The sequence below is a fragment of the Salmo salar genome, chromosome ssa02 (genome assembly GCF_905237065.1).
Source record: "Salmo salar chromosome ssa02, Ssal_v3.1, whole genome shotgun sequence".
Classification (NCBI taxonomy): domain Eukaryota; kingdom Metazoa; phylum Chordata; class Actinopteri; order Salmoniformes; family Salmonidae; genus Salmo; species Salmo salar.
In genome coordinates, this window is record NC_059443.1 from 74,515,776 (window position 1) to 74,577,287 (window position 61,512).

At 42.5% G+C, this 61,512-nt stretch overlaps 1 protein-coding gene across 3 annotated transcripts; it reads right to left on the minus strand.

Moving 5' to 3' along the window:
• Nucleotides 1–6,708: 6,708 nt before the first annotated feature.
• LOC106593320 (NACHT, LRR and PYD domains-containing protein 12) lies at nucleotides 6,709–42,735 on the minus strand. Of its 3 annotated transcripts, XM_045709909.1 has the most exons (14): nucleotides 42,577–42,722; nucleotides 37,385–37,766; nucleotides 33,793–34,140; nucleotides 33,542–33,594; nucleotides 32,611–32,853; nucleotides 32,432–32,494; nucleotides 29,521–31,315; nucleotides 11,232–11,462; nucleotides 10,804–10,977; nucleotides 9,648–9,827; nucleotides 8,885–9,058; nucleotides 8,441–8,614; nucleotides 8,299–8,348; nucleotides 6,709–8,164 (listed from the first exon to the last, which is right to left on the minus strand). In XM_045709909.1, exons 3-14 carry the CDS (start codon nucleotides 34,104–34,106, stop codon nucleotides 7,584–7,586), a joined length of 4,032 nt encoding a protein of 1,343 aa, XP_045565865.1. In that variant the 5' UTR covers nucleotides 34,107–34,140; nucleotides 37,385–37,766; nucleotides 42,577–42,722; the 3' UTR covers nucleotides 6,709–7,583. The 3 variants fall into 3 exon arrangements, with proteins under 3 accessions (XP_045565865.1, XP_045565864.1, XP_014040133.2); XM_045709908.1 differs by lacking the exon at nucleotides 37,385–37,766 and having other exon boundaries at nucleotides 42,404–42,726; XM_014184658.2 differs by lacking the exon at nucleotides 37,385–37,766 and having other exon boundaries at nucleotides 6,710–8,164; nucleotides 42,577–42,735.
• Between the last annotated feature and the right edge of the window lie 18,777 nt (nucleotides 42,736–61,512).

A 61,512-nucleotide genomic window follows, 5' to 3' on the forward strand; every position in this document is an offset into this window, starting at 1 on the left:
TTTTTACACTTTGAGTCAGCTGAAAGCTTAGATACAGCAGGTCTCACAAAAATGATAATTGATTGCCTTGAAAAACATGGTCTGGACTACAGAAATAATCTTGTGGGGCAAGGCTATGACGGTGCATCTGTCATGAGCGGAAAGCATTCTGGTGTGTCTGCACGGATTAAAAACAGAGCAAGATTTGCATTTTATGTGCACTGCAATGCACATTGTTTGAATTTGGTTCTTGTCGATGATGTAAAATCAGTGCCTGAGGCAGTTAACTTTTTTGTTCTCCTGCAGAATCTTTATGACTTTGTATCTGGCTCATACGTTCATCTCAAGTGGCTTGCAGTTCAGAAAGAGCTGTATCCACAGCAGTAGCCCAGGGAACTACAGAGACTTAAGGTGGGAATGCAGATACATGGCATGCCGTAATCTGAGGGACAGGCTTCCAGCAGTTCTGGGTGTGCTACTACAGGATATCACACAAAATAGTGATGATAGATCAGTGGAGGCAAGGGGCCTTCTTTCTCAGATAGATTTACATCACTACAATGGACGGTTCCGTCTTTGAATATGTGGACAACTATAAATACCTAGGTGTCTGGCTAGACTGTAAACTCTCCTACCAGACTCGCATTAAGCATCTCCAATCCAAAATTAAATCTAGAATTGGCTTCCTATTTCGCAACAGAGCCTCCTTCACTCATGCTGCCAAACATACCCTTGTAAAAACTGACTATCCTGCCGATCCTTGACTTTGGCGATGTCATTTAAAAAATAGCCTCCAACACTCTACTCAGCAAATTGGATGCAGTCTATCACAGTGCAATCCATTTTGTCACCAATGCCCCATATACTACCCACCATTGCGACCTGTATGCTCTCGTTGGCTGGTCCTCGCTACATATTTGTTGCCAAACCCACTGGCTCCAGGTCATCTATAAGTCTTTGCTAGGTAAAGCTCTGCCTTATCTCAGCTCACTGGTCACCATAGCAACACCCACCCATAGCACGGGCTCCAGCAGGTATATTTCACTGGTCATCCCCAAAGCCAACATAGCCTTTGGCCGCCTTTCCTTCCAGTTCTCTGCTGCCAGTGACTGGAACGAATTGCAAAAATCACTGAAGTTGGAGAATTATATCTCCCTCACTAACTTCAAGCATCGGCTGTCAGAGCAGCTTACCGATCGCTGCAGCTGTACACAGCCCATCTGTAAATAGCCCATCCAACCAACTACCTACCTCATCCCCATATTTCTTTTTAGTTTTTTCTGCTCTTTTGCACACCAGTATTTATACTTGCACATCCTCATCTGCACATCTATCACGCCAGTGTTAATTGCTAAATTGTAATTACTTCGCCACTATGGCCTATTTATTACCTTACCTCCTCACGTCATTTGCACAAACTGTATACAGATTTTCTATTGTGTTATTGACTGTACGTTTGTTTATCCCATGTGTAACTCTGTGTTGTTGTTTTTGTCGCACTGCTTTGCTTTATCTTGGTCAGGTCGCAGTTGTAAATGAGAACTTGTTCTCAACTGGCCTACCTGGTTAAATAAAGGTTAAATAAAAAATAAAAATGTCATAGGTCTTTTGGTTACCTTTTGTAAAGTGCTTGGTGATGCCAAATGTCTTTCTGACATGCTCCAATCAAGCTCTCTTGACCTAGCAAGGGCTGTGGATCTAGTAGGTGCCCTTACAGACACATTACAGGACTACAGAAGTGATGGTTACTTTGGAGAACTATGGAAATAGGTTGAAGAGATTGCAGAGCACTGCAAAATAAGTGTTCAAACACTGTGTAAAAGACAGCCTAAAACAAGCTTAAGATTTCATGACTCATTGATGATGAGCTCTGTAGGACAGAAAAATAGTGACCAAGGTGATGGTGAGAGCTTCCAAATAGCTTTTATCAGGTGCTTGACAGTCTCACAGCTGAGGTGCAGAGGCATTTTTCAAAGAAGAATTGCGAGATAACGCAAGGGGTCCAGTCTCTCAACCCAAAGAATACAACATTCTTGAATGAGGAGCCTCTGTTTGCCTTTACTCAGACCGTTGAATCAGATTTGGAGGACCTCAAACATGAGGTTCATCAAACCAAGTGGCTTCTTGATAGGAGAGAGAAAAGTGGAAGGTACAGACCGTCAACTCTCCTTGACTTTGTTGTGTTTCTAGAACCTTATAAAGAGGTCTTCCATTAGCAATTTCGACTTTTTAAGATTTCTGTTGTTACACCAGTCAGCAGTGCTTCTTGCGAGAGAAGCTTCTCAGCTTTAAAACTGATTAAAACCCACCTTAGGACAACAATGGTTGATGACGAATTAAGTCACCTTGGAATTCTCAGTGTTGAGTCAAGGAGGGCACGCTCCCTCAACATGGATGAGTTTGTGAAACATTTAGCCAGTTCTCACCGGAACCTCAGAATTATGCTGTTTTAAATCTACCTAGGATAATTTGGCACTTAGGCGGTCCCTCTGGTCATGATTAAAACCTGCACTGTGTACTAAATAGTACACTGACATTCTAAAATTAAGCGTGCCTTGAATTCTAAAGAAATCACAGACAGTGTCACCAGCAAAGCACCTCCACACCATCACACCTCCTCCTCCATGCTTCACGGTGGGAACCACACATGCAGAGATCATCCGTTCACCTACTGTTTGGACAGTAGAGAAAGACCTGTTACATCATGTAATCTATGATATTTATATCTACATTCTATTTATTATAATCTATATTTATATCTACATGTTATATCATATAATCTATGATATTTATATCGACATGTTATATCATATAATTATTGAGGGAAGACCTGTACCTTTTTGGTAGTAGAAGTTTACGTTTCTCAGTAGCGCGGAGTCTCTGTGAAGTCAGCAACTACACACTTTGTGTGACCTGTACTTTATTATACTATCACAAGACTCACTCTATGGCCACAACCTTCCTCCCTCACACCCTCCCCCTCTCTCTCTCACCCTCCCTCTCTCTCTCTCTCTCACCGTCCCCCTCACTCTCTCTCACCTTCCCTCTCTCTCTCACCCTCCCTCTCTCTCTCTCACCCTCCGTCTCTCCCACACCCTCCCCTCTCTATCTCCTCTCTCTTATGAATGCATGCTTACAGGCACAGGGCCAGATTAATTAATTAAAGAAAAATACATATCTCTGTCCAGTGTGTGTGTTCTTTAGCCCATCTTAATCTTTTATTTTTATTGGCCAGTTGAGGACTTGTGAGGCGTCTGTTTCTGAAATTAGACACTCTAATGTACTGGTCCTCTTGCTCAGTTGTACACCGGGGCCTCCCACTCCTCTTTCTATTCTGCTTAGAGCCAGTTTGCTCTCTTCTGTGAAGGGAGTAGTACACAGCGTTGTACGGGATCTTCAGTTTCTTGGCAATTTCTCGCATGGAATAGCCTTCATTTCTCTGAACAAGAATAGACTGACGAGTTTCAGAAGAAAGTTCTTTGTTTCTGTATGACATTCCTGGGAGTGTGTAAACTTCATATTACCATAGCGTTGTTGTATGTTCTCTATGGTTATGTTCTTGAAAATATATCAATTTATAAATTCAGCGACTTGGATACATTTGTTCAAACTCATGAGGGACACCTGGGAGACTTCCTACAAAATATTATGTAATCTCTCATTCTTGAATGTATCAGTCTGACACTTTGCACACACACACTGCTGCCCTCTTGGCGACAACATCTAAATTATCCCCAGCTTCTTATCTCAATGTATGGCCTTTCTTTTGCATTTCAAAGATGTTGCAACAAAAATAAAAATAGAAAACACATGTTTTTTTGTTTGTTTGAACTTTTACTACATCTATTGTGTTATATTCTCCTATATTCATTTCACATTTCCACAAACTTCAAAGTGTTTCCTTTCAAATAGTATCAAGAATATTCATATTCTTGCTTCAGGACCTGAGCTACAGGCAGTTAGATTTGGGTATGTTATTTTAGGCGGAAGTTGAGATGAAGGGTCTGTCGTTTGGTAATTTGCAAAAAGCCAATTGGACATATGTAGGAATCTGGCAGCTTCATTAAATAGTACCCGCAAAACACCAGTCTCAACGTCAACAGTGAAGAGGCAACTCTGCGATGCTGGCCTTCCAGGCAGAGTTCCTCTGTCCAGTGTCTGTGTTCTTTTGCCCATCTTAATATTTTATTTTTATTGGCCAGTCTGAGATATGGCTTTTTCTTTGCATCCCGGAGTCGCCTCTTCACTGTTGACGTTGAGAGTGGTGTTTTGTGGGTACTCTTTAATGAAGCTGCCAGTTGAGGACTTGTGAGGTGTCTGTTTCTCAAACTAGATACTCTAATGTACTTGTCCTCTTGGTCAGTTGTGCACCGGGGGCTTCCACTCCTCTTTCTATTCTGGTTAGAGACAGTTTGAACTGATCTGTGAAGGGAGTAGTATACAGCGTTGTACGAGATCTTCAGTTTCTTGGCATTTTCCCGCACGGAATAGCCTTCATTTCTCAGAACAAGAATAGACTGATGAGTTTCAGAAGAAAGTGCTTTCTTTCTGGCCCTTTTGAGCCTGTAATCGAACCCACAAATGCTGATGCTCCACATACTCAACTAGTCTAAAGAAGGCCAGGTGTATTGCTTCTTTAATCAGGACAACAGTTTTCATATGTGCTAACATAATTGCAAAAGGGTTTTCTAATGATGAATTAGCCTTTTAAAATGATAAACTTGGATTATCTAACACAACGTGCCATTGAACAAAGCAGTGATGGTTGCTGATAATGGGTCTCTGTACGCCTATGTAGATATTCCATAAACAAATCAGCCATTTCCAGCTACAATAGTCATTTACAACATTAACAATGTACAGTTGAAGTCGGAAGTTTAAATACACCTTAGCCAAATACATTTAAACTCAGTTTTTCACAATTCCTGACGTTTAATCCTAGTAAAAATTCCCTGTCTTAGGCCACTTCATTTTAAGAATGTGAAATGCCAGAATAAAGGTAGAGATAATTATTTATTTCAGGTTTTATTTATTTCATCACATTCCCAGTGGGTCAGAAGTTTACATACACTCAATTAGTATTTGGTAGCATTGCCTTTCAGTTGTTTAACTTGGGTTAAACGTTTAAGGTAGCCTTCAACAACCTTCCCACAAGAAGTTGGGTGAATTTTGGCCCATTCCTCCTGACAGAGCTGGTGTAACTGAGTCAGGTTTGTAGGCCTCCTTGCTCGCACACACTTTTTCAGTTCTGCCCACAAATTTTCTATAGGATTGAGGTCAGGGCTTTGTGATGGCCACTCCAATACCTTGAATTTGTTGTACTTCAGCCATTTTGCCACAACTTTAGAAGTATGCTTGTGGTCATTGTCCATTTGGAAGACCCATTTGCGACCAAGCTTTAACTTCCTGACTGATGTCTTGAGATGTTGCTTCAATATATCCACATCATTTCCCTTACTCATGATGCCATCTATTTTGTGAAGTGCACCAGTCCCTCCTACGGCAAAGCACCCCCACAACATGATGCTGCCACCCCCGTACTTCACGGTTGGGATGGTGTTCTTCGGCTTGCAAGCCTCCCCCTTTTTCCTCCAAACATAACAATGGTCATTATGGCCAAAAATTTTGTTTCATCAGACCAGAGGACATTTCTCCAAAAAGTACGATCTTTGTCCCCATGTGCAGTTGCAAACCGTAGTCTGGCTTTTTTTATGGCAGTTTTGGAGCAGTGGCTTCTTCCTTGCTGAGCGGCCTTTTGGGTTATGTTGATATAGGACTTGTTTTACTGTGGATATAGATACTTTTGTACCTGTTTCCTCCAGCATCTTCACAAGGTCCTTTGCTGTTGTTCTGGGATTGACTTGAACTTTTCGCACCAAAGTACATTCATCTCTAGGTGACAGAACGTGTCTCCTTCCTGAGCAGTGTGATGGCTGCGTGGTCCCATGGTGTTTATACTTGCGAACTATTGCTTGTACAGATGAACATGGTACCTTCAGGCGTTTGTAAATTGCTCACAAGGATGAACCAGACTTGTGGAGGTCTACAATGTTTTTCTGAGGTCTTGGCTGATTTCTTTTGATTTTCCCATGATGTCAAGCAGAGGCACTGAGTTTGAAGGTAGGCCTTGAAATACATCCACAGGTACACCTCCAATTGACTCAAATTATGTCAGTTAGCCTATCAGAAGCTTCTAAAGCCATGACATAATTTTATGGAATTTTCAAGTTGTATAAAGGCACAGTCAACTTAGTGTATGTAAACTTCTGACCCACTGGAATTGTGATACAGAGAATTATAAGTGAAATAATCTGTCAGTAAACAATTGTTGGAAAAATGAATGTTAACAAGAAATTTGTGGAGTGGTTGAAAAACAAGTTTTAATGACTCCAACCTAACTGTATGTAAACTTCTGACTTCAACTGTATACACTGTAGTTCTGATCAACTTGATGTTATTTTAATGGACAAAACATTTGCTTCTCTTTCAAAAACAAGGACATTTCTAAGTGACCCCAAACTTTTTTTTACTTTTACCCCTTTTGCTCCACAATTGGTAGTTACAGTATTGTCTCATCGCTGCAACTCCCCTACGGACCAGGGAGAGGCGAAGGTCGAGAGCCATGCGTCTTCCAAAACACGATCTTGCCAAGCTGCACTGCTCACTTAACCCAGAAGCCAGCCACACCAATGTGTCGGAGGAAACACCGTCCGACTGAGCTTGCAGGTGCCCGGACAGCCACAAGGAGTCGCTAGAGCACGATGGGACAAGGACATCTCAGCCGGCCAAACCCTCCCCTAACGGACAACGCTGGACCAATTGAGAGCCACCTCATGGGTCTCCCAGTCACGGACGGCTGTGACACAGCCTGGGATCGAAATCCTGGGCTATAGTGACGCCTCAAGCAGTACCTTAGACTGCTGCGCCACTCGGGAGGCCCCGGGTATGTATACTTTGTCATTTTATAGCAAGCAGTTTCCATTTTTAATTCATATCAAGATACCTTTCAACAACATTTATCTGTTACAATGTCCATATCTGAAGTCATGAATCATGATTACTGTCAACAACATTTATCTGTTATAATGTCCATATCTGTAGTCATGATCACTGTCAAAAACATTTATCTGTTATAATGTCCATATCTGTAGTCATGATCACTGTCAACAACATTTATCTGTTATAATGTCCATATCTGAAGTCCTGATCACTGTCAACAACATTTATCTGTTATAATGTCCATAAGTGAAGTCATGATCACTGACAACAACATTTATCTGTTACAATGTCCATATCTGTAGTCATGATCACTGTCAACAACATTTATCTGTTATAATGTCCATATCTGAAGTCATGATCACTGTCAACAACATTTATCTGTTATAATGTCCATATCTGTAGTCATGATCCCTGACAACATTTATCTGTTATAATGTCCATATCTGAAGTCATGATCACTGACAACAACATTTATCTGTTATAATGTCCATATCTGTAGTCATGATCACTGTCAACAACACCCCATCAGGTCACATGGTTCAGTTAGAACAGGAGTGTGACTGTGTTTCCATGGAGACCCATGTGTTCCTCCAGGAAACAGGAGACTACCCTACCTGGCTCAGGGACACTGAAGAGCCTTCATCATTTGAAACACTAAACCCTGGGTAGAGGGGCTCAGTGAATGTGGTCTGGAATGTGTACAGGTGGGTCAATGTGTCAGAGTAGATCTCATAGAAGGAAAGCGTGCCGACCGGCCAGTCTAGAAACACTCCTACTCTGAGGCGTGGAGGACAGGAGGACAGTTCTCTCTTGGGTTGAGGAGGGTTGATGAGGTGTGGAGCATGTATAGTATTATATTCACTATTGTGGAGGGCAGTGTAATGATCCCCACGGCAGGTCAGACGCCAGGACTTGTTATTGTATCCAAAGTCACTGGCAGAACCATCTTCTTTTCTGCTGATGCCTTTATATGTCACTCCTATGTCAGCCAGCCTGCTCCACTCTACCTCCCAGTAACAGCGCCCAGTCAGACCCTCTCTACACAGCACCTGGGGAACCAAATCAAATCTCTCTGGATGATCGGGATACGGCTGCTCCTCTTTAACCCTCTCCACCCTTCTGTTCCCCTCAGACAGAGAGAGGTTTCTGTGTGCTTTGTTTGGGTCCAGTGTGAGATCACAGGCATCTGCAGACAAGAGGACAAGTTAGAGGAGAGAGAATTGGCTAGAATTTGTCAGAATGTGTGTGTGTGTTTAATAATGCGCTTGTTTGTCAAATGTATTGGTCAATAAACTGATTCCTTATAACTAACACCCTTACATATCTTCATCAGCTGTGGTTTAACCCAGAACTCTTCATTATGGTCCACACTGTGGGAGAGACAGAGGAACAGGCAGAGTGAGTGACACACAGTCCGTGTATGAATACAACAATATAACATTTTCACAGTAACTGTACTAACTTGAGTTTCTCCAGTCCACAGTGTGGATCCTCCAGTCTAGCAGAGAGCAGCTTCACTCCAGAGTCTCCTGGGTGATTGAAGCTCAGGTCCAGTTCTCTCAGGTGGGAGGGGTTTGACCTCAGAGTTGAGGCCAGATATGCACAGCCTTCCTCTGTGACTCTACAGAATGACAGCCTGCAGAGACAGGTCAACATGATTTTACAACAGGACTGCTGCCCTCTAGTGGTGATAGCGGATACACAGTATATACATATTTCCAATAAAACCAATACTGTTTCTAAATACTAACCACAGTTTCTCTAGTTTACAATGTGGATTCTCCAGTTAACCCAGTATTTATACAATATTTACCTTATTGGTTGAGCTGACTTACTGGCTACTGTAATGATGTTGTGCTTTGACACACCATCTTTGTATTGAGCAGGTATGTTTCTAAGTACCAACCTCAGTTTCTCTAGTTGACAGTGTGGATTCTCCAGTCCAGCAGAGAGCAGCTTCACTCCTGAATCCTGCAGGTCATTGTGACTCAGATCCAGCTCTCTCAGGTGAGAGGAGTTTGAGCTGAGAACTGAGGCCAACACTTCACACCCTTTCTCTGTCAGGGAACATCCATTCAGCCTAAAGGGGATAATATATTGCAACATGATGAGTAACAAGTAAACAACTTTGAAAATAACATTAGAAAAAACATTAAAGACAAAACAAACAAATCCATTAAATCAGGCTAATCAATTGAAATGCATTCTTGGCAAAGAAAGCCTCTAAGGGCAGTGAACAACAAACGTTTTAGTCTGCTAGTGTTAATATGCAGTTATACCTGTAGTAGGTATGAATTTTAGGACCAGGCTTCCAAGTAAAAGCAACCAAGAAAAAATATATCTGAATATGCTCTCGGGTGACAATTTGACCTTTACAAACTGTCCAACAATCAATGAGTTCTGGTCATGTGACAAACCCTCCCAAAGTACTGAGTGTGTCTGTAGTTTACAGTGTAGATACTGACCTCAGTGTCTGTAGTTTACAGTGTAGATACTGACCTCAGTGTCTGTAGTTTACAGTGTAGATACTGACCTCAGTGTCTGTAGTTTACAGTGTAGATACTGACCTCAGTGTCTTTCGTTTACAGTGTAGATACTGACCTCAGTGTCTGTGGTTGACAGTGTAGATACTGACCTCAGTGTCTGTAGTTTACAGTGTAGATACTGACCTCAGTGTCTGTAGTTTACAGTGTGGATGTTTCAGAGCAGTAAAGAGTTCCCTCCCACCAACATCCGAAAGCTCACTGTTCCTCAGGTCCAGTTCCAGTTCTCTCAGAGAGGAGTCTGCTGATTGGAGGACGGAGGCCAGTGATCCCCAGTCCTCTTCAGAGAGTCTAAAGCTAGCCAGTCTGTAGAAACAGAGATAATATCACTCATACAGAATATGATGTAGTGTTGGTCAGAGACACATAACAGCATGATTCAGAACCTGTCCTTTCAGATGGTAACACATTTAGTACATCAACTCTTAGTGAGGTACATCTGGTATGTAGTCATGTCTGTAGGTATGTAGTCATGTCTGTAGGTATGTAGTCACGTCTGTAGGTATGTAGTCATGTCTGTAGGTATGTAGTCATGTCTGTAGGTATTTAGTCATGTCTGTAGGTATGTAGTCACGTCTGTAGGTATGTAGTCACGTCTGTAGGTATGTAGTCACGTCTGTAGGTATGTAGCCATATCTGTAGGTATGTAGTCATGTCTGTAGGTATGTGGTCATGTCTGTAGGTATGTAGTCATGTCTGTAGGTATGTGGTCATGTCTGTAGGTATGTAGTCACGTCTGTAGGTATGTAGTCACGTCTGTAGGTATGTAGTCACATCTGTAGGTATGTAGTCACGTCTGTAGGTATGTAGTCACGTCTGTAGGTATGTAGTCACGTCTGTAGGTATGTAGTCACGTCTGTAGGTATGTAGTCACGTCTGTAGGTATGTTGTCACGTCTGTAGGTATGTGGTCATGTCTGTAGGTATGTGGTCATGTCTGTAGGTATGTGGTCATGTCTGTAGGTATGTGGTCATGTCTGTAGGTATGTGGTCATGTCTGTAGGTATGTGGTCATGTCTGTAGGTATGTAGTCATGTCTGTAGGTATGTGTCTGTCTGTAGGTATGTAGTCATGTCTGTAGGTATGTGTCTGTCTGTAGGTATGTAGTCATGTCTGTAGGTATGTGTCTGTCTCTAGGCCTGTGGTCATTAAAAATAATTCTAAATGAATAAATAATGTCTGTTCACAGTTAATTATTACAGATAATTTTACTCCAACAAACTGTCCAAAAATGCATACATCTTTGCCTATTGTCATGTGATCAACCATCGCAAAGTACTAACCGCAGTTTGTGTAGTTTACAGTTTGGATGTTTCAGAGAAGTAAAGAGTTCCCTCCCACCACCATCAGACAGCTTAGTGTCTCTCAGGTCCAGTTCTCTCAGATGTGAGTCCGCTGATTGGAGAGCAGAGGGCAGTAATCCACAGTGCTCTTCGGAGAGTTTATAGCCACCCAGTCTGTAGAAACAGAGACAATATCACTCATACAGAGTGTGATGTAATGCAGGTCAGTGACACATACCAGCATTATAACAAATTTAGCACAGTGAGGTCAAAATCTTCCTCAGATACGTCTGCTGTGTGTGTCTGAAGTTCTGTGAGTGACAGAAACATAATGTTCAAGGCATGATAATTCTACCCCTACCAACTGTTCAACAATTATTAATCTTTTATAGTTTTCATCATGAGATGACCTCCTCAATACTACTGACCTCAGTGTCTCCAGTTTACAGTGTGGATGTTTCAGTGCAGCAAGAACAGCAGTCAGCGCAGCAAAGAGAACAGTCAGTCTGGCCTCGTCATCACCATCAGGATCATCAGTACCATCAGGGTCACGCTCCCCGATGTCGTCCAGGTGCAGCTCTCTTAGATGTGAGTCTGCTGATTGGAGAATGGAGGCCAATGATTCGTAGTCCTCCATAGAGAGTTCAAAGCCAATCAGTCTGTAGATACAGAGACAATATCATTCATTAGGGCTGTGACGATACCAGTATCGTGATGTTTTTTCCATGGCAAAATTAAAACACAAAGCAGACCAAACTCTTTGGTCCTTTAAAAACCTGCTGTATGTGTGGTAGCACGGAAAATAATTAAATGTTACTCTGGATGACAACATAATGATGTTAGTTACCAACATTAGGGCTGTGTTCCTAAAGAAGTTAAATCCACTTCGTGTTTTGTTTCCTTGCTACGATACTAATGAGTATCGCGATACTCATTAGCAACTAATCACATGCAGGCTCCTGTGGTGGGGTGGTACGGACCACCAGAGGCAGACACCATCAGGCAGACACCATCAGGCAGCCCAATGGGACCAGAGCCTGAGATCTCCAACGTGGGCCAGGAGACAGACAGAGACAGACAAAAACATTCTCTCTCACTCTCTCAATTCAATATCAATTCAAGGGTTTTATTGGCATGGAAAACATATGTTAACTTTGCCAAAGCAAGTGAAATAAATAATAAGCAAAAGTGAAATAAACAATAAAATGTTTTACAGTAAACATTATACTCACAAAAGTTTCAAAATTATAAAGACATTTCAAATGTCATAGTATGTCTATATACAGTGTTGTAACGATGTACAAATAGTTAAAATACAAAATGGACAATAAATAAACATAAATATAGGTTGTATTTACAATGGTGTTTGTTCTTCACTGCTTACCCTTTTCTTGTGGCAACAGGTCACACATCTTGCTGCTGTGATTGCACACTGTGGTATTTCACCCAATAGACAATGGAGTTTATCAAAATTGGATTTGTTTTCAAATTATTTGTGGGTCTGTGTAACCTGAGGGAAATATGTGTCTCTAATATGGTCATATGTTCGGCAGGTTAGGAAGTACAGCTCAGTTTCCACCTCATTTTGTGGGCTGTGTGCACATAGCCTGTCTTCTCTTGAGAGCCAGGTCCGCCTTCAGAGGCCTTTCTTAATAGCAAGGCTATGCTCACGGAGTCTGTACATAGTCAAAGATTTCCTTAGTTTTTGGTCAGTCACAGTGATCCGGTATTCTGCCACTGTGTACTCTCTGTTTAGAGCCAAATAGCATTCTAGTTGCTCTTTTTTTTGTAAATTCTTTCCAATGTGTCAAGTAATTATCTTTTTGTTTTCTCATGATTTGGTTGGGTCTAATTGTGTTGCTGTCCTGGAGGTCTGTGGGGTCTGTTTGTGTTTGTGAACAGATCCCCAGGAGTAGCTTGCTTAGGGGGCTCTTCTCCAGGTTTATTTCTCTGTAGGTGATAGCTTTGTTGCGGAAGGTTTGGGAATTGCTTCCTTTTAGATGGTTGTCGAATTTAATGGCTCTTTTCTGGATTTTGATCATTAGGGGGTATCTGCTCTGCATGCATTATTCGGTGTTTTACGTTGTACACGAAGGATATTTTTGCAGAATTCTGCATGCAGATTTTCAATATGGTGTTTGTCCCATTTTGGGAATTCTTGGTTGGTGAGCGGACCCAAGACCTCAAAACCATAAAGGGCAATGGGTTGTATAACGGATTCCGGTATTTTTTGCCAGATCCTAGTTGGTATATTGATTTTTATGTTCCTTTTGATGGCATAGAATGCCCTTCTTGCCTTGTCTCTCAGATCGTTCACAGACTTGTGGAAGTTACCTGTGGCACTGATGTTTAGGCCAAGGTATGGATCGTTCTTTTGTGCTCTAGGGCAATGGTGTCTAAATGGATTCCTGGTCCTGGCAACTGGACCTTTTTTGGAACAACGTTATTTTGATCTTACTGAGATTCACTGTCAAGGCCCAGGTCTGACAGAATCTGTGCAGAAGATCAAGGTGCTAATGTAGGCCCACCAAGGCTGGGGACAGAAGCACCAGATCATCAGCAAACAGTAGACATTTGACTTCAGATTCTAGTAGGGTGAGGGCGGATGCTGCAGACTGCTCTAGTGCCCTCCCCAATTTGTTGAAATATATGTTGAAGAGGGTGGGGCTCAAGCTGCATCCTTGTTTTTCCCCATGGCCCAGAGGAAAGAAATATGTGTGTTTTTTGCCAATTTTAACCGCACACTTGTTGTTTTTGTACATTGATTTATAATTATCTATGTTTTTCCCCCCAACACCACTTTCCATCAATTTATATAGCCGACCCTCATGCCATATTGACAAATCAGCAAAGCATGAGAAGACTTTGGTTTTGTTTTGTTTGTTTTGTCAGTTAGGGTGCGCAGGGTGAATACATGGTCTGTCATTCGGTAATTTGGTAAAAAGCCAATTTGACATTTGCTCAGGAAATGTAGGAGTTTGCTGTTAATGATAATGCAGAGGATTTTCCTGAGGTTGCTGCTGAAGCATATCCCATGGTAGTTATTGGGGTTGAATGTTTCTCTACTTTTTGGGATTGGGATGATCAGTCCTTGGTTCCAAATTTTGGGGAAGACGCTAGAGTTCAGGATGATGTTAAAGAGCTTAAGTATAGCCAATTGGAATTTGTAGTCTGTATATTTTATCATTTCATTTAGGATACCATCAACACCTAGGCCTTTTTGGGTTTGTATTTTGTCCTGTACAGATGTCGGATCTGCTCTATAGGGCCATAAGCGAACAAGAAAAGCTCACCCAGAGGCGGCGCTCACAGTGGCCGGTGACTTTAATGCAGGAAAACTGAAATCCTTTTTAGCTCATTTCTACCAGCATGTCACCTGTGCAACTAGAGGCTACTTCACACACAGGAACAAATACAAATCTCTCCCTTGGACTCCATTTGGCAAATCTGACTCTATCCTCCTGATTCCTGCTTACAAGCAAAAATTCTAACCGAAAGTACCAATACAGAAGTGGTCCGAGGAATGATGTTAAGCTACAGGACTGTTTCGCTAGGACAGACTGGAATATGTTCCGTGATTCATCCGATGGCATTGAGGACGTCGTCCCCACAGTGACCGTGCGTGCATATCCCAACCAGAAGCCATGAATTACAGACAACATCTGCACTGAGCTAAAGACTAGTGCTGCCACTTTCAATGAGCGGGAGACTAATCTGGACGCTTTTAAGAAATCCCGCTACGCCCTCCGACAAACCATCAAACAGGAAACTGTCAATACAGGACCAAGATCGAATCTTACTATACCGGCTCTTATGCTCGTCGAATGTGGCGGTGTTTGCTAACTATAATGGATTACAAAGGGAAACCCAGTCATGAGCTGTCCAGTAACGCTAGCCTACCCGACGAGCTAAATACATTCTATGCGTGTTTCGAGGCTAGCAATACTGAACTATGCATGAGAGAACCAACTGTACCGGACAACTTTGTGATCAGACGGATTGCCAGGACGTGTACTCAAAGCATGTGCTGGCCAGGTGGCAAGTGTCTTCACTAACATTTTCAACCTCTCCCTAACCCAGTCTGTAATACCTACATTTTTCAAGCAGACCACCATAATCGCTGTTCCCAAGAATGCCAAGGTAACCTGTCTAAATGACTATCGCACCGTAGCACTCACATCTGTAGCCATAAAATTCTTTGAAAGGCTGTTCATGGCTCACATCAACACCATCATCCCAGACACCCTGGACCCAGTCCAATTCGCATACCGCCCCAACAGATCCACATTTGATGCAATCTCTATTGCACTCCACACTGTCCTTTCCCACCTGGACAAAACAAACACCTATGTGAGAATGCTGTTCATTGACTACAGCTCAGCGTTCAACCCCGTTATGCCCTCCAAGCTCATCACTATGCTCAGGACCCTGGGATTAAACACCTCCCTCTGCAACTGGATCCTGGACTTCCTGGCAGGCCACCCCCAGGTGGTGAGGGTAGACAACAACACATCCACCATGCTGACTCTCAACACGGGGGCCCCTCTGGGCTGCGTGCTTAGTCCTCTCCTGTACTCCTTGTTCACCCACGACTGCACTTCTCCAACATCATTAAGTTTGCAGACTACATGATGGTTTTTGACCTGATCAGCGACGACGATGAGACAGGGAGGAAGTCAGAGACAAAGTAGCTGATCCTGTGCTACAGGAAATGGAGGGCCGAGCATGCCCCCTTACATTGTGTGTATAAGGTAGTTGTGAATTTGTTAGATTACTTGTTAGATATTACTGCACTATTGGAACTAGAAGCACAAGCATTTCGCTACACTCGTGTTAACATCTGCTAACCATGTGTATGTGACCAATAAAATTTGATTTGATTTGGATCGGGAAGGGACTTCACCTGCCAGGCAGAATCCGTGTTTTACGGGTAAATACATTAGACACCTTACTCATCAGAGTTCTCAGATTATATTAAAACAGTATTAAAAACAGCAACAAAGTTCAGGACAATCCCACACATATATTGCCTATATACAACAACCTGACCTGAAATTCTATACATGATCTTTGCTATATTTTTCCATTTTTAACCAAGCAGTTTCAACCTTGCAGCTAGCGAACATTAGCTAGATCAATGGGTCAGTGCCCCGCAGCATCCTCCCACACATTGCTCTCTCACTGTGTGAGTGTGTATGTGTGTAAATGTCATTCTGTTTTTAAGGCCTATAAGCAGACCTGTCATACAGTCAGCGGCAGTGGGAAGGGTGAAGGTTATCGCCGTGTCTTGTGTTATATAGATGGATTTCAGAATGAACCTGGAAGAATCCATTGAAGGGTTTAGGTGAACTGTCTGGGAGGTAAGAGTATTAGTAGATGAAAGTGCATAATTGGCGTACATTAATGTCGTAAATACACAAGATATTGCATTTCCTTAAACAAAGGTGCAGATGGAGCCAGGAAATTAGAGGTGGCGGCTAGTCTTGCAAATATATTTTGTATGATGAGTAATTTGTATATGTAGGAGGCATATGTAGTGGCCCAGACAATATTACGGCAAATGAGATATGGATAAATGAAGCTATAGTAAAGAGTCAGGAAGCAAGCCTGATGAACCAAACAACTAATCTTTCTGATGATATCAACAGATTTCATCACTTTGCTGCAGACAAATTTAATATGATCTTTCCAAGATAACTTTTCATCAATTAAAACTCTGAAAAATGTAGTGAAATATTATATTACAATATTATGGATGAACGTTTATGTTTGACACATTAATTATGCATGGTTACAGGGTTGAAACAGAAACAATTAAAACGGTTAAAGTTAGGTATTAATTCCTAGTGGTAAAGATTAGGGCTATGGTTTGGGGAAGGCTTAAAACAAAATGGATGTGTCTTGTTCCGTTTCATTCCCACCAATTTAGATTTTGGCTCTTTTTTTTAAACAATATTTCTTATTCTTAATAGTGAATACAATAAAGTTGGATTTTCTAACATTTAAAGATTATTTGTTTATCTGGAAACATTCAGAAAATTTGGCCATGCCTGAGTTGGCTTCATTAATTAGTGAATCAGAATTCTTGTGTAAAAAAAATGATCTGAATACCTACTTCCGTCTAATTTGCATACTAGTAACATGATTGATTATGACATTTCAATATTGATTGTTTGACTGTTGTAACACTTACCTGATCCTCCTTGATATTTCATTCTGAGTGAAAAATGAAACATCACGCTTGGTGTAAATCTTTTTAGTAATGCATTCACCATTACATGTATATGAAATTAGATTGTGAAATTGATTTTCAATTATTGCTATTGACAATTTTTTACTATTTCAAAGTCTCGAGTACCATATACCTTTTTATGAAATTGAGCACATTGGGGCCTCCCGAGTGATGCAGCAGTCTAAAGCACTGCATCGCAGTGATAGAGGCGTTACTACAGACCTGGGTTCATTCCTGGGCTGTGCCACAAAAGGCCGTGGCCGGGAGTCCCATAGGATGGCGCACAATTGGCCCAGCGTCATCCGGGTTAGGAGAGGGTTTGGCCGGGGGGGCTTTACGTGGCTCATCGTGCTCTAGCGACTCCTTGTGGTGGGCCTGGTGCCTGCAGGTTGTCGCCAGCTGAACGGTGTTTCCTCCGACACATTGGTGCGGCTGGCTTCCGGGTTAAACTGGCAGGTGTTAAGGAGCGGGATTAGGCGGATCATGTTTCGGAGGACGAATGACTCCAACTTCGCCTCTCCCGAGCCAGTTGGGGAGTTGCAGCAATGAGACAAAATCGAAATTGGGGGGGTTAAAAAATATAAAAATCACATTGATTGGGGGAAAAAAGTATTTGATCCCCTGCTGATTTTGTACGTTTGCCCACTGATAAAGAAAGGATCAGTCTATAATTTTAATGGTAGGTTTATTTGAACAGTGAGAGACAGAATAACAACAAAAATATCCAGAAAAACACGTCTAAAATGTTATAAATTGATTTTCATTTTAATGAGGGAAATAAGTATTTGACCCCCTCTCAATCAGAAAGATTTCTGGCTCCCAGTTGTCTTTTATACAGGTAACGAACTGAGATTAGGGGCACACTGTTAAAGGGAGTGCTCCTAACCGCAGCTTGTTAACTGTAAAAAAGACATCTGTCCACAGAAGCAATCAATCAATCAGATTCCAAACTCTCCACCATGGCCAAGACCAAAGAGCTCTTCAAGGATGTCAGGGAAAAGATTGTAGACCTACACAAGGCTGGAATGGGCTACAAGACCATCGCCAAGGAGCTTGGTGAGAAGGTGACAACATTTGGTGCGATTATTCGCAAATGGAAGAAACACAAAAGAACTGTCAATATCCCTCGACCTGGGGCTCCATGCAAGATCTCACCTCGTGGGGTTGCAATGATCATGAGAACGGTGAGGAATCAGCCCAGAACTACACGGGAGGATCTTGTCAATGATCTCAAGGCAGCTGGGACCATAGTCACCAAGAAAACAATTGGTAACACTACGCCGTGAAGGACTGAAATCCTGCAGCGCCCGCAAGGTCCCCCTGCTCAAGAATACATATACATGCCCGTCTGAAGTTTGCTAATGAACATCTGAATGATTCAGAGGACAACTGGTGAAAGTGTTGTGGTCAGATGAGACCAAAATGGAGCTCTTTGGCATCAACTCAACTCGCCATGTTTGGAGGAGGAGGCGTGCTGCCTATGACCCCAAGAACACCATCCCCACCATCAAACATGGAGGTGGAAACATGCCTTGGGGGTGTTTTTCTACTAAGGGGACAGGACAACTTCACCGCATCAAAGGGATGATGGACAGGCCATGTACCGTCAAATCTTTGGTGAGAACCTCATTCCCTCAGCCAGGGCATTGAAAATGGGTCGTGGATGGGTATTCCAGCATGACAATGACCCAAAACACATGGCCAAGGCAACAAAGGAGTGGCTCAAGAAGAAGCACATTAAGGTCCTGGAGTGGCCTAGCCAGTCTCCAGACCTTAATCCCATAGAAAATCTGTGGAGGGAGCTGAAGGTTCGAGTTGCCAAACGTCAGCCTCGAAACCTTAATGACTTGGAGAAGATCTGCAAAGAGGAGTGGGACAAAATCCCTCCTGAGATGTGTGCAAACCTGGTGGCCAACTACAAGAAACGTCTGACCTCTGTGATTGCCGACAAGGGTTTTTGCCACCAAGTACTAAGTCATGTTTTGCAGAGGGGTCAAATACTTATTTCCCTCATTAAAATGCAAATCATTTTATAACATTTTTGAAATGCGTTTTTCAGGATTTTTTTGTTGTTATTCTGTCTCTCACTGTTCAAATAAACCTACCATTAAAATTATAGACTGATCATTTCTTTGTAAGTGGGCAAACGTACAAAATCAGCAGGGGATCAAATACTTTCCCCCCCACTGTAGATATTAAGTAAACTTTGAATGACCATAATTGAAACTGTACAGCCTACGGACTTTGTTTGATGTCAGTCTTCATTGGAGACTACCTGTGCTGGAGGACGTCTGGCAGATGCTGCTGGCAGGCTTTAATAATACATTAATGTCAAATCAATTGCACTAAGTTGTTGTTCTTTTGGATTGCAGTCACAGTTGACCAAATATGGTGTAAAAAAAGGTGTAACTAGTACTAAAGTAGTTTTCTGACCGGATACTTTTTCACTCTTAATTGAGTCATTTCATAAGCGGGTTACTATTACTTTTACTTGAGTCGTTTCTTATGCGGGATACAATTACTTTTACTGTACTTGTTTCTTAGGCAGGCTTCTACTACTTTTACTTTATTCGTTTCTTAAGCGGGCTACTATTACTTTTACTTGAGTCATTTAAGCAGGCTACTATTACTTTCACTTGAGTCATTTCCTAAGCAGGCTACTATTACTTTTAATCTAGTCGTTTCTTAAGCGGGCTACTATTACTTTTACTTGAGTAGTTTCTTAAGCGGGCTACTATTACTTTTACTCTAGTCATTTCTTAAGCTGGGTACTATTACTTATGTATTATAGGTAGTTCATCTGTAGGGGACTTCTGAGAATGGTACAGACTTTGTGGTGCAGCAGAAAGATCAGAGTTCCCCAACTGCAGAGGTTGTGCATTCAAATCCCAGGTGAGGTCATATTGAAAAGTCAGCACTAAGTGATCATGTTAAATATCATCATATTGTCATTGATTAAAGAATTTTACATTATTTTAGCTGAACATTTTCACATAAGAAAACAAGTGAAATCATTTCAAAATGTGTTTTTGGTACATTTTACATGAGATCATGTTTTCACGTGCTTACTTACGGTCGAAATTTATCATTACCCCAAAAATGTCAACTTTGAATGGAATGGAATGGTCTACCATTTCAAAAGCTTTGGCCAAGTCAATAAAAATAGCAGCACAACATTGCTTAGAATCAAGGGCAATGGTGACATCATTGAGGACCTTTAAGGTTGCAGTGACACATCCATAAACTGAGCAGAAACCAGATTGCATACCAGAGAGAATAGTATATACATCAAGAAAGCTGATTATTGACAAGTTTTTCCAACACTTTTGATAAACAGGGCAAAATGACCAAGATGGTTTTTTGGGGTAAAGTTTAAGGAGCTCCTCTAGCACCTCAGACTCAGTGACTGCCTACAGGGAGAAACTTTGTAGCGGGGCAGGGGGAAAAGAGGGAGAAGCATCGGGGATAGTTGCATTAGAAGGGGCGGGAGATGAGGAAATGTTGGACAGGCAAGGAGGCATGGCTGAGTCAAATAAGAATCCTGACTTAATGAAGTGGTGATTAAAGAGCTCAGCCATGAGCTTCTTGTCAGTAACAACCACATCATCAACTTTAAGGGACATGGGCAGCAGTGAGGAGGATTGTTTATTCTTTAGGTCTTTAATCGTTTTTCAGAACTTCTTGGGGTTAGACTCACAGAGAGAGAACTGCTCCTTAAAGTAACTAACTTTGGCCTTCCGGATAGCCTGAGTGCACTTATTTCTCATTTGCCTGAACGAGAGCCAATCAGCCTGAGTATGCGTGTGCAGAGCCTTTCGCCAAATGCAATTCTTGAGGTGGAGTAACTCTGTAAGATCACGGTCGAACCAGTGGCTGAACCTGTTTTTAATTGTCATTTGTTAACTTCTTAAGGTATAGGGGGCAGTATTTTCACGGCCGGATGAAAAACGTACCCAAATTAAACAGGTTACTACTTTGGCCCAGAAACTAGAATATGCATATTATTACTATATTTGGATATAAAACATTCTGAAGTTTCTAAAACTGTTTGAATGGCGTCTGTGAGTATAACAGAACTCATATGGCAGGCAAAAACCTGAGAAAAATTCAACCAGGAAGTGGGAGATCTGAGAATTGTAGTTCTTCTTTCTTATCCCAATCGAAACGACAGTGTCTGTGGGGTCACGTTGCACTTCCTAAGGCTTCTATTGGCTGTCAAAAGCCTTCAGAAAGTTGTTTCATCCATCTCCTGTAACCGGGCAGAGTATAGGAGCTCAGTCAATCAGTGGACTGCCTGGGGACAAAGGGATTGGATATGCGCGATCCTGCGAGCACGCCTTTCCTTATTTTTCTTCTGGAATTAATATGCTATTGTCCGGTTGGAATATTATAGCATTTTAACGTAAAAAATACCATAAATATTGATTTTAAACAACGTTTGACATGCTTCTAAGAAAGGTAATGGAAAATGTTGACTTTTCGTCTCTGGTACCGCGCTCGCGCGTAATGCCTTTGGATAGTGCTCTGTACGCACAAACAAAACGGAGGTATTTGGACATAAATATGGATTATTTCGAACAAAAACAACATTTCTTGTGGAAGTAGCAGTCCTGGGAGTGCATTCTGACGAAGATCATCAAAGGTAAGAGAATATTTATAATACTAATTCTGAGTTTAGGTGACCCCAGAACTTGGCGGGTGTCTGTATAGCTTGCTTTGATGGCGAGCTATGTACTCAGAATATTGAAAAATGTGCTTTTGCTGGAAAGCTATTTTAAAATCTGACACAGCGGTTGCATAAAGGAGTACTGTATCTATAATTCTTAAAATAAGTGTTATGTATTTTGTCAACGTTTATGATGAGTATATTTGTAAATTGATGTGCACATTCATCGGAAGTTTTGGTGGGAATACATTTTCTGAACATCACACGCCAATGTAAAATGCTGTTTTTGGATATAAATATGAACTTTATCGAACAAAACATACATGTATTGTGTAACATGATGTCCTAGGAGTGTCATCTGATAAAGATCGTCAAAGGTTAGTGCTTCATTTAGCTGTGTTTTGGGTTTTTGTGACATATATCCTTGCTTGGAAAATGGCTGTGTGGTTATTTTTGTCTATGTACTCTCCTAACATAATCTAATGTTTTGCTTTCACTGTAAAGCCTTTTTGAAATCGGACAATGTGGTTACATTAAGGAGAAGTGTATCTTTAAAATGGTGTAAAATAGTCGTATGTTTGAGAAATTTGAATTATGAGATTTTGTTGTTTTGAATTTGCCGCCCTGATATTTCACTGGCTGTGTCCCGCAGCTAGCGTCCCACGTAGCCCATAGAAGTTAACAATAACACTGAAAATATCAAAAAAGAAGGTCCAAGCATCTTTGACAGAGTGGATCAAGCTGATTCTATACCATTTTACAGAGGCCAGGCAATGAAGGAAGGCCTGCTCATTAAAGTTTTTTAGCAAGTGTCTATGACATATCAGGACAGGTCGTTTCACTGAGCAGACATTACGAACACAGGCTGTAAAACAATTATCACTAATGTCATTTCAGAAAACACCAGACTTAAACCTATCAAGATTATTTGTCATGATAACATCAAGAAGAGTAGCTTTTCTGGGTGTTTGGAGTAATACTTTGTGGGATTGGTAATAATTTGAGAAAGATTTAGGGAGTCCCATTGCTTTAAGACTTGGTCAGGTGGTTTAAGCATGTCCTAGTTTAGGTCACCTAGCAGGACCAATTCAAAGGGGCCAGGAGAGAGCTTAAGGCAGGTAGGGTACAGGCTGGTACTGATGGAGGACAATAGCACCCAGCAACAGTCAACAAAGAGCTATTTGAAAGTTCAATACTTAAAACCAGCAAATCAAATTATTTGGGGACAGACTTGGTGGAGACAACCAAGCACTGAAGGTGATCCTTGGTAAAGATTGCCACTCCCCCACCTTTGGAAGATCTGTCTTGCCGAAAAAGGTTATAACCAGAAAGGTTAACATCAGTATTCAAAACACTCTTCCTTGACCACGTCTCAGTAATGACCAACACATCTGAATTGGAGCTCTGAACCCACACTCAATTGATCCAATTGATCCATACGATTCCGTAAGGGTGAGGACCATGTTAGGATGTTTGTAAGATGTTCTCAAGACATTTGCTTTACCAGTCGTCAGGATGTCACGTGATGGTCCCAGATGGTTCCAAACCAGTAGAAGTATACTAATGAAATGGTATGGGGTTTTTAAAGGAAGTGGTACGCTGTTCAGAATTTTTTTTATATAACCCCACCTGGAACTCACAACCTCTGGATTGAGGTGTTTGAATCTTTCTGCTTTCTGCTGCACAACAAAGTCCGCAGCAATCCCCTACACATGAATTACCTATAATACATTTATGCACATTGCAATAGTACCATCTGCACTGCTATTTTAGTTATCCGTTAATCTGATTATTCTCTCATCATTGATTTCATTGACTTATTTCACAAAATGTTTAGGGTTTTCTGTATAGTTTGTTTAATGTTGGTGGGATTTTAATGTTACTCGTGAATCACTATGATAAATATAATGCATTCGGAAAGTATTCAGACCCCTTATATTTTTCCAAATTTTCGTACGTTACAGCCTTATTCTAAAATTAATTAAATTAATTGTTTTCCTCGTCAATCTGCAAACAATACCCCATAATGACAAAGCAAAAACAGGTTTTTAGAAATGTTTGCAAATGTATTAAAAATAAAAAACAGAAATACCTTATTTACATAAGTATTCAGACCCTTTGCTATGAGACTCAAAATTGTGCTCAGGTGAATCCTGTTTCCATTAATCATCCTTGAGATGTTTCTACAATTTGATTGGAGTCACACAACCTGGCACACATCTGTCTATATTAGGTCCCACAGTTGACAGTAAATGTCAGAGCAAAAACCAAGCCATGAGGTCGAAGGAATTGTCCGTATAGCTCTGAGTGTCATACATGTCGTAAGGAGAGGACCAAAACGCAGCAGGGACATGTATACTCATCTTCTTTATTGACGGGAAAAGAAGGAAAAAACCAAACAAACACGTATACAAAAATAACAAAACGATGAACGACAAAGGCAACACAGCAATCCAAGAACAATCTCCCACAAACACTTAACCTGTTAGGGCTAGGGGGCAGTATTTACACGGCCGGATAAAAAACGTACCCGATTTAATCTGGTTATTACTACTGCCCAGAAACTAGAATATGCATATAATTATTGGCTTTGGATAGAAAACACCCTAAAGTTTCTAAAACTGTTTGAATGGTGTCTGTGAGTATAACAGAACTCATATGGCAGGCAAAAACCTGAGAAGATTCCTTACAGGAAGTGGCCTGTCTGACAAGTTCTTGTTCTTCTTGACTCTCTTTATTGAAAACTGAGGATCTTTGCTGTAACGTGACACTTCCTACGGCTCCCATAGGCTCTCAGAACCCGGGAAAAAGCTGAATGATGTAATTCCAGCCCCTGGCTGAAAAACATTAGCGCCTTTGGTAAGTGGTCTATCAGAGGACAATGAGACTGAGGCGCGTGCACGAGGCGACCCCATGTTTTTATTTTCTCTCTCTTTGTACTAAAACACAGATTCCCGGTCTGAATATTATCGCTTTTTTACGAGAAAAATGGCATAAAAATTGATTTTAAACAGCGGTTGACATGCTTCGAAGTACGGTAATGGAATATTTAGAATTTTTTTGTCACGAAACGCGTCGGGCGCATCACCCTTCTTTACCCTTTCGGATAGTGTCTTGAACGCACGAACAAAACGCTGCTATTTGGATATAACTATGGATTATTTTGAACCAAACCAACATTTGTTATTGAAGTAGAAGTCCTGGGAGTGCATTCTGACGAAGAACAGCAAAGGTAATAACATTTTTCTTATACTAAATCTGACTTTGGTGAGGGCTAAACTTGGTGGGTGTCTAAATAGCTAGCCCTGTGATGCCGGGCTATCTACTTAGAATATTGCAAAATGTGCTTTCACCGAAAAGATATTTTAAAATCGGACATGCGAGTGCATAGAGGAGTTCTGTATCTATAATTCTTAAAATAATTGTTATGTTTTTTGTGAACGTTTATCGTGAGTCATTTTGTAAATTCACCGGAAGTTTGCGGGGGGTATGCTAGTTCTGAACGTCACATGCTAATGTAAAAAGCTGTTTTTTGATATAAATATGAACTTGATTGAACAAAACATGCATGTATTGTATAACATAATGTCCTAAGATTGTCATCTGATGAAGATCATCAAAGGTTAGTGCTGCATTTAGCTGTGGTTTGGGTTTATGTTACATTATATGCTAGCTTGAAAAATGGGTGTCTGATTATTTCTGGCTGGGTACTCTGCTGACATAATCTAATGTTTTGCTTTCGTTGTAAAGCCTTTTTGAAATCGGACAGTGTGGTTAGATTAACGAGAGTCCTGTCTTTAAAATGGTGTAAAATAGTCATATGTTTGAGAAATTGAAGTAATAGCATTTCTAAGGTATTTCAATAACGCGCCACGGGATTCCACTGGCTGTTACGTAGGTGGGACGAAATCGTCCCACTGGCCCTAGAGAAGTTAACCAAACACATACCCATATATAGGACTCTCAATCAGAGGCAACTAGAAAACACCTGCCTCCAATTGAGAGTCCAACCCCAATAAACTAGACATAGAAATACAAAAGACTAGAGACCACATAGAAATACAAACATAGAACATAACCCCAAAAACCCGGAACTAACTACACCAACACCCTACTAAATAAATCACCACCCCGAACCACATAAACAAAATACCCTCTGCCACGTCCTGACCAAACTACAATAACAAATAACCCTTATACTGGTCAGGACGTGACAGACCCCGGATGCACCTCATAAATAACCAAAAAACAACAACAACAACAAAATTCCCCCTAAACTAAAGGGACGGAAGGGAGGGTGGCTGCCGTCACCGACGGCACTTGTGCTACACCCCCCCTCCCCAACCCACCTATACAGGAGGTGGGTCTGGCTCCGGCCTACTGTCCTCCAGACTGTAGACAAAGTCTCTAGATTCTGGACCGTAGGCAGACTCACTCCGTTCCGGGTCGTAGGCCGACTCACTCAGTTCCAGATCGTAGGCCGACTCACTCAGTTCGCAACTGTAGGCAGACTCATTCAGTTCACAGTTAATTTCCATTTCACCCTGTTCCGGACCGCAGGCAGACTCACCCGGTTCCGAATCGCAGGCAGACTCCCTCGGTTCCGGGTCGCAGGCACTCTCCCTCGGTTCCGGGTCGCAGGCAGACTCCCTCGGTTTCGGGTCGCAGGCAGACTCCCTCGGTTCCGGGTCGCAGGCAGACTCCCTCGGTTCCGGGTCGCAGGCAGACTCCCTCGGTTCCGGACTGCACACTGTTGCCAGATACTCTGGACTGCACACTGTTGCCAGATACTCTGGACTGCACACTGTTGCCGGATACTCTGGACTGCACACTGTTGCCGGATACTCTGGGAAGACGGCCCAATGTCCGGAACTGGGTGAGTCTGCCCGCCAGAGCCGCCCGCCAGTCCGGAGCTGCCCGCCAGTCCGGAGCTGCCAGAGCCGCCTGCCAGTTCAGAGCCACCTAAGTGGGCGAAGCCTAGGGTGGAGCGGAGTCCATGTCCCGAACCTAAGCCACCTCCAGTATAGGTGGGTTGGGGGGGGGTGTAGCACTAGTGCCGTTGTTGACGGCAGCCACCCTCCCTTCCCTCCCTTTTTGTTTAGGGGGTATTTGGGTTTTTGTTTTGTTGTTGTTGTTTTGGGGGGGATTTTGGTTTTTCTTTTTAGGTGCATTCCGGGGTCTGCACCTTTAGGGGGGGTACTGTCACGTCCTGACCAGCAGAGGGAGTAATTGTATTATATTTGCTCAGGACGCGGCAGAGGGGTATTTGTTTCATATGGTTCGGGTTGTGTGTGTTATTTAAGGGGTGTTTGATTTATGTAGTCTGGGGTTTAGTTTTGTTCTAGTGTTGGTTTTCTATGGTTTATCTAGTTGTTCTGTTTCTTTGTTAGTCTGTGTGGCTCCCGATCAGGAACAGCTGTATGTCGTTGTTCCTGATTGGGAGTCATATATTAGGAGTGTGTTTTTCACCTGGGGTTTGTGGGTTGTTGATTTTGCACTGCTGTATGTAAGTACATAGCCTGTAAAACTGTCGGTTTGTCGTTTTTGTTTTCTTATTTTCCGTGTTCATTTTATTCTAATTAAATAGAAAGATGAGCATTCATATCCCGTCTGCATTTTGGTCATCCATTCACCACGACAGCCATTACACTGAGACAGGATTGTGTCAAGGCACAGATCTGGGGAAGGGTACCAAAACATTTCTGCAGCATTGCAGCTCTCCAAGAACACAGTTGCCTCCATCATTCTTAAATGGAAGAAGTTTGAAACCACCAAGACTCTTCCTAGAGTTGGCTGCCCAGCAAAACTGAGCAATCAAGAAACGGATGGGAGAAGCTTCCAGAAGGACAACCATCTCTGCAGCACTCCACCAATCAGGCCATTATGGTAGAGTGGCCAGATGAAAGCCACTCCTCAGTAAAAGGCACATGACAGCCCGCTTGGAGTTTGCCAAAAGGCACCTAAAGACTCTCAGACCATGAGAAACAAGATTCTCTGGTCTGATGAAACCAAGATTGAACTTTTTGGCCTGAATGCCAAGCGTCACGTCTGGAAGAAACCTGGAAGCATCCCTACGGTGAAGCATGGTGGAGGCAGCATCATGCTGTGGGCATGTTTTTCAGTGGCAGGGACTGGGAGACTAGTCAGGATCGAGGGAAAGATAAATGGAGCAAAGTATAGAGAGATCCTTGATGAAAACCTGCTCCAGAGCGCTCAGGACCACAGACTGGGGCGAAGGTTCCCCTTCCAACAGGACAATGTCCTTAAGCACACAGCCAAGACAATGCAGGAGTGGCTTCTGAACAAGTCTCTGAATGTCCTTGAGTGGCCAAGCCAGAGCCCGGATTTGAACCCGATTGAACATCTCTGAAGAGGCCTGAAAATATGCTCCCCATCCAACCTGACAAAGCTTGAAAGGATCTGCAGAGATGAAAGGGAGAAACTCCCCAAATACAGGTGTGCTAAGCTTGTAGCGTCATACCCAAGAAGACATGAGGCTGTAATTGCTGCCAAAGGTGCTTCAACAAAGTACTGAGTAAAGGGTCTGAATACTTACGTAAATGTGATATTTCCTGTTTTTATATTTAATACATTTGCAAAAAAAAAGTGTTTTTGCTTTGTCATTATGGGATATTGTGTGTAGATTGATGAGGGGAAAAAACTATTAAATCCATTTTAGAATAAGGCTGTAATGTAATAAAATGTGGAAAAAGTCAAGTGGTCTGAATACTTTTCCTAATGCACTGTTTACCAGAGTGTATTTTGAACAATGCTAGATTAACTTTGATGTCCAAAGTGTAGGAATACAGGTGAAATCAGTCATTGGCACAGACAAGGTGGAGTAGCAGGATGATCGGAATGCCGTGAACCAAGAAGTTGTGAGTTTAAATTCAAGGTGAGGATAAGTACACAATGTAATCATGTATTTCAAAATGTGTCAAATACATAAGTTGAAAACACTGCAGCTATTTCGAGACATTCTAATGACTCGTCTTTGTTTGCAGGACATCATCTGGGAAAACCTTGTGGAAATTTGAATCCACATGTGAAAGGTTATGCAATCAAATCTAAAATGTTATTTTCCATCAAGACCTTACAGTTTCCCTTCGAAATTCGACTTATTATGGATGAATGTTTATTTTTGACAAATTAATTCTGCATGGTAACAGGTTTCAAACAGAAAAAATTAAAAGGGTTAAGTTTAGGCATTCATTCCTGGACTTCAAGATTAGGGCTATGGTTTGGTGAAGGCTTAAAAAAACATAATAAAAAACACAACGCCTATTACCATCAGGTATCGCCAATTACTCTCACAGCTTGCTAGAGCGCTGTGTACTCCGGTAGCGCTGTGTACTCCGGTATCGCTGTGTACTCCGGTAGCGCTGTGTACTCCGGTAGCACTGTGTACTCCGGTAGCACTGTGTACTCCGGTAGCACTGTGTACTCCGGTAGCGCAGTGACCTAAGCAGCACGCTACAACTCCGAGCATCATGAGTTCGTGCCACGTGCTGGGCAAAAGCTTTTCTTTTTTTTGGTGAGCGCCGAGGAAGGTATATATCGACATTCTCTGGACTTTTTCAAACACTTCTCGTGTGATGATATTTTACATGAAGTTGATTATTTTTGTCATTGCCGTAAAGGTGAAAGATTACACTAACAACTGGTGGCAATTGAGATCAGCTGTGTGGTTGATTTTAGTACGTGTTGATGGTTTAATGAGATATCAGCTGGCGTTAATTTAGTGGCCCTCATTGGTTGCAATCGGTCCGATATAATTATTGATAGATATTGCCGATTTTGACTTTATGATATTACTTACATGGCCTTTCTGCATTTCCTTACAGCTGGGACCAGTCTCGTACACCCAGGTGACAAGTTGTATGTCCTCAGGTCAATCTCATCCAGCACGTCCTTTGACATCAGCAGTGCGTTGGCCAGTGATGAGAAGTGTGAACCTGAGAGTTCTTTTCCTGTTTGATTTCCTGACTTCAGGAACTTCTCAATGTCCTCATGTACTGAATCATCTTTCATCTCAGTCAAGCAGATGAGTAGATTGATGTACCTATCAGGTGAGACTTCATCTACATTTGGCTTCCTGAGGTATTTCTTAATTTCCTTAACAGTCTCTGAGCTGATCTCTGTTTGTGGCAGTAGGTCTTGTAACAGGTTCTGGTTGGATTCTGTTGAGATGCCAACAAGGAACCGGAGGAACAGGTCCAGGTGTCCATTCTCACTCTCCAAGGCTTTATCCACCATCATCTTCAGCAGCTCATGCAAGGGCAGCTCTGATGACACATCCCCAATGAAAGACTCCAGGGCCTTGATGTTCTTGCTCACACAGCAGTGGAACACGTACAGAGCAGCAAGGAACTCCTGGAAGCTCAGGTGAACAAAGCAGTATACTTTCTTCCGATACAACCCATGCTCTTGTTTCAGGATTTCTGTGCAAAACCCAGAGTACACTGAGGCTTCACTGACATCAATGCCACACTCTTCTAGGTCTTTCTTATAGAATATCAGATGTCCCTTCACCAGCTGTTCAAATGCAAGTTGTGCCAGTTTGAGAATGGTTTCTTTGTTTCTTTCTATGATTATGTGCAGATCCGTCTCATTTTTCCCATCATACTTCTTGCTTTTCAGGTTTGTCTGAATGAGCAGGAAGTGATTGTACATCTCAGTCAGAGTTGTGATCTCTCCACTCTTATCGTCACTCAGCATTTGCTCAAGAACCCTGGCAGTAATCCAACAGAAGACTGGTATGTGGCACATGATGTGGAGGCTCCTTGATGTATTAATGTGTGAGATGATTCTTCTGGCCCGGTTCTCATCCTCAACATTCTTCTCAAAGTATTCTTCTTTCTGTTTGTCATTGAACCCTCGTACTTCTGTCACCTTGTTGATGTACTCATGGGGAACTTGATTGGCTGCTGCTGGTCTGGAGGTTATCCAGAGGAGAGCTTCGGGGAGTAGATTCCCCTCAATGAGGTTTGTCATCAACCTGTCAACTGATGACATTTCAGTTAGATCAGTCAACTTCTTGTTCTGATGAAAACCTAATGGTAGTCTGCTTTCATCCAGACCATCAAAGATGAACATGACTTTGCAGGTATCATATATCTTTGCCTCTTCTATCTCTGCAAGTTCAGGGTGGAAGTAACGCAAAAGTCCATGAAGACTGTACTGGTCATCTTGAATCAGATTCAGCTCTCGGAGTGGGAGCACAAATATGAAATCAACATCCTGATTAGCATTTTCTTCAGCCCAGTCGAGTATGAACTTCTGCACAGAGACTGTTTTTCCAATGCCAGCAATGCCCTTCGTCAACACAGTTCTGATGGGTCTCTCCTTTTCTCTCTCTTCTCCAGATAAGGGTTTGAAGATGTCATTGCAGTTTATTGGAGTGTCTGTAGATTTTTTTGTCCTGGATGTATATTCAATCTGCCGGATCTCATGTTCTTTATTAACCCCTTCACTCTGTCCTTGTGTGATGTAGAGCTGTGTGTAGACGCTGTTGAGGGGAGTTTGTTCCACTGCGGTGCCTTCAAACACAAATCCAAACTTCTTCTTCAGACTGGTTTTAAGTTTGTCTTTAACTCTTTGTGTGTCGTCATCCACTGGAAAGAACAACACACTTTAAAACGTCAATAAGTAAGTTACAACAGGAAAGTGAGTCTGAGAAAGTCCAGAAGCATCACCAAGGACACCACAAACCCCAGCCACGAGTTACCATCGGGCAGATTGATATCTACAAGCCTGCTGAACACTTGAACTGGACTGACCACCTGCACTGACTTTCCACAGCACACATGCACTCACTCATCCACACGCACACACCCACACAGATATACACTTATCCACACACACACACACACACACACACACACACACACACACACACACACACACACACACACACACCGCTACACACACATCACAACTGCTTAATTATTATTGCTAAATACTGCACAATTTACAAAACACATGTACATATTGTACTGTAAATTGTGCCTTCCTGTATTATAATATTATAGTTGTTATTAAATGTTTATCATAAACTGGGTGGTTTGGGTTCTGGATGCTGATTGGTTAAAAGCTGTGGTATATCAGACATTATAAACTGGGTGGTTCGAGCCCTTAATGCTGATTGGCTGACAGCTGTGGTATATCAGACCATATGCCACTGGTATAAGAAAACATGTCTTTTTACTGCTCTAATTACGTTAGTAACCAGTTTATAATAGCAATAAGGCACCTCAGGGTTTTTGGTATATGGACAATATATCACTGCTAAGGGCTGTATCAGGCACTCTGTTTTCATCGTGCATAAGAACAGCTATTAGCTGTGGTATATTGGCCATATACCACACCCCCTCGTGCCTTATTGCTTAAATATAGCACGGATATGACGCAAGTTTATAATAGCAATAAGGCATGTTGGGGGTCTGTGGTATATGGACAATATATCACTGCTAAGGGCTGTATCTAGGCATTCCATGTTGCTTTGTGCCTAAGAACAGCCCTTAGCCATGGTATATTGGCCATATACTACACCCCCTCGGGCCTTGTTGCTTAATTCTATTCACCTTCGCAATTTACTTTATGTTGTTATCTTTTCTTATTTCTTATTGTTGTTGTATACCATGTGTATCCTTTACATACAACTAATACAACTTAAAGTTGTGTGTGAGTGTACAGTATACATTGTGTGAGGTTAGCCTTATCAGACATACCTCTCCGCTGCCCAATGCACATAGTCTGTCCATAGCAATCCACCTCTTTACAGACTGGCCCACCTGGAAGAAAATAAAAATATATTTTACTGTAATTAAAACAGACTTCAGTGAGTGGTATCATACGTGATTTAGAGGATACTGATGAGAGAGTGTGTGAGAGAGCGAGAGAGACAGACCTAGCTCCTGGACCAAATAAGTCTCTTTCTCCTGGAGGATCCTGTAGAAGGCTGATTTGACTTTAACTGAGTTTAAGGCCTTGTACAGCTCCCTCATCTGGTCCTGTCTGGTCCGGGCAGCATCGATGTTAAAGTACGCCTCCTTATGGATCATACCCCACTGGAACAGTGTATCTGATATGTACATCACCATGGTAACCCTCTGAATGAGGTCCGCCATGTGTCTGTCCACAAACTTTGCATCTAGGGTGGAGAAATGGACAGGTGTATTACACACACACACACACACACACACACACACACACACACACACCGTTCAAAAACATGCATGTGTTCCAAACAAATCCAGGTAAGAAACACATCAAAACATTATAAATATATAGGTAACTGTACAGTATTTATTTTACATACGAGACAAATTTAAAATAGAACATATAGAAATAGTAGAAAGATAAAGCTATATTCAGTAAAATAACCATTACTTCATAAGGAGACCATTTCTGGTGTTTCACCTCAGATACATTACTTCATAAGGAGACCATTTCTGGTGTTTCACCTCAGATACATTACTTCATAAGGAGACCATTTCTGGTGTTTCACCTCAGATATATTACTTCATAAGGAGACCATTTCTGGTGTTTCACCTCAGATACATTACTTCATAAGGAGACCATTTCTGGTGTTTCACCTCAGATACATTACTTCATAAGGAGCCCATTTCTGGTGTTTCACATCAGATACATTACTTCATAAGGAGACCATTTCTGGTGTTTCACCTCAGATATATTATTTCATAAGGAGACCATTTCTGGTGTTTCACCTCAGATACATTACTTCATAAGGAGGCCATTTCTGGTGTTTCACCTCAGATACATTACTTCATAAGGAGACCATTTCTGGTGTTTCACATCAGAGTCAAAGCTTTACTTACCGCTTTCCTCACATCTCTTCTCTGTCTCAATGGAATCAAGAGAGTGGGGGGGTCTGGAACAATAACAAACATGGCTACATATTACATGTATAGTATCTGGGCACCGGTAACAGCACCCCCTTTGTCCTCAATCTGATACTACAACATGGAGACCCCCTTTGCACTGGTAACAGCGCCCCCTGTGTCCTCAACATGGTACTACAACATGGAGACCACACTGACTTGAAGCATTTCAGGGAATTCTGTCTCACATTTGGTCAAAGGACCTTGCTCCACTGTTGACATTGTCACGGTCTTCTCTCCTCCCTTCAGTGTCCTCCTCTTCTCTCTTCCCTTCAGTGTCCTCCTCTTCTCTCCTCCCTTCAGTGTCCCCTTCTTCTCTCCTCCCTTCAGTGTCCCCTTCTTCTCTCCTCCCTTCAGTGTCTCCTTCTTCTGACCTCCCTTCATTGTCCCCCTCTTCTCTTTTTCCTTCAGTATCCCCCTCTTTTCTCCTTCCTGAGCATCTCCACCAGACAGAGGAAGTGCTTTCTTCTTCTCTCCTCCTTTTGGAGCAGTTGCTCCCCATCTCTTTGTCTCTACAGAGTCTTGATCTATGAGATCTGTGAGTGAACACAGAAAATAAATCCCAGTATTTTGATTTTTATTATATAATATGTAGAAAAACTACGAAATACAATTGCAGATGTTTTTACAATAGCAAAATACAATTCATGAAGGATAAAAATGTGTCATTTGACTTGTATTTATATGTGTTTAGCATTGACAGAAAATGAAAATCCCCAAATAAACTTGTTGCTGTGAAGTAACTGTTAATGCAATGTCATGACTTTGACTTTCCATCTTACTGTCACAGAAACAGGAAGTGACTATGGGCGCCATTTTCATCTATAAAAACCCCAGATTCGCTTTCACAAAATGGCCCCCTATGTGTCCAAAACAATGCAACACACTTGAAGAACAACTTGTGTTGTCATTTTCGGTCACAACTTGGTCGCAACTACGTGCTGCTGTGCGGTTTGTTGCTAACGTTACTTTACTACCTGCCAACTTTACAGTTTTTACTTTTTAATTTTTAATAACTGTTTTATATATCTTTTTCATTTTCCCTCAACTTTTTTCCTTCAACTTTTTCACCCCGGACGCTTTATCTGGACATGGTTATACAGGACATCTGCCAGTCGAAGCTAAGTAGTAACATTAACATTATGCCTTCTAATTGCAGTTGCTGTATTCATTATATACAGGAGAACGTTCGCCTTATGGTGGGGTGCTGCAAGTGCTGCAAGCCCAGCTTCAAACGCCATCGTTAGGCAAGGGTAATTTAAGTGTAGGAAAGGATGAAACAGCGTCTGTGCCACCAGTAAGTACAGATAGTAAGTCCCCCCGCACAGTCCCCGCAGCTGGACAATTTTCTCACGGCTTCTAGAAGGAAATGCTGTAGGAATGCTCAACCGGTGTCACTCATTCAGCCGACAGAAACTTTCAACTGGTTCTCCCCATTAAGCAACGAGTCGGAGTCAGAGGCCGAGCCTTTTCTGGTCTCTCCTCCATCCGTTACTGTGTCTGGGCCGCCGAAGCCTCCCACCATTAGCTCTGACAAATTGAAAACCCTAGTCATTGGCGACTCCATTACGCGCAGTATTAGACTTAAAAAGTATCATCCAGCGATCATAAACTGTTTACCAGGGGGCAGGGCTACCTACGTAAAGGCTAATCTGAAGATGGTGCTGGCTAAGGCTAAAACTGGCGAGTGTAGAGAGTATAGGGATATTGTTATCCACGTCGGCACCAACGATGTTAGGATGGAACAGTCAGAGGTCACCAAGCTCAACATAGCTTCAGCGTGTAAATCAGCTAGAAAGATGTATCGGCATCGAGTAATTGTCTATGACCCCCTCCCAGTTAGGGGGAGTGATGAGCTCTACAGCAGAGTCTCACAACTCAATCGCTGGTTGAACACTGTTTTCTGCCCCTCCCAAAATATAGAATTTGTAGATAATTGGCCCTCTTTCTGGGACTCACCCACAAACAGGACCAAGTCTGGCCTGCTGAGGAGTGACAGACTCCATCCTAGCTGGAGGGGTGCTCTCATCTTATCTATGAACATAGACAGGGCTCTAACTCCTCTAGCGCCACAATGAGATAGGGTGCAGGCCAGGAAGCAGGCTGTTAGCCAGCCTGCCAGCTTAGTGGAGTCTGCCACTAGCACAGTCAATGTAGTCAGCTCAGCTATCCCCAATGAGACCGTGTCTGTGCCTCGATCTAGGTTGGGCAAAACTAAACATGGCGGTGTTCACCTTAGCAATATCACTGGAATAAAGACCTACTCTATTCCTGTCATTATTGAAAGAGATTGTGATATCACACATCTCAAAACAGGGCTACTTAATGTTAGATCCCTCACTACCATGGCAGTTATAGTCAATGAAGTAATCATTGATCATAATCTTGATTGGCCTGACTGAAACATGGCTTAAGCCTGATGAATTTACTGTGTTAAATGAGGCCTCTCCTCTTGGTTACGCTAGTGACCATATCCCCCACGCATCCCGCAAAGGCAGAGGTGTTGCTAACATTTACGATAGCAAATTTCAATTTACAAAAAAAAATTGCTGCGTTTTCATTTTTTGAGCTTCTAGTCATGAAATCTATGCAGCCTACTCAATCACTTTTTATAGCTACTGTTTACAGGCCTCCTGGGCTGTATACAGTGTTCCTCACTGAGTTCTCTGAATTCCTATCGGGCCTTGTAGTCCTGGCAGATAATATTCACCGTTTTGGTGACTTCAATATTCACATAGAAAAGTCCACATTCCCACTCCAAAAGGCTTTCGGAGCCATCATCGACTCAGTGGGTTTTGTCCAACATGTCTCCGGACCTACTCACTGCCACAGTCATACTCTGGACCTAGTTTTGTCCCGTGGAATACATATTGTGGATCTTAATGTTTTTCCTCATAATCCTAGACTATCGGACCACCATTTTATTACATTTGCAACAAATAATCTGCTTAGACCCCAACCAACGATCATTTAAAGCTGTGCTATAAATTCTCGGACAACCGAAAGATTCCTAGATGCCCTTCCAAACTCCCTCCACCTACCCAAGGACATCAGAGTACAAAATCGGTTAACCACCTATCTGAGGAACTAAATATAACCTTGCGTAATACCCTAGATGCAGTCGCACCCCTAAAAATAAAAAAACTTTGTCATAAGAAACTAATTCTCTGGTATACAGAAAATACCTGAGCCCTGAAGCAAGCTTCCAGAAAATTGGAACGGAAATGGCGCTCCACCAAACAGGAAGTCTTCTGACTAGCGTAGAAAGATAGTGCCGTGCAATATCGAAGAGCCCTCACTGCTGCGCGATCATCCTATTTTTCCAACTTAATTGAAGAGAATAAGAACAATCCAAAATGTATTTTTGATACTGTCGCAAAGCTAACCTATAAGCATTTTTTTTCATTAAATCGATTTTAATCAGAACTAAAGTTTTGTTGCTAAGGATTCCAAGACGCGGTTAGCCTTTACTGCTGGGACTGCAAGTTTGTGTTCCATTTATTGCGTGGATTCCACGAGTGCTAGCTGGCTGTACTACAGACATCTGTCGTCGTCGTGGGAAAGACTCATTGTTATCTTTTCGTAAAACAACTGGTTGCAGTAAAGAACCAACCTGGATACTAAGGAGATCCTGAGGGAAATCGACGAGTACCAACAGCTTTACGCTATGGAGTAACAACATACTCAATCATGGAAAGATCCGACTACCTCACAAAATAACTTTCATCTGAAAAAAAAATGAAAAACAGATTCATCTACAGACACAGACGATTTACTTACCTTTGAAGTAGAGGCTAGTGCTCTGGCTAGAATCCATGAAACACTGGAAAAGTTGTGTGAGAAGGTAGCAGGGCTGAGGGCGAGTTCAGCCAGAGTGAAATTTTCACGCTCCAAGGAGAAAACAAGGCACTCGCAGCCAAGGTAATAATCCACGATTCCAACATGGATTGTCCACTCAGGGAAAACAGGGTGATGGAGTCGCTACTAGACATACAAAGTCGTAGCATGCGTGAACATCACATTTTTTTCTGTGATTCCTGAGGACGCATCCAATAATCCAGTGTGCGCGATCAGCGGGGGAAGGGAGCTTAAAGGGACCAAATTCGGTCTCAATGACCAATTTCCAAGGGAGATAAATGAACGTCGTAAGAGACTGTATCCGCTACAATGGCAACAAAGGGAGAAGGGTAAGCATGCTTTTCTCATTGTGGACAAACTCTTTATGGATGGACAGCTATTCCGAGACAGCTCCATAACACCGTGGCTCTACTAAATTCTATAGGGACTTCAGGTTACGGAAAAAAGAAAGTATGGAAACTGTAAAAATATCTGAACAATAGGAAGTGGATATGAACACACACGTACTCAATTACATGCTCGCTTACACATACGGACTTATACATACACACACACACCTGATCTCGCTCTCTTCTCTCACTCTCTCTTTCTCTCTTTTCTCTTTTCTTCTCTCCCTCTCTCTCTATTGTCGAGAACTGTTTTATAATTTAATGTGTTTATTGTTTGTCTATCTTTTTTATGTATTTGTCTACAAGTTTATATATGTTTACAACAAGCAAAGGGAAGATATCAGAATACGGGCATTGGGGAATAATAACATATTGTACGGAATACATTTGTACTGTAGTGAAGCCGTATGCTATGGTACCTACACGTACGCTACGGTCACAAGACGCAGGCCTCCTTACTGTCCCTAGAATTTCTAAGCAAACAGCTGGAGGCAGGGCTTTCTCCTATGGAGCTACATTTTTATAGAATGGTCTGCCTATCCATGTGAGAGACGCAGACTCGGCCTCGACATTTAAGTCTTTACTGAAGACTCATCTCTTCAGTAGGTCCTATGATTGAATGTAGTCTGGCCCAGGGGTGTGAAGGTTAACGGAGAGGCACTGGAGCGACGAACCGCCCTTACTGTCTCTGCCTGGCCGGTTCTTCTCTCTCTACTGGGATTCTCTGCCTCTAACCCTATTACAGGGGCTGAGTCACTTGCTTACTGGTGCTCTTTTATGCCGTCCCTAGGTGCGTCATTTGAGTGGGTTGAGTCACTGACATGATCTTCTTGTCCGGGTTGGCGCCCTCCTCAGGTTCGTGCCGTGGGGGACATCTTCGTGGGCTATACTCAGCCTTGTCTCAGGGTAGTAAGTTGGTGGTTTGAAGATATCCCTCTAGTGGTTTGGGGGCTGTGCTTTGGCAAAGTGGGTGGGGTTATATCCTGCCTGGTTAGCCCTGTCCGGGGGTATCGTCAGACGGGGCCACAGTGTCTCCCGACCCCTCCTGTCTCAGCCTCCAGTATTTATGCTGAAATAGTTTGTGTCGGGGGGCTAGAGTCAGTCTGTTATATCTGGTGTGTTTCTCCTGTCTTATCCTGTGTCCTGTGTGAATTTAAGTATGCTCCCTCTAATTCTCGCTCTCTCCCTCTCCCTCCCCTCCAGAAAGACCTGAGCCCTGGGACCATGCATCAGGACTACCTGACGTTATGACTCCTTGCTGTCCCCAGTCCACCTTGTTGTGCTGCTGCTCCAGTTTCAACTGTTCTGCCTGCGGCAATGGAACCCTGACCTATTCACCTTGTCCTGGACCTGCTGTTTTCGACTCTCTCTCTTTACCACACCTGCTGTCTCTAACTCTGAATGCTTGGCTATGAAAAGCCAACTGACATTTACTCCCGAGGTGCTGACCTGTTGCACCCTCTACAACCACTGTGATTATTATTATTATTATTTGATACTGCTGGTCATCTATGAACGTTTGAACATCTTGGCCATGTACTGTTATGATCTCCACCCGGCACAGCCAGAAGAGGACTGGCCACCCCTCAGAGCCTGGTTCCTCTCTAGGTTTCTTCCTAGGTTCCTGCCTTCTAGGGAGTTTTTCCTAGCCACCGTGCTTCTACATCTGCATTGCTTGCTGTTTGGGGTTTTAGGCTGGGTTTCTGTATAGCACTTTGTGACATTGGCTGATGTAAAAAGCACTTCACAAATACATTTGATTGATTGAATTTGATTGAAGAAGCAGAAAGCAAGATATTCCGAAAAATATTTATACCGTTTTTTTTTTTTTTTTTTACAGGGGTTGGGGTTAATTAAGACCCAACCAGTAGTGTTCAGGAATGTTTTGTACACCATACTCAGGTCTATTAATCAATCACATCTCTGTTCTCGTATCTCATACTCAGGGGTGAAAGGAAGACTGTATGGGCCCTTACAACGGCCTGGCAAAATAAATAGTGGGGATATGCCATACCGGCAGAGGTGGGACCAAGTCACTATTATTCGAGACACAAGCAAGTCTCAAGTCACATGGTCCAAGTCTCAGGTCCAGTCCCAAGAAGAATGGGACGAGTCTGGAGTCAAGTCCAAGTCGTGCATTCTAAGAGCAAGTCAAGTCGGGTCACAAGTTTTTTCAAGTCAAGTCAACTAGGGATATCACATCACGTTGTCACTTCTCTGGATTCCAGCGCAAGCAGGATCATACTGTCTACCTGTATGCAGCGGGGGTTACAGGATCGGACGGAAAGCATGATTTGTCTGTAGCCTTTGTCTTTCTCACACATATCTTAATTAATTTGTTACATCTTCATCTCTTTAAGTAATGAAGGTAGTGCGATGTTACAGCTAACTTTAAACAGAGCCAGTACCCTCCATTGAGGTAGGCCTATACAAGTATAACCCTCCCAAACACCAGATAGCCTATTGTTGTGGCAAAGATGTGTCTGTAGCAGATTGCTAAACGGTACCTTACACTGACGCACAACTGTTTGGTTCTGAAGCACAGATTCGTTTCTTTTTAACAAGAATTTGGTGCAATGCCATATGCATATGTTAGTGACCAGATCGAATAAGCAAATATATAATATACAAATAGTAGGCCATATGTAGCAAATTAAAATATGAAGAAAATAAATCCCTTTCAGGTTCACACTTGAAACCCCCCACAACCTTCTCACTGTGCAAGCTCACCCAAACTGTATTGATTGACAGTTTGCTGGTCCAATCAGAGGGCCGAGTGTGCTTTTCACTAGCCAATCCGTTTATTTTTTTTGCAATTGCCATACTGTCTCACTCTGTTTGAAAAAATTGGGATTGACATGATTTTTGAATGACTACCCCTTCCTTTGTCCCGCATACATACATCCTCTGTTAACAAGTATTCCATTTCATGCACAGATCCAACTACAAAGACCGGGGAGCTTTTTGAACTACTCATAAAGAAGGGCAGTGATTGGTAGATGGGTAAAAATAAATCAGACATTGAATATCTCTTTAAGCATGGCCAAGTTAATAATGATGCTGTGGATGATGAATTAAACCACTCAGACACATCAGACACAGTCGTCCTTCTGAATTGAGCTGCAGGACAGGAAGCAAACTGCATAGGGATGTCACCATGAGGACATTGATAAGTTAATTACAATTCACTTTTCACTTTAGCACCATCTGTACCTAATAGAGCAGATGTAGTCTGACGTGTGGAAGTCAGCTGTCTGGCAGGAGAGACTCATTGGGAGGGAGAAGTTCTGACTGAATGCACATTTGAGAACTAGAACGGTCCATTTACTTCCTTTTATTGACCAATCACAAGTGGGGCACCCTAATGGGCGGGCCGCCACTGGTCCCAAATATTTCCAACATCTGAACAGTGGCCGAAACTATCTCACCAGAGAAAGCATCCGAATGTGTATCTGATGCTGTCTGGCCAAAAAGAGTATGACTTTTCAGATAGACGGTCTACACATTCTGTGACAGAGGAGCGTTGTTTCGCTCGCTTGGACTCTTTATCGAAGATAGATTTTCTGTTGGCGTGCGTCTTGGTCAAATAAATTATACATTTTGGATGGGCAAGGAGGTACGGTAGGGCAGCCCAGGCCCCCAAAAGCAAGCCTATAACGCCTGCCCTGCCTTTTATTGACACCTGTGGTGCATATGTACAATAATGTACAGTAATGGACAGTGATGGCAGAACAATATTAAAGTTTGTTTGACTGGACTTCACGGGCATCTCTGCTGAAACCAACAAAGTAATACAGAAGGTCCTGTACAAGGAAGAAATTCCATCTACTTTCACACCTGTTCATAATGAAATCAGAGATAGAGCGCCCTCTACAGATCAGATGACAGAAACACACTCACAGACGCACTACGACAGATATACTGTCCCGGAATCCCACTACCCAATCACATACATATCACTACACATCCAGATTGGAGGATGGTGTCTAGAGAGGTGAGCAAAGGTCATTCTACCACTGGAGGGCGATCTCCCTCCATATCAGACTTTGTGTCTAGTGACACAACCTGACTACATGGAAGAATCACAGTTGGTTACTCCCTTATGTCCTCTCCTCGTCTCCTTCTCAAAACCTATTGGAGGAGAAGGTTCGAGAGGAGGGACTTCCCAATGGCTCCTGACAGATGAGTGTAACTCTTCACCTAGTACTAAAGACTGAATCCTAGCAATTATGGGTGACATTTTCCAGGTGCAAAACTGTTCATAGCGTTCACAATTTTGCTGTGAAGTGACTTCATGCAATGACATGACTTTGACTTTTGTTTTTACTGCTGCAGAAACAGAAAGTGACTATGGGCACCATTTTATTTTAATTGTTTTGCTATTTATGTGTGAATAACAATGCAACACACTTGAAAAAGGACAAAGCAAGATATTCTGACAAAAATGGCTATTAATAATGAAATCATACATTTGTCAACAAGCAAAAGAGGTTTGGGAGTTAGTGAATAGGATGAATTTTAAATTACACCTCTTCTTTCTCTCCTCTTTTACCTCCTTTCTCACTCATCCATATTCCTCTCTTCATCACCACTTTATCCTCCTTGTCCCCTATAGGCCTCCAATTCGTCTGGTGAGTTAATCACTGAGTGCATTTGACTTCCTCTTGTATCATATCATCTGAACCTATTATTAAACTGAACTGTTTATTCAAGTAAGTTTCTTACCCTTCTGGTGAAGTTAGTAAGGTTAATTTTTCTCAGAGTTGTGGTTTCATCTCTGCCATGCTGTTACTGAGAGAACAGGAAGTAGCTACGTGACTGTGTCAGCAACACATTTGTGTAAAAAGGAAAACGCCTCTGTACATCCTGTTCTTTTGGTATCTGTCAAGGTCTTACTTTTCCCTTACGCAGTTAAGCCAAAACCACATCCCATTATTCAGAGGGGCGTTCTACTAGGCTCCCATTGGCTAGCTAGCGTTGTCACACTCACAGGCGATCAGCGCAGAGCCAGTGACCTTCCAAGGTAAGGATGGAAAGTGTAATTTAACAATTAGCTGCCTACTGTAATGCAGGCCTATTATTATCATATTTGGTAACATTTGCCCATGTATTCAATTTTAGAGTTTGAATGAGTTGTAAAAATGTCCCAGAGAACTCTGTTGAATCCCCTCAATTGAAGGTCAGCTAAGTTAATCTAGGCTACTTAACGTTACTAGCTCGGTATTCGAAGTTGTTATATTATCATTAGTAGTCTATTATCAGGTAAAAACATATGCTTATTATTCAGAATTTCTCAAATATTTATTATAATCATTCAGTGGAATACGCTATTCTACAGCCATTGAATCTGTCTGAGTGTTTAGGGCTGTTAATGGCTAGCTCGGTCCACCACATTATGTTATTATATTTATCAATCTTGAAATACAAGGGAAATTGTTATTAATCAGTGACTGAAATTTGACGCTCCGTGATATTTACTTCCGGACTTGGAGACTTGGAGAGCGCTCAAAGCGTTGTAGGACGCCCCTCTGAATAACGGGGCGTGGTTTTGGCTTAACTGCGTTGGGGAAAAGAAAGACGCGTCAAGGACACAGTTGTGTCCCAGATGTGAAGAGAACAGAAGCTAGCTTGAGCAGCAGTGCCTAGATATCAGAAGAAAGCAGTAACAAAACTGGTGTTATCACTTGTTTGCATGCTGTGTTCCCATCAGGTTCTCACACATCTGCTAACTGCCACGTAGAACAGAGGTTGTACATTGCTATTAAAGCTGAGATGCAACTCTTGTTGGTTAGGCTCTTAACTCTGCACCATTGAGTGATTGTTAACCACTCCAGAATTGCAATTCTTAGAATAAAGTTTGAAGAATATACAGTCTCTTCCTTTTGGTTCGAATTTTCACGACAATTGTTGGTGACGAGGATGACAAACTCCACTTGCTGATCGTTGCCGGGGACACCAAGGTTAACAGCACGCAGGGGCTGCATTAGACGTGGCTCAGGGACCCCACACTCCGTCTGAGTGGAGCAGAAGGGACTCGCCTTGGACCCGACAAGGAGCGTCAGCCATCCCGAATAATAAAATGAAGGGTGATACTGACTTTCTTTAAAGGACAACTGAAGTGCACATTAAAATATAGATCTTGTCTTAGTGACAGAAGACTACTGTGTGTAGAGGAGAATTCATTGTGTGTGCGTTTCACTGTGTGTGAAGAAGCCGTTGTCTTAGTGACAAGGAGGGCTCTACTGTGTGTGGAGAAAAACCCTGTTTTATAACAGAGGTATTCCTGGGTAAATGCGCATTATTGGGCAAAGTACTAAATGAATATGAATTGATAGGCTAATTGATATGCTAATTGATATGCTATGGTTTGACATCGTCAGATGTAAATGCATGATGAAAGGGATTCCAAGTTAAGATCCTGAGGTACTATAGATATACCAGGACAGGGTCCTGAGGTACTATAGAAATACCAGGACAGGATCCTGAGGTACTATAGATATACCAGGACAGGGTCCTGAGGTACTATAGAAATACCAGGACAGGGTCCTGAGGTACTATAGATATACCAGGACAGGGTCCTGAGGTACTATAGATATACCAGGACAGGGTCCTGAGGTACTATAGATATACCAGGACAGGGTCCTGAGGTACTATAGATATACCAGGACAGGGTCCTGAGGTACTATAGATATACCAGGACAGGGTCCTGAGGTACTATAGATATACCAGGACAGGGTCCTGAGGTACTATAGATATACCAGGACAGGGTCCTGAGGTACTATAGATATACCAGGACAGGGTCCTGAGGTACTATAGATATACCAGGACAGGGTCCTGAGGTACTATAGATATACCAGGACAGGATCCTGAGGTACTATAGATATACCAGGACAGGGTCCTGAGGTACTATAGATATACCAGGACAGGGTCCTGAGGTACTATAGATATACCAGGACAGGGTCCTGAGGTACTATAGATATACCAGTACAGGGTCCTGAGGTACTATAGATATACCAGGACAGGGTCCTGAGGTACTATAGATATACCAGGACAGGGTCCTGAGGTACTATAGATATACCAGGACAGGATCCTGAGGTACTATAGATATACCAGGACAGGGTCCTGAGGTACTATAGATATACCAGTACAGGGTCCTGAGGTACTATAGATATACCAGGACGGGGTCCTGAGGTACTACATTTGATAGGAGGAACTTCCATGTGGGTGCAAATTTAAAAATTACATAGGGTAATTAAATATAGATATATATTTTGACTGAGAAAAATAAATAAATAAACTCTGCTTGAATTATAAAAAAGGAAGACGTTCCTAACCAAATACTGTTTGTTTTGTGTGTTTGTTTTTCTTTGTCTCTGAGTGTGTGTAAAGATGGAGTTTCACAATGGGAGCCAAGAGCAGCAAGGGAGAACCTTGTCAGACCGGTGAAGGTATTGTTGGATAAGTGGGGCAGGGACATTCTGGAACAGGTACCGTTCTGGCACAAGGTAGCAGATTTCCTCTTGAAAGGCACATTAAGTGAAGTCAGCAGAATGTAGAAAGAAGTTACAGGATTTTGAGATCCAAGAAACCAAGAAAGGCAAAACAAGTAGGAAAGATTGGGATCATTTCAGGAAATGGAAAGGAGAAGCAGAATCTTCTGATAGGAAAGTTAAAGAAATAATGGTAAAAGAAGGTCTGAGGTCAGCCCACATTTGCCACATCAAGATGAGACTGCGATGGGCTGACGTGGAAGGAGGATTCGACGAGAACCACCTCTGGGGTGAGGATATAGCCAATCAGACTCAACTGACTACTCTGTGTGACCGTATTAAAGAACATTACCCACCTACTGTATGACTGATTGGGCAGCTGTCCATAGCTGCACACAAAAGGCCAAAGAGTCATTGGAAGATTACAGGCACAGACTTGAGAACTATTTCCGTGAACACAGTGGCATCAGACCAGGCACTGACGACTACAACAGCCTCCTGAAGGCTGCCCCGATGAATGGACTACTACCGGGCCTGCGTAAGCAGGTTAGGACGACCTCTATTGGCTGGGAAACCACCACCCTCCAAACCGTTGTTGAACACTGTAAACATGCTGAGAGACAACAGCTGTCTCTGGAGGATAAGACCAAACAGAGAATGGAGAAGGAGAGTGTGAAACTCCAGGCTGCACAACTGGCATTGTCTCAGGGGCAGAAGTAACACACAGTCCAGAGCCAGAGGTGGATGTGGCGTCTGGCAGAAACACGGCTCTCTCTGTTATAATTGTGGAAAGAGTTGACATTTGCAAAAAACTGCAAGAACGGATCGGGGGCGTGGCAGGGCGAGGGGCAGGTATCTGGAGAACATAACCACCACCGTAAATTACCCTTTACAACCCACACACAGACTGGCACGAGGTTGAGACAGTTGACACCGTAGCACAGCACCTAAAGATTTTTTCTAGCCTCCGTGAGGAACCAATGGTTCGTCTTCTTGTCAAATTCTGTCAAATTTGTACTAGACATAAAATCTAAATCCATGCCCAAACCTCCCATGTCAAATGAGCCAGTCAGCACTGTGGGAGCCTGGGGAGTGACTATGAAAGAGTTGCTCACGATCCCCCTACCTGTTAAAGTTGATGACACATGCATAAAACATCAATTCATTTCTTCTGCATGTTGTCCTGTAAATTTGGCAGGAAGAGATCTTCTCTGTAAATTGGGAATTCAAATTCTTTGTAAAGAAAAAGGCCTCACTGTTACACAGCCTCAGGAGACATGTCATCTCATGATGCTGTCTAACACTGACCCAACAAGTGTTTGGTACTATGCGTGTGACATGCAGGTTATTGATGAATCACACTGTGATCCCATTGAGGACATTTTCTTAATTGCTCGCAGTTGTTATTAACAAACAGGCAGTATTATGCCAGACTGAGTTACATTGCACCGCCCATTTTTCACCATTGAAGAGAGATTTGTACTACGAATAAAATTGGCTGAAAGAAACCGCATTCCAAGAAAAGCTTACTGCGCAATGACATGTATAGTGGGCCCCAATGTTGTGCTCTTAGTGTAAAGATAACCAAGGAACAGGCTTTACTTTATCTCTTTAGCGACACGGTACCACATCTTTTCAATAGGTAAGACAGATGATGTTGCCTGGAAGGACACTGGTGTCTGGTTGAAGTCTGTCTTGCAGGTTACCGTTAGAGTGGATGGATCTAAAGTTAGAGTGGATGGATCTAAATTCACCCCCGGCACACGTACTCTGTGTGGGCTGCGCCTGTTGAACGATGTGTGCATGGCTTAGATAATGCAAAACCAACTAAACAGATGGTTTCCGTGGAGACTGAGTCACTCTTGTTGGCTGGTCTCCAAGACTCTCTGTGGGCTAAAGATAAGTATGACATTGGGCGAAGGAGGGGGGTGAAACTGGTTACCGTCACACCTAAGAGCACACACACAGACCCAGCAGGGCCCAGTATCCTCTGAGTCAGGAGGCAGTGTGGGGGATTACCCCTGTTCATGCTTCATTGGTAGAAAGAGGAGCAATTGTACCTTGTCCAGACTCTCCCTGCAACACCCCCATTCTTCCCGTCTGGAAAGCCTCGGGTGATTGGCGTTTTGTTCAAGATCTTAGACCAGTTAATGATGCTGTTCATGCAAGGGCTCCTGTTGTGCCAAACCTCATTACAGCACTATCTGCCGTGCCAGCATCGGCTAAATGGTTTTTAGGTGTTAAATCTAACAAATGCTAATTTTTAGCAGTCCCGTTGCACCCGAATCACAGTTCTGGTTCGCTTTTATGTTTCTGAACAAGCGCTGGACTTGGACCGTTTGCCCATAAGATTACACGGAATTGACGGCGGTGTTTTCTGCTACTTTGGCGCAAAATTTAGAGGGTTTCATACCCCCCGCTGGGAGTACGTTAATACAGTATGTCAACGACCTGTTACTGTGTTCTGAAACCCAACAAGCATGCGAATTCGACACCAGAGCTCTGTTAGTCTTTCTTGCTGAAAATGGCCAAAGTTTCTAAGAAAAAGCTGCAGCTTGTCTCTGAATCAGTTAAATATCTGGGACATGACATTACACCAAATGGTAGAAAATTGGGTCTAGAATGTGTGGCTGCAACTTTATCTGAACCACAGCCGGTTATTTAGGAGGCAGCAGGTAGCCTAGTGGTTAGAGCGTTGGGCCAGTAACCGGAAGCTAGGTGGCTCGAATCCCTGAGCTGACAAGGTAAAACTCTGTTGTTCTGCCCCTGAGCCTACTGTTCCCCGGTAGGCCGTCACAGTAAAATAAGAATTTGTTCTTAACTGACTAGCCTATTTAAATAAAGATAAAATAAAACAATGTTGACACTTACAGGAATGGCAGGCTATTATAGAGCCTGGACACTCATTTATCAATGTTGCGTATGAACAGAAATGTTGGTAAACCATGCTGCGTGCCATCATTTCTAAGCAAAGTGTGGGATTTATCAATTTGTACTTATTCTTGAGAATGTGTGTAATTTTAAGCACACCTCTGACCGTGCGTACCCACAACACCTTGTGGTAGAAAAGTCAAACTGCTAATGAAATACCATCCACCAAATGGAGAAAGGATTGACATACTGGACCAAATCATTAACTCTGAAGAAAAAATATAATACAATAATAGTTTAGTAATGTATTTCTTTTATAGACACTTAAGCTACTATAGTTTCCTCAGGGTGCTATCGAATTCATGAACATGAAACCATTTAAGCCTATTTGAATAATAAAGTAAATTAGAAAGAGAGTGGAATGTAAGGTTAGAGGCAATTTAGTTAAACCAGTTAAATAATATATAAGGCAACACTGAGGCATTGTGACTTGTCCAAAATGGCAAATCTTGCGTTGCTGGAGGATCTGGCACAAGCTGCATTACGCAGGGAGTGTGTTTTCAATCAGCGTGCAGATTTTTTTGCTGAGAGTGACGCTTGGCTTATTAGTAGATTTCGTTTTCCAAGGCGTATTTTATTGTATCTCTGCAACCAACTCTCTCCAGTATTAGAAAGGGAGACGAAACACACCAATGCCATCCCAGTGCATACCCAAGTCCTCTCCACCCTGGGATTTTTGGCCACTGGAACATTCCAACAGGAGATTGCGGCTCGGTCTGGCATTTCACAACCAACCATGAGCCGAATATTGCCTGCAGTCCTTCATGGCATTGTTTCATTGACCCCCACAATACATACAGTTTCTGTACACTGCTGTGCAGCAGGACAGAGTGAAAGGGGGATTTCCATACCCTAGCTGGATTTCCCAATGTCATTGGAGCAATTGACTGCACCCACATCACAATAAAAGCACCATTATTGAACGAATTCAACTGCGTCAACAGAAAAGGTTTCCATTCTGTCAATGTGCAGCTAATCTGTGATTCACATTTAGCTTTGTTGAATGTAGTGGCCAAATGGCCAGGTGGCAAACATGATTCATTCACTGTGCAGAACAGTTCAGTCGGCCTTAACCTCCAGGAAGGAGCTGTTGAGGATGGAGGGCTTATTGGTAAGTGACTTGCAAGGTTTTATTTGCCATGTTAGACCTGTGCTGGGAAACAATATCTGAATGTTGTGTATAACTGCAAGAGACCGGGCCTACCCATTAAAAACATGGCTGATGACTCCCCTCACAAACCCCTCAAACCAACAAGAGGCAAGGTACAACCAAGCCCACGCACGCACAAGAACAACAGTGGAGCGCACCATAGGCCTGCTGAAAGGGCATTGGCTGTGCTTGTCTGGGACAGGAGGCACACTGCAATACCAGCCTAGCAAGGTTTGCCTCTGAAATGACATTCCTTCAAATGTGAACGTAATACAATGTGCAAAATCCTTTTTAGGTTTGCTACATTGTCAAGGCTCGCAGTGTGCTCCACAACATTGCAATCAAAAATGGCATTCCACTGAGTGATCCACCCAGACCTGATGAGCCCATGCCTGACAGGGAGTTTCCCACCACCCATAGCTCTGGCACTGAGGACCAGAGTCAATATCATATAACGGTTTTAGGTATCTGTTCTTCCAAATATTGTAATCAAATCGACAAGGAAAACACGTTTACATTGCACCAGAATTTATTGTCTCATATGTTTGACACAATCAACCAGTTCTTTCAATGATTGATTTATCTCTCTCAGGCCGTTGCATACATCCTCCAGCTGCGGTTGGAGTCCAAGAATTGATGTGTTGATCTGTTGTTGTTGTTGTTTCAGGACTGCGTCAGTCAAAACATGCGGTGCAGCTGAAGCGCTCACCAAAGAGGACACCCTTCTGGTCGGCCTGGGGCTGAGGGGTCAGGCAAATCACCCACATCTTTCAAGGTTTCGTGTTTTGTTGTTTTTGTTATATTCATTTTGTTACATTTATTTTGTTATATATATTTGTTATATTTATTGTCAAGAAAAATGATTTAGATGTGGTCCATGTCTGACTATGGCTGTGAAAATAAAGCTTGACTTAACATCAGTTGGTGTGTCTGGTATTCTTTCAGGGTCTGGGAAAGGGTCCTCGGTATCACCATCACAAATGATGCCAGACAATGAGGTCTCTCCAATTATGCTGCCATAGTAGGCAGCAGACAGTTTCTGGTCCATAGCAGACAGCAGGCAGTGCTCTGGTCCATAGCAGACAGTAGACAGTGCTCTGGTCCATAGCAGACAGCAGACAATGCTCTGGTCCATAGCAGACAGTAGACAGTGCTCTGGTCTATAGCAGACAGCAGACAGTGATCTGGTCCATAGCAGACAGCAGACAGTGCTCTGGCCCATAGCAGACAGTAGACAGTGCTCTGGTCCATAGCAGACAGTAGACATTGCTCTGGTCCATAGCAGACAGCAGACAGTGCTCTGGTCCATAGCAGACAGTAGACAGTGCTCTGGTCCATAGCAGACAGCAGACAGTGATCTGGTCCATAGCAGACAGCAGACAGTGATCTGGTCCATAGCAGACAGCAGACAGTGATCTGGTCCATAGCAGACAGCAGACAGTGAGCTGGTCCATAGCAGACAGCAGACAGTGAGCTGGTCCATAGCAGACAGCAGACAGTGATCTGGTCCATAGCAGACAGCAGACAGTGATCTGGTCCATAGCAGACAGCAGACAGTGATCTGGTCCATAACAGACAGCAGACAGTGCTCTGGTCCATAGCAGACAGCAGACAGTGATCTGGTCCATAGCAGACAGCAGACAGTGATCTGGTCCATAGCAGACAGCAGACAGTGCTGTGGTCCATAGCAGACAGCAGACAGTAATCTGGTCCATAGCAGACAGCAGACAGTGAAGAGTCACTCTGCCCTCCTCCTGTTGCACATATCCCTTTTGTGGATCATCTTTTTTTTTGCATATGTTTTCAAATCAAACCATTTCTTTTTAATTTAATTTACTGTTCTGCACTCAGATGAGGCAGAATTTACCACAGCTCTAACCTGCTCCCAAGCAATAATTTTTTATTTTATTTGTCAAGCCATTGCTGAAGGCTCCAAAAAGTACGGCTTGTTTTGCTTCCACTTCGGTGATCAAAAGTTATATTTCTGCGTCCGAAAAGTTTTTTTCTTTGTCTTCTTTGATTTCTCCATATTGATTTTTTTTTTAAATCCAATTTATTTATATAGCCCTTCTTACATCAGCTGATATATTAAATTGCTGTACGGAAACCCAGCCTAAAACCCCAAACCACAAGCAACGCAGGTGTAGAAGCACGGTGGCTAGGAAAAGCTCCCTAGAAAGGCCAAAACCTAGAGAGGAACCAGGCTCTGAGGGGTGGCCAGTCCTCTTCAGGCTGTGCCGGGTGGAGATTATAACAGAACATGGCCAAGATGTTCAAGTGCCAACCCAGACAGGAAGACCACGTCAGTGAATCAACCCACTCAAGTGACTCACCCCTCCTAGGGACGGCATGGAAGAGCACCAGTAAGCCAGTGACTCAGCCCCTGTAATAGGGTTAGAGGCAGAGAATCCCAGTGGAGAGAGGGGAACCGGCCAGGCAGAGACAGCAAGGGCGGTTCATTGCTCCAGTGCCTTTCCGTTCACCTTCACACTCCTGGGCTAGACTACACTTAATCATAGGACCTACTGAAGAGATGAGTCTTCAATAAAGACTTAAAGGTTGAGACTGAGTCTGCGTCTCTCACATGAGTAGGCAGACCATTTCATAAAAATAGAGCTCTATAGGAGAAAGCCCTTCCTTCAGCTGTTTGCTTAGAAATTCTAGGGACAATTAGGAGGCCTGCGTCTTGTGACCGTAGCGTACGTGTAGGTATGTACGGCAGGACCAAATCAGAAAGATAGGTAGGAGCAAGCCCATGTAATGCTTTGTAGGTTAGCAGTAAAACCTTGAAATCAGCCCTTGCCTTAACAGGAAGCCAGTGTAGGGAGGCTAGCACTGGAGTAATATGATAATTTTTTGTGGTTCTAGTCATGATTCTAGCAGCCGTATTTAGCACTAACTGAAGTTTATTTAGTGCTTTATCCGGGTAGCCGGAAAGTAGAGCATTGCAGTAGTCTAACCTAGAAGTGACAAAAGCATGGATGAATTTTTCTGCATAATTTTTGGACAGAAGAGTTCTGATTTTTGCAATATTACGTAGATGGAAAAAAGCTGTCCTTGAAACAGTTTTGAAATGTTCGTCAAAAGAGATATCAGGGTCCAGAGTAACGCCGATGTCCTTCACAGTTTTATTTGAGACGACTGTACCACCATCAAGATTAATTGTCAGATTCAACAGAAGATCTCTTTGTTTCTTGGGACCTAGAACAAGCATCTCTGTTTTGGCCGAGTTTAAAAGTACAACGTTTGCAGCCATCCACTTCCTTATGTATGAAACACAGGTTTCCAGCGAGGCAATTTTGGGGCTTCACCATGTTTCATCGAAGTGTACAGCTGTGTGCCATCCGCATAGCAGTGAAAGTTAACATTATGTTTTCGAATGACATCCCCAAGAGGTAAAATATATAGTGAAAACAATAGTGGTCCTAAAACGGAACCTTGAGGAACACCGAAATTTACAGTTGATTTGTCATAGGACAAACCATCCACAGAGACAAACTGATATCTTTCCGACCGTCAAGATCTAAACCAGGCCAGAACTTGTCCGTGTAGACCAATTTTGGTTTCCAATCTCTCCAAAAGAATATGGTGATCGATGGTATCAAAAGCAGCACTAAGGTCTAGGAGCATGAGGACAGATGCAGAGCCTCGGTCTGACGCCATTAAAAGGTCAGTGAGTTAAAAGGTGAGTTGCTGCGCAACAGCTTTTTAATTTTTTTTTGAGAGGAATGGGAGTTTCGATATAGGCCGATAGTTTTATATTTTCTGGGTCAAGGTTTGGCTTTTTCAAGAGAGGCTTTATTACTGCCACTTTTAGTGAGTTTGGTACACATGCATAGAGAGCCGTTTATTATGTTCAACATAGGAGGGCCAAGCACAGGAAGCAGCTCTTTCAGTAGTTTAGTTGGAATAGGGTCCCGTATGCAGCTTGAAGGATTAGAGGCCATGATTATTTTCATCATTGTGTCAAGAGATATAGTACTAAAACACTTGAGTGTCTCCCTTGATCCTAGGTCCTGGCTGTGCAGTTGTGCAGACTAAGGACAACTGAGCTTTGGAGGAATATGCAGATTTAATGAGGTGTCCGTAATTTGCTTTCTAATTTATTTATTTTATTTATTTTTATTTCACCTTTATTTAACCATGTAGGCAAGTTGAGAACAAGTTCACATTTACAATTGCGACCTGGCCAAGACAAAGCAAAGCAGTTCGACACATTCAACAACACAGAGTTACACATGGAGTAAAACAAACATACAGTCAATAACACAGTAGAAAAATAAGTCTATATACAATGTGAGCAAATGAGGTGAGATAAGGGAGGTAAAGGCAAAAAAGGCCATGGTGGCAAAGTAAATACAATACTGCAAGTGAAACACTGGAATAGTAGATTTGTAGTGGAAGAAAGTGCAAAGTAGAAATAGAAATAATGGGGTGCAAAGGAGTAAAATAAATAAATAAATACAGTAGGGGAAGAGGTAGTTGTTTCGGCTAAATTATAGATGGGCTATGTACAGGTGCAGTGATCTGTGAGCTGCTCTGACAGCTGGTGCTTAAAGCTAGTGAGGGAGATAAGTGTTTCCAGTTTCAGAGATTTTTATAGTTCGTTCCAGTCATTGGCAGCGGAGAACTGGAAGGAGAGACGGCCAAAGGAGGAATTGGTTTTGGGGGTGACCAGAGAGATATATCTGCTGGAGCGCGTGCTACAGGTGGGTGCTGCTATGGTGACCAGCGAGCTAAGATAAGGGGGGTCTTTACCTAGCAGGGTCTTGTAGATGACCTGGAGCCAGTGGGTTTGGCGACGAGTATGAAGCGAGGGCCGGCCAACGAGAGCGTACAGGTCGCAGTGGTGGGTAGTATATGGGGCTTTGGTGACAAAACGGATGGCACTGTGATAGACTGCATCCAGTTTATTGAGTAGGGTATTGGAGGCTATTTTGTAAATGACATCGCCGAAGTCGAGGATCGGTAGGATGGTCAGTTTTACGAGGGTATGTTTGGCAGCATGAGTGAAGGATGCTTTGTTGCGAAATAGGAAGCCAATTCTAGATTTAACTTTAGATTGGAGATGTTTGATGTGAGTCTGGAAGGAGAGCTTACAGTATAACCAGACACCTAGGTATTTGTAGTTGTCCACACATTCTAAGTAAGAACCGTCCAGAGTAGTGATGCTGGACGGGCGGGCAGGTGCGGGCAGCGATTGGTTGAAGAGCATGCATTTAGTTTTACTTGTTTTTAAGAGCAGTTGGAGGCTACAGAAGGAGAGTTGTATGGCATTGAAGCTCGTCTGGAGGGTTGTTAACACAGTGTCCAAAGAAGGGCCAGAAGTATACAGAATGGTGTCGTCTGCGTAGAGGTGGATCAGAGACTCACCAGCAGCAAGAGCGACATCATTGATGTATACAGAGAAAAGAGTTGGCCCAAGAATTGAACCCTGTGGCACCCCCATAGAGATTACCAGAGGCCCGGACAACAGGCCCTCCGATTTGACACATTGAACTCTATCAGAGAAGTAGTTGGTGAACCAGGCGACGCAATCATTTGAGAAACCAAGGCTATTGAGTCTGCCGATGAGGATGTGGTGATTGACAGAGTTGAAAGCCTTGGCCAGGTCAATGAATATGGCAGCACAGTATTGTTTCTTATCGATGGCTGTTACGATATCGTTTAGGACCTTGAGCGTGGCTGAGGTGCACCCATGACCAGCTCTGAAACCAGATTGCATAGCGGAGAAAGTGCGGTGGGATTCGAAATGGTCGGTAATTTGTTTGTTGACTTGGCTTTCGAAGACCTTAGAAAGGCAGGGTAGGATAGATATAGGTCTGTAGCAGTTTGGGTCAAGAGTGTCCCCTCCTTTGAAGAGGGGGATGACAGCAGCTGCTTTCCAATCTTTTGGAATCTCAGACGACACGAAAGAGAGGTTGAACAGGCTAGTAATAGGGGTTGCAACAATTTCGGCAGATAATTTTAGAAAGAAAGGGTCCAGATTGTCTAGCCCAGCTGATTTTTAGGGGTCCAGATTTTGCAGCTCTTTCAGAACATCAGCTGACTGGATTTGGGAGAAGGAGAAATGGGGAAGGCTTGGGTGAGTTGCTGTGGGGGGTGCAGTGCTATTAACCGCGGTAGGGGTAGCCAGGTGGAAAGCATGGCCAGCCGTTGAAAAATGCTTATTGAAATTGTCAATTATAGTGGATTTATCGGAGGTGACAGAGTTTCTTATCCTCAGTGCAGTGGGCAGCTGGGAGGAGGTGTTCTTATTCTCCATGGACTTTACAGTGTCCCAGAACTTTTTTGAGTTTGTGTTGCAGGAAGCAAATTTCTGCTTGAAAAAGCTAGCCTTGGCTTTTCTAACTGCCTGTGTATATTGGTTTCTAACTTCCCTGAAAAGTTGCATATCACGGGGGCTGTTCGATGCTAATGCAGAACGCCCCAGGATGTTTTTGTATTGGTTAACCTCTATGGGCTAGAAAACACGGCAGTATTGACACGGCCGGATAAAAAACGTACCCGATTTAATCTGGTTACTACTCCTGCCCAGTAACTAGAATATGCATATAATTATTGGCTTTGGATAGAAAACACCCTAAAGTTTCTAAAACTGTTTGAATGGTGTCTGTGAGTACAACAGAACTCAAATGGCAGGCCAAAACCTGAGAAGATTCCATGCAGGAAGTGGCCTGTCTGAGAAGTTGTGTTTCATCTTGGCTCTTTTTATTGAAGACTGAGGATCTTTGCTCTAACGTGACACTTCCTACGGCTCCCATAGGCTCTCAGAGCCCGGGAAAAAGCTGAACGATATCGAGGCAGCCTCTGGCTGAAACACATTATCGCTTTTGGCAAGTGGCCGATCAGAGTACTATGGGCTTAGGCGTGTGCCCGAGTCGACCCCATGCTTTATTTTCTTTCATCTGTTTACCTAAACGGAGATTCCCGGTCAGAATATTATCGCTTTTTTATGAGAAAAATTGCATAAAAATTGATTTTAAACAGCGGTTGACATGCTTCGAAGTACGGTAATGGAATATTTAGATTTTTTTTGTCACGAATTGCGCCATGCTCGTCACCCTTATTTACCCTTTCGGATAGTGTCTTGAACGTACGAACAAAACGCCGCTGTTTGGATATAACTATGGATTATTTTGAACCAAACCAACATTTGTTATTGAAGTAGAAGTCCTGGGAGTGCATTCTGACGAAGACAGCAAAGGTAATAACATTTTTCTTATAGTAAATCTGACTTTGGTGAGTGCTACATTTGCTGGGTGTCTAAATAGCTAGCCCTGTGATGCCAGGCTATCTACTAAGAATATTGCAAAATGTGCTTTCACCGAAAAGCTATTTTAAAATCGGACATATCGAGTGCATAGAGGAGTTCTGTATCTATAATTCTTAAAATAATTGTTATGCTTTTTGTGCACGTTTATCGTGAGTAATTTAGTAAATTCACCGGCAGTGTTCGGTGGGAATGCTAGTCACATGCTAGTCACATGCTAATGTAAAAAGCTGGTTTTTGATATAAATATGAACTTGATTGAACAAAACATGCATGTGTTGTATAACATAATGTCCTAGGGTTGTCATCTGATGAAGATCATCAAAGGTTAGTGCTGCATTTAGCTGTGGTTTGGGTTTATGTGACATTATATGCTAGCTTGAAAAATGGGTGTCTGATTATTTCTGGCTGGGTACTCTGCTGACATAATCTAATGTTTTGCTTTCGTTGTAAAGCCTTTTTGAAATCGGACAGTGTGGTTAGATTAACGAGAGTCTTGTCTTTAAAATGGTGTAAAATAGTCATATGTTTGAAAAATTGAAGTTTTTGCATTTTTGAGGTTTTTGCAAAGTCATCATTCAACATTCTGGCGCCTTCTGAGAGCCTATGGGAGCCTTAGAAAGTGTCACGTTACAGCAGAGATTCTCTGTTTTCAATAAAGAGAATAAAGAAGGCCAAGAAATGGTCAGAGAGGGCACTTCCTGTTTGGAATCTTCTCAGGTTTTGGCCTGCCATATGAGTTCTGTTATGCTCTCAGACACCATTCAAACAGTTTTAGAAACTTTAGGGTGTTTTCTATATAAATCAAACAATTATATGCATATTCTAGTTTCTGGGCAGGAGTAATAAACAGATTAAATCGGGTACGTTTTTTATCCGGCCGTGAAAATACTGCCCCCTATCCATAACAGGTTAACAATGTTCTGAAGTCTATTTTACCCACGGTAAAAGCGGCTTTGCCTGAACCAAAGGGAGGACAGTTCCACAAATTGCAGCCAGGAGATTGGGTGGACATCACGGACCTCCACAGAAAGACTGGGCACCAACAGCAATAGACTGGTCCATTCCAGGTGCTCCTGATGACCTAGACAGCGGTGAAGGTTGCAGAGAGGTCTACGTGGGTTGTATGGTCCTGGGAGGAGCAGAACAGCACAGAGCAAGAAGTGGCCACAATGCAACTGAAGTATACAACACCAACAGCTGTGTCCTTGATATGAAGAGAACAGAAGCTAGCAGAGAGGTTGCAGAGAGGTTGCAGAGAGGTCTACGTGGGTTGTATGGTCCTGGGTGGAGCAGAACAGCACAGAGCAAGAAGTGGCCACAATGCAACTGAAGTATACAACACCAACAGCTGTGTCCTTGATATGAAGAGAACAGAAGATAGCAGAGAGGTTGCAGAGAGGTTGCAGAGAGGTCTACGTGGGTTGAATGGTCCTGGGAGGAGCAGAACAGCACAGAGCAAGAAGTGGCCACAATGCAACTGAAGTATACAGCACCAACAGCTGTGTCCTTGATATGAAGAGAACAGAAGCTGGCTTGAGCAGCAGCGCCTAGATGTCAGCAGAAAGCAGTAACAAAACTGGCATTATTACTTGTTTGCATGCTATGTTCCCACCAGGTTCTCACACATCTCCTAACTGCCACGTAGAACAAAGAGGTTGTACATTGCTATAAAAGCTGAGACGCAACTCTTCTTCGTTGGGCTCTTTAACTCTGCACCATTGAGTGATTGCTAACTGCTCCAGAATTGCAATTCTTAGAATAAAGTTGTTGTTTGAAGAATCTACAGTCCCTTCCTTTTGGTTAGAATTTCCATGACAACCATTACACAGGTACAACTTGTTCTGGGTACAATAAAAGCCCACTGTAAAATGTGCAGTTTTGTCACACAACACAATGCCACAGATGTCTCAAGTTTTGAGGGAGCGTGCAATTGGCATGCTGACTGCAGGAATGTCCACCAGAGCTGTTGCCAGACAGTCATTGCTGATTGCTAGGGTTGGATTCTGGGGTAAACTTTGACCATTGTTATACTCAGAGTATAGGAACATTAGTTACAAAGGAGACATGAGGGATGCCATAATGAAGCTTGGGAGGGGCTGAGTGCAGAGAAAACGATGGCATGTGGCAGTACTGATAAGGGGAGAAGACTCAAAACAGTTAGCTCCCTGCTTAGCAAGAATGATGCAATGTTTAGAAATAAGGAGGAAACTCCACCCAAATTGGGGTATGAATACCACCCCGGGAAGCCATGTCTTTGTCTGAATTACAGCTGAAACGACCCATTGGGAATAATTACATTTGGTTAAGCTTCTCTAGTGTCCGTGAGTTATTTACTCTGAAAAATTAGAACCTAACACTAGATAGCATCAGTTCATATTATTCAACGATTGCCAATCCATAGGTAGCATCAATTAGCATCAGTTCACATTAGTCAACCATCGTCATTGAACAAAAATCCCGAGGTCCATTGTGAGGGCCATTGTGAGGCCCATTGTGAGGCCCATTTTTTAAAGGTATCTGTGACCAGCAGATGCATATCTGTATTCCCAGTCATCTGAAATCCATAGATTAGGGCCTAATTTATTTATTTCAATTCACTGATTTCCTCATATAAACTGTAAAATCTTTGAAATTGTTGCATACTGCGTTTACTTTTTTGTTCAGTATAATTAGCATCAGTTAATATTATTCAACCATTGCTAATCCCTAGTTATCATTCAGTTCATATCAGCTTGTCATTGCTAATCGATAGTTTGCATTTGTTCATATTAGCCAGTCATTGCTAATCGCTACACTTAGATATAAAGGTGCTATCTAGGAGCTAAAATATGGCTATTAATAAGGAAATCATACATTTGTCAACAAGCAAAAGAGGTTTGGGAGTTAGTGAATAGGATGAATTTTAAATTACCCCTCTTCTTTCTCTCCTCTTTTACCTCCTTTCTCACTCATCCATATTCCTCTCTTCTTCACTACTTTATCCTCCTTGTCCCATACAGGTCTCCTATTCATCTGTTGTTTAAATCACTGAGTGCATTTGACTTCCTCTTTTATCTTATCATCTGAATATATTATTAACCTGAACTGGTTTATTCAAGTAAGTTTCTTACTTTTCATGTGAAGTAAGGGATAGCTTTTCTCAGAGTTGTGGTTTTAGTCGTACTTCCTCTGTCACGTCCTGACCAGTAAAGGGGTTATTTGTTCTTATAGTTTGGTCAGGACGTGGCAGTGGGTATTTGTTTTATGTGGTTCAGGGTGTGTTTGTGTATGTGTTCATGTAGAGGGGCTATTTGGTTTATATGGTTTGGGGTGGTTGTGTATGTAGAGGGGTGTTAGATTTATGTATTCCGGGGTTTTTGGTTATTGTTCTATGTTAGTTTATTTCTATGTTCTGTCTAGTCGTTTGTATTTGTATGTGTTGCTAATTGGTGTTGGGGCCTTCAGTTGGAGGCAGCTGTCTATCGTTGCCTCTGATTGAAGGTCCTATATTTAGGAGTGTGTTTGTTTTGGGGTTTGTAGGAGATTGTTTCTTGTTTAGCTGTGTGCCTGACGAGACTGTCCAGTTCGTTTTTTTTTTTTGGATACGTTGTTTGTGTTTTCCTTCTTCACTAAATAAAAAGATGAGTATACATTTTCCCGCTGCATTTTCCCACTGCATTTTGGTCTACACCCTACGACACCCGTGACATCCTCTCTCTGCCGTACTGTTACTGAGAGAACAGGAAGTAGCTACGTGACTGTGTCAGAAACACATTTGTAAAAAAAAGGAAAAGCACAACTGGCTGGGTTTGTGCAAAAGACAAAGAAGGGGAGAGAGAGGGAGATGCTGGGTTTGTGCAAAAGACAAAGAAGGGGAGAGAGAGGGAGATGCTGGGTTTGTGCAAAAGACAAAGAAGGGGAGAGAGAAAGAGAGAGAGACAGCAAGAGAGAGAAAGTGAAAGAGAGAGAGAGAGAAAAAGTGAAAGAGAGAGAGAGACCTAATAGGCTTCTCCCATATTTATTACATCATCATAACAACAACAGCGTCATCATCATCATCCAGAAGAACCAAGTCCTTTACTGACAATGTAGCGTTGATTTATGTTTTAATAAGAATATATCAACATAAATTATATACACATTACAAATGTACATAACAATCAGTTGTTAATGCTCAGTGTAAAGCATTGAGGTGACCTACAGAAGCTGTCTTCTGTTCCGGCAACGTCACGCCACAGCACTATGGACAGTAACTAGTGCCAATATTATCCAGCCATTGCTACTAGCAACATTTTATATTATACAGTCATTGCTAATTTCTAGGTAGCATCAGTTCATATTATTCAACGATTGCCAATCCATAGTTAGCGTCAATTATTAATTAAGTTCATATTAGCCACCTATTGCTAATTGTTAGTTAACATCAAGTAGCATCAGTTCATATTATCCAGTCATAGCTAATTACTAGTTAGCATGAATTAGCATCAGTTCATATAATCTAGTCATTGCTAATCACTAGTTAGCATCAATTAGCATCCGTTATCATTAATCAACCATTGCCACTGAACAAATATATTTGTATTTATTTATCCGTTATTTTACCAGGTAAGTTGACTGAGAACACGTTCTCATTACAGCAACGACCTGGGGAATAGTTACAGGGGAGAGGAGGGGAATGAATGAGCCAATTGTAAACTGGGGATTATTAGGTGACCGTGATAGTTTGAGGACCAGATTGGGATTTTAGCCAGGACACCAGGGTTACCACCCCTACTCTTACGATAAGTGCCATGGGATCTTTAATGGCCTCAGAGAGTCAGGACACCCAGTTTAAC

Excerpts from the sequence above, each read along its gene's own strand:
- LOC106593320 (XM_045709908.1), bottom strand. The coding sequence starts at position 34,106 with ATGGGGAGCAACTGCTCCAAAAGGAGGAGAGAAGAAGAAAGCACTTCC. Across the intron at positions 33,595-33,792 it reads GCAAGGTCCTTTGACCAAAT|ACCCCCCCACTCTCTTGATT; the intron begins GTGAGACAGAAT and ends TTATTGTTCCAG. Across the intron at positions 11,463-29,520 it reads AGGAAATGCAGAAAGGCCAT|ACTGATTGGCTTTGAACTCT; the intron begins GTAAGTAATATC and ends CTGTATCTACAG.